The sequence below is a fragment of the Anopheles arabiensis genome, chromosome X (assembly GCF_016920715.1).
Source record: "Anopheles arabiensis isolate DONGOLA chromosome X, AaraD3, whole genome shotgun sequence".
Classification (NCBI taxonomy): domain Eukaryota; kingdom Metazoa; phylum Arthropoda; class Insecta; order Diptera; family Culicidae; genus Anopheles; species Anopheles arabiensis.
Genome location: NC_053519.1, coordinates 13,272,539 through 13,344,627, shown reverse-complemented (window position 1 = coordinate 13,344,627; position 72,089 = coordinate 13,272,539). Strand labels below are relative to the sequence as shown.

The window sequence follows — 72,089 nt, the reverse complement described above, 5'->3', positions numbered from 1 at the left end:
TACCAGGGCATCCTGATGAACAGCCGGGACGGCAAGTGGGCCCGGTGTGCGTCCAACACGACCATCGCGATGGAGGTGCTGTTTCTGTTCTACTGTCTGTTTTTGGTGTTTTTCTTCTGGAAGTACGCGAACATCGTCATCAACCGGTACCGGGGGCTGGCCCGGTTCGGCATCATGCACGCGATCGGGACCGCGCTCGCCTTCTGGGTGCTGACGATCGTGCGCGAGACGGTGGTGGCGATCCGCATCAAGCAGGCGTACTACGACGATGGGAAGCCGGCGGTGGAGGAAGCCGCCGTCGCGCACGAGGAGCCGGGCCGCGACTCGTCCATGCTGGCGCCGATCGACTGCCCGGGGCCGGAGGAGCTGAACCAGGTGCTGGCATCGTTCTCGCCCTACCTGTACCCGTTCGTGATCGAGTTTAACATCCTGATCGTGGGCCTGCTGTACATGATCTATGCGAACATTAGCAAGTGCCCCAAGAAGATCACGGTGAAGGGGCACAAGGGGCACCAGGCGCACGGGGACGGCGCCGCCTCCAAGGCGGGCGGGAGCGTGATGGACTTCGATGGGAAGAGCGAGAGTAGCGACCACTGCAACGACACGCTGGACCATGAGGCACAGGTCAAGTCGCGGCTGGTGGTGTACGGTGACTGTCAGCATGCGAGCCGCGGGCTGTTTGCGGGGCTGATACTGGTCGTCGCCACCATCGTGGTCATCATACTGTTCCACATTGCCGCGCGAGACGAGTAAGTGTTGTATAGCATAAGCTTACGCCTGCATGTATGCTATTTGTGTTGCAAAAGTGCGCTTTTAGGACATTGGTAGCCACTGTATAGCAGAGATGACGTCGCTGGTGGATTTGATCTATGAACTTGCTCCAAGATTTACTAATGAATCTATTCACAACAAATGCCTCTACATTGTCAACACACTTTCACTGGGCAAGTGGAATTTACATTAAAATGCTATTAGATTAGCTCATGTCGGCTAGCTCGGTTTGCCAATACCATTTATAAGTTTCAAGAAATTACTGCAGCAGTACAGATGAAGATGCAAATGTTCAACAAAACCTAACACTGAACTAGAAACGGAAACATCATGAGTCCATGAAAACCAAAACAAATCCAGCCAGCAATTAAAGTTTATGATAACCACACTAAGTCAATGTTGATAGCAAATGGAAAAGCAATGAAGGATGCATTCATTAGTAATTGTTGGAGAAGGTTGACATCGTATTGGAAGATGCTGAGATCAATGTGAACTAGAGTTGGATAACTCTGATTAGTGATGGGTAAAGTTGGCAAAAATCCGGAGTCGACTCCGAATCGACTCCGGCAGGCAGGTCCGCGCTGCAATATTCGGAGTCGTTCGGAATCGTTCGGAGTCGTCCGGAGTCGTCCGGAGTCGGAGTCATCCGGAGTCGCCCGGAGTCGTCCGGAGTTGTCCGGAGTCATCGGAGTCGTTCGGAGTCGTCCGTAGTCACGCGGAGTCGGAGTCATCCGGAGTCGTTTGGAGTCGTCTGGAGTCGTTCGGAGTCGTTCGGAGTCGTCGGAGTCGTTCAGAGTCGTCCGGAGTTACCTGTCGCCGGAGTCGGAGTCATCCGGAGTCGTTCGGAGTCGTTCGATTCCAGACGACTCCGAACGACTCCGACTCCGGCGACTCCGGACGACTCCGAACGACTCCAAAAGACTCCGGACGACTCCGAACGACTCCGACTCCGGGCGGATCTAGTGGTTCCATTTTGCCGGAGTCGGAATCTGACTAACAATAGTCGGAGTCGGATCGGAGTCGTGGGTGCGCTCCATTCAGCACATCACTAACTCTGATTCACGTTCATAGGCCTGAGTTAATTTGCAAAGAGAGTAATTGAAAGAGAGTCATCTCAAAATATGTAATTATGGATTGTTTGATTTGTAGAGATTAATGACACTTCAGAGATTCACACGTCTTTAGAGATTCATGAATCCCTAGATATGCATGACTCTGCGAACTTTCATGAGTCTTTGGTGACTAAATGCGTGAATCGGATATATAATCTTTGAATATTAATATAAATGATATTTTACGAAAGATTATTGAAACAAAACTCAGCAAAATCTGTTATCTGACACCTCGATGTATGTTATTTGTGTTACAAAACTGCACATTTAAGACATCGCATACTAAGTCCACTACGTAGACGATATCTCTAGCTTCATATGACACCTTAATGCATCCTATTAATTCTACAACAGTACACTTTTAAGACATCACATACTAATCAAAGTTTTTTGTTATCCCTACTCCCTCGCGGTTTTTGCAGCGACTACCGCGACACGGGCATCCTGCTGGACGGCATCTTCGAGGTAACGGTGCTCGGCATCATGATCTTCGCGACGATCGCCGCCTACTACCAGACGACCCGGCTCGACATCAACCCGCACCCGATCTCGCGCCTCGACGACGTGCTGCTATTCATCGCCATTCCCGCCTTCTTCTCCGAGTCGCTGTTCAGCATGATACCGGCGTTCGAGAACAGCTCCATCCTGAACGGGTTCATCGTGTTTACGCAGCTCGCCCAGATACTGATACAGACGCCCTGGATCTGCGACGCGCTGCGGCGCTGCTCCAACACGGAGGAGCTGCAGCAGAAGAAGCCGGGCAAGGAGCTGGTCACGTTCATGACGATCGCGAACGTGTCGCTGTGGGTGTACTACACCTTCTCGGTGAAGACGGGCGACTTTGGGGACGAGCGGTACGAGTACTACGGCGATGTGCTGTGGTCCATCCTGAACCATCTGTCGCTGCCGCTGATCATGTTCTATCGGTTTCACTCGTCCGTCTGTCTGGTGGACATCTGGCGCCATTCGTACGAACCGGGTGAGATGGCACATTAAGGTGGCAGGAGGGGAGAAGGAGAGGGAACAGAAAACGCAAAGTATTATCGGTGCTATTATTAGTAAAGCTGACCCTGATTGCTAGTTTTTCGGAAGTCCGGTCGGCATCCAGGACTGGCAGGGCAGCGATTAGGATTAGGATTAGGGTTACTTAAGCGGCACGTAGAGTGCGTAGTAGATGGAGACGGAGTCACCGTAGCAGGTGACTGTGCGCTGACGTACGCAGCTGATGTCACGTGAGGCTCACTTCCTGCAATGGCACGGCGAGGCGGCGCGAAACAAACAATATGAGGTGCGCTAGGAACTGACGAGAACGCAGAGAATAAAACAAAAAACACGACAAACACAAACAGTACAGACCGGATTACGAGAAAGCCTTCGTCTGGGATTTCCACTCGGGGGAGGGTTTGTGGTGTATGTGTTTCCGTAATCCGCAGATCCGGAGGGGTGTTAGAGCGACCGAGACGAACGCGCGCGCAGCAGATACCGGACACGCGACACGATAAAAAAGACAACTGCGTAAGACAGGGGCCGAATTTCGAAGAAGCGACCGATACAAAAAGGGCGGAAAGAAAACTCCATCCTGTGTTCGCCCCGGGTCGGGTCGGGCGCAGGTTTGGCGTTATCGGGAGCCCGCACGAAGGGAGCTCTGTCTTTATTTAAACTACACAACAAAACCTACACTCAGTGCTGCTGGGTGGCTGCGGCACTCACAGATAATCACGCGCGGCACCTCAGCTGGCGCCTTATCGCATCCGCGGATTTACTTGTGCTGCACACTGTCGAGGATGACTTTCCGCGGCAGCACCTGCTGGTAGAAGGGTACGGGGCGCTCGCCGCGGGTCGACCGGAAGAGGCCGGCGTCCAGCAGGTAGCGGGGCCGCTGAATGTCCGGCCGGGTGCGCAGATGGTCGATCAGGTAGCGCACCGAGCGCAGGTGGCGAATGTCCTGGAAGAGGCTGCGCAGCGTCCGCAGCTCGTCCGGAAAGTCCGGCTCGATCGTGTCGGCCGAATCGATCCGGCTGGTGGTGCGAAGGGCTGGCGGTAGGGTACGGCCGAAGGCCACATTTCGCGGTCGAACCTTGGCCATCGCTTGCCGGTCGGCTCGCATCACCTGCGCGATACGGTTCTGCAGCGCCATCTGTGAAGTTCATACGAAGATTCGTTTTTTTTTTTTTTGGAAAATTTTTGGAGCAAACAGCGCGGCAACAGCAACTTACATGGTCCAGCTGCCAGTGGCGCGCGACGTCCGTCGGGATGGCGCGAACTTCCCGCGTGTCCACCCGCAGTGCCCGGGCCATCTCGTCCTCGATCTCGATCGAGAACAGCTGCTTGATGATGTCCTTGGTGATGTTGGACTTTTCCGCGCCGAGCCCATTCAACCATTCGGAGAAGTCCTGGGCACCGAGATCGATCAGCTCCTCGATCTGCTGGAAGAGCGGCTTGTCCAGCAGCTTCTGGTCGGTGCGGTAGTACTTCGTCTGCCACTGGATCCGCTCGTTGCCCGTCTTGCGCAGGTACGCCTCCATCCAGTTGCTCTGCGTGTCGGTCGGGATGATGCGCGACCGGGCGGCCGACCGTTCCTCGACCACCAGCTCGAACGGTGGGGCTGGTTCGCGCCCCTCCAGGTCCAGTGTGTCGCGCTCCGTCTGCAGATCCAAGTCGCTCCCGTCGTTGTCGGCGTCGTTGTCGTCATCGCCGTTCGGTTCGGTGTGGTCCGTGGTGACGGGCTCTTGCAGCCGGACCGCTAGAATTCCCTCGAACTCGCGGTCATCGTACGGTGGCAGCTGGACCATGCGTTTCAGCCGGTCGTAGAGCCGTTTGGGGATGATGTGCGTCATGTCCAGATTGATCGGATCGCTCGACGTGGGCTGTGGAGTGGGAAAAAAGACGTCCTTGTTGGGGGTCGGGGAAGTGCACAACTCTTTACGTTCATTGCTCACCTTCTGCAGCTTGCGTTCCAAGTCGTTTATCAACGTCTCCAAATGGGGATCTCGCTTTGGATGTATTCTCGTAGCTCGTTTTGAGGCCTGCATCCTCTTCATTCTGCAAAAACTTTCTGTTTTAAAGGATGCCGAGGACGAGAGAATTGAAGAGAATTGGAGCTAGAATGAAATGTGTCCTAAATAAAATAAACAAACCATCTATTTAAGTTGTTAAGGTAGCGAGCGTTACTATAGCACCCGAAACAAACCCATGTGGTAGGTTCGTTTAAAGGGGACAGGTGCCAGAAACATACTGTCAAAAAAAAGTTGTTTCATCATTGCCAGACTGTAGCAAGTATTATTTATTGAAAGAACATTACACATTTTGGGACAGGAATGTAAATAATTGTGACAAAATGCATTATTTTGTGTAAATAATTTCAATAATTTCACGTAATCGTACCTTGCTGTGGTCTTGCCAGCAGCTTATTGCTGCATGCAAACAAGGTCGCCAACTGCGCTCTAACGTCTAAAGTTCAAAGTTCGGCACCGTTTGCATGCTTTCCACACGGAGCTTGGAAAAACAGGCGACGAACTTTGCCGAGGAGCTTCGCCGGAGACTTTTTCGCTCGTAAGCTTGACGATTGGAGCTTTTCGTTCGAAATCGATTCAAACACGAACGGAATTGTACCCGAGCTATATCGTCGTCAGTTTTTTATCGTTGCTTTGCACTTCGGGAAGATAAGACAGATAGCAGCAAAGGCTTAACAAGCGATTATCGAAATAATTTGTGATTATTTAGATAATTATTTTTCAATGTGGTAAGAAAGCACCGTAGAATTTGTAGCTGGCTTGTCATTTGTAATAAAGATTTGAGCCTCCCGTTTCTTGAAAAAATATGATTTGAACAATTTCGCCCATGCAACAGACACTATTATAGGGTTTCCCACGATTGGTCAGTTTCCATGATATTTTGGTGCGTTCCCACGATTTTTTGGTTGTATCCCATAGATTGTTGGTTAGATCCCATAATTTATTGGTATTTTCCGATTGGATATCAATACAATCAGACCAAAAAATTCTGGGAAACGACCAAAAAATCGTGGGAACGCACCAAAAAATATGGGAATCCACCAAAAATTGATGGGAACCAACCAATAAATCGTGGGAAACCCAGTAACATCAGGTATCAGTAGAAGCACATATTTCATTTCTTCTACGTGCGATACATTTCATATCTTATTTATGTTGTCACTGTAGTAGACTACATTAATGTCATGCATACATGTAGTAGACTACATGCATACATACAGACCACTACTAAATTTTCTTCTGGTTCTTGTTTTTCTTATTCTTCTTTAAAACCAGTTTTATTGAAGGAGAATTATACCAAACATTAATACTTTTCATGTTTGTGCTCACTAGTGAAGGGAAAACTGAAGTATTTGTCGGAATCGATTCCGGCTAGCTCCGCAGTTTCCTGGAATCGATTCCGGATAGTAGGTCCGGGATCAGTTTCCGGAATTCGATTCCGGATTCTGGAATCGGCTCCGGAATCGGAATCGACTCCGGAATTGGTTCCGGAATCGGCTCCAGAATTGATTCCGAAATCGGCTCGGGAATCGGAATCAATTCCGATATCGACTCCCGAATCGACTCCGGAATCGGAATCGGTTCCGGAATCAAAATCAGCTCTCGAATTGGAATTGGCTCGTAAATTAGAATCGACTTCCAAACGGAGTCAGTTTTGGCATCGCCATGAAAATAGGCGTTTGGGTCCAATCATTATACGTATTGATAACCGCAAAAATCAAAATTTACTTGTAAAAGATCCATTCTCATGGTGATTCCCAGACTGATTTATCTCCGGGGTCAACTCTGAAATCGGTTCCGGAATCGATTCCAGCATCGGAATCGGCTCCGGAATTGATTCCGAACACGGAATCGGAATCGGGCAGGTCCGATTCCGAGCTCCCATCACTAGTGTTCACTATCTTTGCAGGGTTTTCCACGATTTTATTACTTGGTTCCCATATTTTTTTGGTGCGTTCCCACGATTTTTTGGCCGATTCCCAGAATGTTTTGGTTCAATTGTATTGATATCCAATCGGACGACACCAATACATTATGAGAGCGAACTAAATATCTATGGGAAACGATGAATAAATCGTGAGACGAGCCCAAACAACTATGGGAACCAACCAATAAATCGTGGGAAACCCTGTAACATCAGGTATCAGTAGAAGCACATATTTCATTTCTTCTACGTGCGATACATTTCATATCTTATTTATGTTGTCACTGTAGTAGACTACATTAATGTCATGCATACATGTAGTAGACTACATGCATACATACAGACCACTACTAAATTTTCTTCTGGTTCTTGTTTTTCTTATTCTTCTTTAAAACCAGTTTTATTGAAGGAGAATTATACCAAACATTAATACTTTTCATGTTTGTGCTCACTAGTGATGGGAAAACTGAAGTATTTGTCGGAATCGATTCCGGCTAGCTCCGCAGTTTCCTGGAATCGATACCGGATAGTAGGTCCGGGATCAGTTTCCGGAATCCGATTCCGGATTCTGGAATCGGCTCCGGAATCGGAATCGACTCCGGAATTGGTTCCGGAATCGGCTCCAGAATTGATTCCGAAATCGGCTCGGGAATCGGAATCAATTCCGATATCGACTCCCGAATCGACTCCGGAATCGGAATCGGTTCCGGAATCAAAATCAGCTCTCGAATTGGAATTGGCTCGTAAATTAGAATCGACTTCCAAACGGAGTCAGTTTTGGCATCGCCATGAAAATAGGCGTTTGGGTCCAATCATTATACGTATTGATAACCGCAAAAATCAAAATTTACTTGTAAAAGATCCATTCTCATGGTGATTCCCAGACTGATTTATCTCCGGGGTCAACTCTGAAATCGGCTCCGGAATCGATTCCAGCATCGAAATCGGCTCCAGAATTGATTCCAAACACGGAATCGGAATCGGGCAGGTCCGATTCCGAGCTCCCACTACTAGTGTTCACTATCTTTAAAGGGTTTTCCACGATTTATTACCTCTTTCCCATCGATTTTTTGGCCGATTCCCAGAATTTTTTGGTCCAAATGTATTGATATCCAATCGGACGACACCAATACATTATGGGAACGAACTAAAAATCTATGAGTAACGATGTATACATTGTGAAACGATCCCAAAAAATTATGGGAACCGACCAATAAATCGTGGGAAACCCTGTAAAGCGTTTCACGACTGAATCAACACCATATCCAACATCGGTATGGGTGTAGCATGACTTTCAGCAGTGCATTCGATATCAGTTCCAGTGCCTGTGTGGGTTCAGCATAGTTTGATATCAGTTCCAGGATCGGTCGGTATTTCGTATCTCTATAAGTTCAGTATAGGTAGCGGTTAAGTATGTTAAGTATGTAAGGTTAAGTATGTACTTTAAGACCTATATGGGTTCAAGATGAGCTCTAGTATCTGTGTGGGTTCAGTATCGGTTCTAGCAGCAGTATGAGTTCCATATCGATCCCAGGAACTCAGTACTAGTTCCAGGACCTCTATAGGTTCAGTTTCAGTTACAGGATCGGTATGGGTTCAGTATTATTGCAGGGTCTTGTATAGATTTGGTATCAATTCCAGGACCAGTCAGAATTGAATATAAGTTCCAACATACGTACAAATTCAGTATCAGTTTCAGGGCCGTTATAACTTCGTAATGAGGTTTGAGACCGGTTTTGGAATCGCACTGTACCGGACCAAATAACTAGCTTATAATATAGGAGAATATTTGAAGGTTCCAAATTCCGAGGTAAAAAATGAACAGTGCTGTACAGCTCCCGCCCATCAATGTTAGGTAGTAGCTCTAATTCTTGCCATTCTTCCTATTGGAATTAGCCGGCTGCAAAACACCCAACATCTTCAAATACAATGCTCACGCTCCTCAAAGCCCCATAACGGCTAGCATTAAAAACCGAAAGGCTGCTGCTCTTTTCCGCCAATTTCACCGAACCGTCCGCACACCGCGTCCTTTAACCGCTCGCACGCGCACGCGATCCACTTCGTCACTCCGGCATGATAAATCTGTTCAGATACATCTTGTTCACGGTGCATGGGCACCGCAATCGTCTTTATTATTCATGCACAGACACCATTATCCTGTGGAGTGCCGGTGGCCAGTCCTCGTATCGTTGCAGCACGTGTGTGTGTGTGGGAGGAGGGGTCCTTTGCTACTACCAAAAGCGTATATTATATCCGCCGTGTACGTGCGTGTGTATGTGGTTCTGCCGGAGTGTTTTCTATGAAATGTCATTTTCGAATCGAGTGCGTCGCTTCGCCCGGGCGAAAGGCAAATCACACCCCAAGTTTGGAGTTTTGGTACGTGTTTTAAAGTGTGTGTGTGAATGCTCATTCGACTGTCGACACTTACACCCCGTGCCGCCTTCGCACGTGTCGTGGATCAGTCCTTCGTGCAACGCGCCCCAATCGGAAACGCCACAAAACGGGCACGGGCTTTTTGGCCCAAAAAAAACGGAGGCAGGGAAACAAACGGATGCACGAAGGATATTAGGTTATTTCCTGCAACTACCCTCGGCGAAGCGTTTGCGAGGACACATGCACACCCATATACGGCCAAACTTATACCGAATTTTATTGGAGAACGCATGGAGCGGGAGGTATTTTTTTTCTGCTGGGTACGTTCCCAGTTTCACACCAGGAATGTCATTCGAAGTTTAGTGTCGTAGAGCCAGCATCGGCACCAGGGCTAGGATTGGTATGTCTTATTCTCCCTCTCGCTCGCTCTCTCTCTCTCTCTCTCTCTCTTTTCTTTCTTTTTTATCCCACAGCCAAACTAGACACAATGGGAGCGAGATCTACTTCAGTGTGAGGTTAACTTCCCGTCTCGACACTACCTCCAGCATCAGCATTGTGTTGGGGTCGGCCGAAGCTCGCACACGACGACGACGACGACGACGACGGCTACTTCTCACATAAATCGTCCGATGCACTCCGGATGGGTTAGCTGGTATATCGAGATGCACGATAAAGGGACATATTTCCGATATCCGGTGGCAAACCTCGCGTCGACTTCGTTTTGTCGGTGCCCTTTTTTTTAGGCGCCACAGACGACGAAACTTGTCCGGGAACTATTTTCCCACCGGATTGTCACACTCGGGGAGGGGATTTTTTGTTGTTGTCAAGCACAAAGTTCTAGCAGTCGAGCGGCCATCCCTGACCCAACCTGCTATCTAATCGCCCTGCGCCTAGTGTCATAATCTGCCTTTACAACGGTCTAGTATACGCCCGAAGCACCTATCGCCACGCAAGTGGAACAGATTTCGGCCCCAAAACCTTTAAAACTTGCTTGCAGCGGGGCAGCTATAAATTTTACCGTCCGCATTTACCGTGCACTGCAGAGCGGCAGACGAAGTGATGCCATTTTGTTGCAGGTTTACGATGCCGCACGAGCGCCTGCCGCTTAAAACCGTGCCGCTGTTTGGCTGCTTACAAGGAGGGGTTTTTTGTTTGGTCGCTGCTAATTTTATTTTCTATTCCATTTCCTTCCCTTCCTAAAAGATCCTAGGCCGGGGAGTGGTGAAAACAATGCCACCTTTCGCGTGGAGCGCGGGGTTGGAGGTGAGTTATGAATGTTAATACCCAGGGAAAGGATGAAAAATACTCTCCAATGGCATGCAACGCCGGTTCCGGCAGTCTTAGCGGACATCCGGTGGAGTGTATGAAAAGTAGATTTTCTTTCCGTAGGATGTGAGTAGTGAGACGACGAACCCTGATTTGAGCGGAGTGTATGATATGATGTACATTTTTGTTTTTGGGATTTTTTTTATTCAACCAGAACGGGAACAGGTCTGAGACAATTATGCGAAGAAAATGAACCTTCATTGGCGTCGTTTGACAGAGGTACGGTGCGACTTAGTGACGATTTGGTAGCGATTTTCTTTCCTACCTACCATTTCGTCTTTCGCATACCGGCAGATAATTGGGCTCGACTTTTCGATTTCCGTTTTAATAACGCTCTGCAACGAATGGGAAGGGTGTCACAAAATCAAAACGAAACCTAAAAACAAACACACTCATCACGGAGGGGCCCAATCCAATCCGAAGTAACTAACGCAATTATGCCACGCTGAGCGTCACTTTACTTGACGAGGGAAAGGCGCTGCTCGCTGGCGTTGAGCCCGCTTTTTTAATTACTATCTATCATTCGCCCTGCACACCGCGTGCGTCCCCAGCCGCGCGCTATTAATTTCCACTACCGAGGGCAATCGGGCAAACAAAACAAAAAAAGGAAAGGAAAACAAAACGTCTCCTCGCACGCGGAGCGTTTGCCGACGCGCACCCTGACAGGCTGCTGACTGTCACCTTTTTAGCGCCCGTAAAGTATGCAATGGAATGCGTCGTTAAATGGTGTACGGTGTGCCGGTTGTGGGAGGCCACGGGGGGGGGCTCGGTGCTACCGTTTCAATTGAGTCAGGGCTGGTGTCGCTCAATCGAGGGCGGAGGAAAGTGATCGAACGCCGCGACACGTGGGGTGAAACGTTCATGATGCACACACACCCACACACAGAGTCAGAAGTTTATCGGCGCTGGTTGAAATGATAGCAGACGGGATGGGTAGGGAAAAAAAGGGGATAAAATAAAAGGTGAAAAGGTGGAGTCAACAAACACGGAGGAAAAATCGTGGAAATATTTAATTTCAAGGCAAACTTTCGTCTCATGATTCATCATTGATCCCCGTTATTCGCACCACCATCCTTCGGTGCCGGGTTTCCTTCCCCCTTACCGTACCGCCAAACCCGCGTCGTTCATTTCCGCCGCCTGGTTCGAGCGCAAATGAGTGAAGTAATGAGAAAGTACAGTGAGCGTGTTGAGAGTAGGTGTAGGTAAGTTTAACGTGAAGATTATTATCCATCAGAACATTCACCCGGTAAAAATGAGCCTCTTAAACTTGTGTGTGTGTGTGTGTGTGTGTGTGTGTGTGTGTGTGTGTGTGTGCGTGCGTGCGTGCGTGCGTGCGTGTGTGTGTGTGTGTGTGTGTGTGTGTGTGTGTGTGTGTGTGTGTGTGTGTGTGTGTGTGTGTGTGTGTGTGTGTGTGTGTGTGTGTGTGTGTGTGTGTGTGTGTGTGTGTGTGTGTGTGTGTGTGTGTGTGTGTGTGTGTGTGTGTGTGTGTGTGTGTGTGTGTGTGTGTGTGTGTGTGTGTGTGTGTGTGTGTGTGTGTGTGTGTGTGTGTGTGTGTGTGTGTGTGTGTGGCAGTCAATAGATAATGATAACTAATGAAGCCAAGCTGATATACATGAATTACGTAACGATGAAATTTGTACTTATTTGTACTCTTTTGCGTCATAGTATAGGCACGCAGCCGGAAAGTGCCGTATGTGTATTTGTGTGTGTGTGTTTTATTTGTTTCACGAGTAGGGGGAATCTTCGAAAGACTCCCGTTGTTGCACGGGTGTTGTTATGGGATTCTTACCCAGTTCCCCATGGGTACACATCACACAACAGTAGAGCTCACAATCAATACTATAAGCACTTCCCATTTCGCAAACTGCTCCATGCGGCACATATACAAATCACTCTAAACCGCACTAAGTTCACACGCGACCTAGATCTCTTCTCCACAGCTGGTCCAGCTTTATCAGGATCTGCCTCATACATGTAGTTGTAGCTTCCCACAACTCTTCGCTATGTAGCATCATCTGCACTAGGTTTGTCTGACTTACGTCGGTTCTGCACTTCGTGTCAAGCAGCTGGCGCTCCTCTAGGAAACGTGGACAGTAGAACATTACATGTTCCGCAGTCTCGTCTTTGTCCTTACATACTGGGCATCGAGCTGAAGAGGCGTGCCGGAATTTGTGGAGGTAGCTCCTGAAACACCCGTGGTCAGAAAGCATCTGCGTGACAAAATAATCCACGTCACCGTGTTTGCGGTTTATCCACATTGCTACATCGGGGATTAGCGTGAAGGTCCATCTCCCATTCCAAGCGTTATTCCAACCCGCCTGCCATCTTCGCATGGATTCCTCGTTTGTCTCCATTGAGGAAACAGTACGAGTATCTCCCGCGCATGAGTTCCGGAAATGTATTGAGTCCTCCTCCAGGGTGATACAAAGGGGCATCATACTCGCAATTACGCATACTGCTTCATATGAGATGGTACGATACGGGCTAGCAACGCGTATGGCCATTTTCCGATGTACCTTATTTATAGCATACTGCTTCTGCTTATTTCTTAGTACGTGTGCCCATACTGGTGCTGCATATCTTATATTAGATATGGCTACTTTGGCATGTAGGCGTCTTATTGTGCTGCTTGGACCACCTATGTTGGGTGTAAATTTAGCCAAAGCGTTTGCAGTTTTTGTGGCCTTTATGCAAAATTCCTCAAGGTGCTTTCGGAACTCTGTCACCTATGATAACTCCAAGGTATTTGAGGCTTCTTATACATTCTATTTGCTTAGTGACGACCATTATGTGCGCTTTTTGGACCTTCTTGTGGCTACTTATGAGAAGAAATTCTGTTTTGGCGTGTGCAATTTCCAACTTCATTTCTCGCATCCAATCGTCAATCCTGCCGAGAGCGTCCGTAGACAGTAACATAACCTCCTCTACACTATTTCTTACGACAGTCAGTGCAATATCTTCTGCAAACCCGATGACCTCAGCTCCTGTGGGTAGGGCCAGCGTTAAAACTCCGTTGTACATAATGTTCCACAAGGTGGGCCCAAGTACTGATCCTTGCGGTACGCCAGCAGTGAAGTAATTATTTTCGTTCCCTCTTCCGTCCTATACTGTAGAACGCGCCTGCTGAGATAGCTTCTCAGTAGCCGACACAAATGCAAGGGGATTTTCATGCGCTGTAGAGCTTTTGCTATTACCTCCCAGCTAGCAGTGCCGAAGGCGTTCTTCAAGGTGTGTGTGTGTGTAAAAGTACATTGAAATTAAGTTCAAACTGTAAATCCGAGAAAGCTGTTCCACATATTTTGATTTCACAGTATTGTACTATGTAATGTAACAGGCTCTTTATATTTAAAAGTTTGTACTGGATGAAAACCATCGATGCCGGTGATACCGTCATTACTGCTTCGTACTAACATATGCTAGGCCGATGTCGTAGTTCAGTCGACAACTTGTACGACTTAACAAAATGCCCGTCATGGGTTCAAGCCCCAAATAGACCGTGCCGCCATACGTAGGACTGACTATCCTGCTATGGGTAGATCAATAAGGCCAAGATCACTAGTGGCACAGGTAGGCCTTCACCGACAACAGTTGTTGTGCCAAAGAAAAAGAATAGTAACATATGCTTCAGTTGTGCTGACATCTGTCAAAGTTGTCTTATGCATCGTGCTTTTGTGTTGTCATCAGAGGTATAGGGCTATTAACAGCCGTGTTTGTAATAAGACCCGATCGTGTTGTCATATCTTGTGGCAATTTTAAACCTTAATTATAATCCTAAACCCTTGGACTACAACTTTGTTTTCGTGGGTATATTTATCTGAGCTTTTACCACGAAAGTCACGAAACTATTTTAGCTGTATGTGTGCGCCTAGACAAACAATTTCACACTGTCAACAAGATTCATAAATCATAAAATACATTGTAAGGAACTTTCCCATTTGCATTGCTTATATCACCGTACAAGCTTAAACTTACACCCACCAGTGTGCGAGTGAGATTTCGCTTGCCATTCGCTTGCCCTCCCTCCCTGTGCCTGCCAGCTACAGCAACTGCTAGGTGTGAATGAAATTTCCAATAAAACGAGCTCGATCTCTTTGGTTTGTTTTTCGTGGGCGGTCCTTCCTCTCCCCTTCCCACCTCCCCTTTTGACTTCAGCAGCAGATAGGTTCCGTGTAACCCTTTCCGTTTCCCGCGAACGGTGCCGACCGTAACCGTTTGGGTAAGAAAACAGTACCAACTTTTGTCGCACTCGATGGCGCACTGCCCGTGACGTCATGCACCGCAAAACAGGGCCAAAATCGAAGTGAAGAGCCCCGGAGACCCGTTTAAATGGTTTTTGATTGCCTGTTTCCGGCCGGCCGGATATTGAACTGCCGAGATTGATGTATGTGCCGATGTACGGCAAAAATACCTCCTCATCTTCCCGGCCCGGCACGCACTCCCCTCGGTCTGGCACTGTCACATGCGCGGCGGGCAGGAAATTACAAAGAACGACTCTCTCACCAAACAAGATCGCAAACTTCATCAGTTACCACTCCCCTGCTCCGCTTTACCCCCCTTCCTCTGTGACACTGTGAGTTGTGCGGAGCATAGAAATTCATTTAATGAAGATGATGATGCGATGATTTACGAATTCCGTCACCGTTTACTGCCACCCGAACAATCAAACCGTTTTGTCATCGAGCGGCACAATCGTTCGAGGGTGTCGTCGGTTTCCCCCCCCCGTCGAATGGCTTCGGAGGGAAGCTTACGAAAGGGTTGAAAGTATGCTTTTATATGAGCTGCAATGCTGCTGCTGGGGCAGAGGGGAGTTTGGGCGGTCTCTAGCGCCGAGCGCAATAAAACAAGGGAGGTGTGATGATTTATCCAGGCGAAAACAGAGTTGAACTTACTGATCCACTTCCAAGGCTCCGCCTCAAATCGTCCGGCGGTATGTGTGGAGCACTCCACACGGTGCAGTGCCCATCCAGCTGTGGAATGTGCCAAAGTGTGCGCTCGCTTTCCGTTCATTGCTCGCTACGCAGCTCTTGCCTGCTCCACCAAGCTCTTCCTCGTTCATCAAAGGCTTAATTAAAAACCATCCTCATTTAATAACACAAGTTATAGTAATCGTTGTGTTCTACGCTCCGTATTGCACCCTTTTCCGCCTTCCCGAACAGTGCCTTACAGGGTTTTCCAGGAGTTCTCAGAGCGGTGGGACACTTTATTGACTCTTTCTTATGCGAAATGAACTTATTGTAATGGGAATTGGACTATATAGCACCCTAGTTGGAGAAATCCAATAAGAATTTCCAACGAGCCTGTCCAAAAAGTGTGCCATAGAGTCCAATTTCCAACATACGAAGTTCACTTCCAATAAGAAAGAGTCAAGGAAGTGACCAACAACTATCAGAACCCCTGGAAAACCCTGTAACGCTTCCCCCGTGGTGCCGCCCCATACCCTTTATGTGTGGGAGGTGTAATAAGGTTGCGGGCTGCCCGTGCCGCTGCTAATAGCGTGCGCGTCATTTCCGGATTCTTTAATAATAATTTGCCTTCCCGATGGGGACGGGCAGGCGCAGGGGTTAGTGTCTTGCCTACCGACACACATTCAGACACACACACACATACTCGCACATATCTGTGTACAAGGGAGCAGGGGTTTTAGGGTGACTTTTTGACGTGCGTTCCGTACATAATCACATCCATTTGCTCCCTCTAGACTTCAGGAAATTAAAGAAGACGACGAACGAAAAAACTACACTCGAATAAGGGTGACAAACTTGACACAAAAATATTGTCTCCATCCTTTCGAACCGAGCAGCCCCAAAACATCCCCCCCCCCCAGGGTACAGCTTTCCATTTAGCACTAATCTTGAATTCTTTTGTCGTTTTTTTTTCTTTTGGCCTCCCTCGCAGCTTCGATGCCCCAGGTGACAACCGAACTCATCGCTGCTTTAAAAGCTGATTACAAATGCAGGCAAGTGGTGTGATTTTGTGTGCCATTCGGCAGCCTGCGTGGGGGTTTGCAACCCCCAAGCTAACCCGTGCCTTTTTGCGCCCTTATTAACCTGGCAGCCGACCGAACTGCCACGCTCTCTGTCACCTGGGCAACCGCAACTAGTTTACCGAGCCACACGCACCTCAGCTCCACCACCTCCACCACCCACCCTTCGTACAAACCACATTTGGGGTTGACTTCATTTTCGCCACCGCCCCGGGATGATTTTAAGTGCGTTTCGCGCACGAATTATGCTGTCAAAAACCCGCGCACTAGGTGGCGCGCTGGTTTACTGCAAACCGTCTTCTCTTTCCCCTTTGTGCTCCGCCACTAACAAAGCCGAAAAGCAGTCCCGGGTTGGGTGTTCGTGCGGGGGCCGATGTCACGTTGTCTTCATAAATTTCCAATGGAATTTAATAACATTTCATCCCTTGTAATGGTCCGTGCGGGGATGGTGCTCGCTTTGTTGTACCTGTCCCTTTTTCTCCGTTCCTTTTTACGGGGAGAGGCGGGGGGAATGTGTCGCAGGTACATACGCAACCTGGTTTTGGCTTAAGGTGAGCCACCTCTTTATTTTTCCACTCACTGTAATCCACAATGTTTTCGGGACAGCGCGTCTGGAACGAATAGGGGCCAGCGACCCATACCGCTGACCATTCGGCATATAACGACTTCTGCGTTCCCTGTTGGGCTTCGTCAAGCGCCGGGTCAACACGTGCTGGTTTCCGGCTTCCGGCCATTCTTTCCATTTGCAAATCCATCCCAAAACAAAACTGGCATCGTAGACTCATTATCGTTCCGTTTCTTCGGCGGTGGGAAAGAATAATTAGACGCCCTAAGGTCCACTAATATACGCACATTACACGTGTGCATGCGAGGATGCACATCATAGCACACAAAAGACGGGGAAAATAGCAGCACATCGTGCCCCAAAACCTGAAGTGCTTTCGAGAAGCTGAACGAAACCGAACGCCTGCATGGGGCCGAGGAAGTCTGTCAACCCTTTTGTGAGTGTGTGTTCAGTTTGCCTACTTTGTTTTACCTCTATCTGCCATATATGAGTGTGTGGGTATTGGCAGTGGTTTTTTTTTTTTTAGACTTTTTTCCACCACTATCATTGTCTGCATTTGTTTCATTTCCAAAAAAATTCGAACCTTCATTTTCAGCGCACCGTATAATCGTGGCGGTGCAGAAGGTTTTTTGCTTTTTTTTTTTGGTTCACTCTCCTTCCCCTTTCTTTGTGCTCTTATGTTTACAAAAGCGGCCCTAATTGGAGACGGCAAATGGGGTGCCATCCTTAGCTTAAGCGCGGTGCGGGCAGGGGTTTTGCGGAACCGGAACCGTTGTGCGACTTGCAGGCACTAGACACCACAGCTGGGCACAACACGCTTGCTCCTCCAATACACGTGAAAAGCTAAAAAATATTTTATCACTCCCTGTACAGAGAGCCACCAACTGCAGTTGGAAAGGGGGTAATGGGGTTAAGCGAGAGAGAGAGAGAGAGAGAGAAAGAGGAAGGAAAACGGAAAAGAAAAGGCCAAGGAAGCGGGCTGGGCGAAAAAAGAAAAGCAACGCCCGGAGTTTAATTTGCACCAAAATGAGCAGCAATGGTGTGGTGTGTGTGTGTGTGTGTACCAGGTGTGCATACATTCCAGTGTAAAACGGTGAAACTGACATTAACCCGGCAAGTAGGCGCTCCTCATCACGCCACCGGCAAACGTGGAACAAAATGATGGAGCGACGCCACAAAGACAAAGACGAAACGAAACGAAAAAAAAAATACGCCCGAACAGAAAACAAAGCCCTATGAAGGAGTGTTGGGGGGCGGGGACAGGGGCCGGTAGCTCATAAGGACATCAAAAGCGTTAAACAAACAGCATCGCAAAGCTGAGCAAATGATCAGCAGCTGGGTGGCCACACGTAAAAACACACGCCCAGAGAAAGAAAATGAGCCACACGAAAGAAAAGCCACCTATGTGTGTGTGTGTGTGAGGCCTGGGGGTGGCTGAGGTGGCTGAATGGTGGTTACCTTTGAAGAAGCGTTCTACCATTGTGGAGCTTTTAATTATGTGCCCTTTTGCAGCCCTCGCACAAACAGGAAGAGCAGAGTTTCTTTCCCCTTTTCTCTGCGGCACTGCGAAAGAATGAAATAGTGCGGACGGGTTGAGGGTGCGCGGGGATCGGGAGGGCTGCGGGGTTAGATTTCGTGCACCTTAGATCCGGTAGATCCGGCATGGGACACCTGTCAACTGCTTTCCCCCCCCCCCCTTGACAGCTCGCATCGAACGGTGTCGCAAAACTTCTGCTTCCGTCGGGCTACGTCACACGAATCCTGGTCACGGCACCACGGGACGTTTTTTTTTTCTTCGTTTGTTTCGTTTTCGGTAACATTTGTCTGCCCAATTCGAACCGGATGGTAGAAAGCAGGGCAGAATCGCAACCACCAGGATTAGCAGGCAGCATCATGGAGTGCGTATGAAGGCTCACAGTGTCGCGTTGAGGTGTAGTCGGTGCCGGTTTTACTCTACTATTGTCTGCCGGTGCAGCACAAAGTAGGAAAAAAGACGGTCTTTATTTACACGGCAGCGGTGGGCGGCAAGAATGCAGGCGTAAGTTTGCCACATAAATAGCTTTTTCACACTTCATACCACGGATGGGAGGGGTTCGTTGCATGTAGCCGCCCGGGAAGTGCATCTGCAAGCAACACTCACGTTTCGATATCCCACGTGCCCCACGTCCGCACCAGCTATTCGGGCCGAGGACGGGACGGTACACTAAATCATCAAACATTTTGTTGGATGGAATTTTTCGCCCGCGAGTTTGGACGAACCGATTATACCGCTCGGCACCCGTCGGCTCTTTCCCTCGCCGATGTGCAGCAACGCGCAACCCGAGACAGATGGCTCGGTGCGGCCCTGCATGTACTTGTGAGAGGGGTACATTGAAATCTGGTACCAACCAACCAACAAAAAAAAACATCCTTCCGGAAGCACCCGAAAAGGCTCGATTAGGTTCCGCAGTCGAGCTCGGGAGGCGCACTCGCTATAGATAATCGAACTATCAAAAAGTTTCTGAAGCAATTTATCTTGGCCGTCCACCAGCCGGTGCGCCTCGGCAGCTCGTCCCACCCCCACCTTGCTTTCGGACCCACACTTTCGGGCCGGCGGTTTGGCCGCTGCACCACGCTGGGATTGGGTTTTCTGCCAACCGTGCACAAATTTTTTGGCTTAGCACCACACATTTTCCCCGTGCGTGTGGGTGTGTGTGTGTGTGTGTAGGCAGCAGTCGAAGCATATTGTGGGACCTTCTTGTGAGCAGGCGAACGTTTGCAGCGCGCTGCAGCGTCTGAATGGTCACGAAAATGAGTTCCTCCCTCGTGCACCCACCGGTCGCCGCGGGTGCTCCTGTTTACTGCTGAGCCCGCCGGAATTTTCCATCCAGCAAATTGTTGTGCTTAACCTCGGCTGAGCCTGCTGCCGGCCGCTGATTGGTGGTGAGCATTTTTTTTTTACTCCTTTTCTTTTTAAAGTGTACCAGCAACGATTTCCTCACTCGGAGATATGGAGGGGGAGGGGACGGGGTGTGGGAATAATAATAAATGGCGAAAGTTCTACTGTCCAGCACCGCCGGGAGAGTAATGGAGTGAAGCTGATTTAAAGAAGCAGCTGTGGTGGATGCATTTTTGCTGTTGTTGCTTCGGTTCCAATTCTTGATGCAATAGTGTCAAACTTCATTCTTGCAGGCGGTCGGCTTGAAAGACGTTCACTTTGATGAGACGAAAAAAGCAAACACAAAAAAAGTGCATAAGAAACAAGCTTGCGCTGAAAATTGTTGATCGTTACTAGTGTATTTGTAATTTAAAAAAATATTGCAGTTTCAAGGTAGTTTTGCTACAACGATTGCATAGTTTAAGGCGGCGTTTTAAATTATTAACTTTTTGCGCATTTTGTTCATAATGTCTTTAGAGTAACTTGTTTGGATTTTTTGCGGTGCGGGATTTTGCGGTCTAGAATGTTAAAAGTATTACACAAAACTTCATACATTATTCAGTCGCATAATTATGCAAAAACACAACAAAAATTACAACGTGCCAGAAATACACAAAACTTGCACACAATATTCGAACGAAGAAATTCGACACCTTAAGGTTTGCCCCTGATTGCAATACTTTTGTCAATGTAAACTCACTAGTAGACATCGAAAAAGCTTTTTTGATTCATTATGTACCATCTTAAGAGAAACTACGGTTCCTGGATTGATTTTGATAGCATTTTGATAAAAATAAAAAAAAGTGTGTTTTTTGTTGCATCACAACTGCAGTGCGGGTAAGATCGACACCATGATGGGGTAAAATCGACACCTGGTCGGGTGATTACGACACATTGGCTATAATTTTAAAACAATAAACTCTGATGGCCGGTCGTTTTTCATTGAAGTTCAACAAAGTATTTCATACCAATTGTAAGAAAAAATTACAGAAAACATTATTGAAATATGCGAAAGAAATGAGGTTACAAGCAAGAACAAAAAATTCAATGCAAATAGCATCCGACCAGACTCCATACAGTAGAAGCTGCCGAGATAGCATCTGCCCAAGTAACATGTTGAATCTTATCATAGTTTTAACGATGTTGCTACGATTATTTCATTAAGCCTTCCTTTTTCATTTGAAAGTCGTGTATGCCCTCATAAGACTAAAATAACACTCATTTAAGACTGAAAGGGCCCATCTACAGAACTCTGTTAAGACTACTAGCTAAAACTATTCCTAGATCTTTAAGATGTAAGGCGCTATCAAAATTACAGCTTATTGCAATATAAGTGTTCTTGTGACGGCAATGAAATAATGAATATGATGTCATATTAATGGTAGAGAATTAGTTGAGAATTATTACGATGTCTATGTTTTTTTTCTGATGATATCGCTGGCGTATAAGAAAAATTCATGCCAAGAAAAAATCACTGTTGAAATACATTATAATAATTTGAAAAATATCAAAGCGCCTCAATAATATGCACCTTTTCAGTTAAAAAATAAATTATTAAAAAATACATATTCATTTTAAACGCCCTCAATTTGCACCCAAAGTACCAGTGTCGTAATAAGCATGAGGTGAAGGTCATTTTGGAAATTGCCATTTTTTCTATGCGTCATGTAAACTATGAATTTGTTTATCAAAATATCAACATGGCTGACACATATTGCACACACAAATGAACAATCATATTAAAAAAATAGATTCCATTGGCCGAAGGCAGAAGGACTTTCCTGATCACAAATTCAATTGATTTGTAGTGCAATATGTGTGGCTAAGATCTTTTTAAAAAGCTCATAGCTTTGGGAAGCGCTTGTGCAGACTAATAAGTTTAAAGACTCTTCTCGTACAGGCAGTGTCACAGATACGTGGAACCTGGTACACGCATATTTACATATTCGCGATTTTATCCATTTTATCTATTTTTATTTATTAATAGAATTAGACATATATCGAATAATCTTTGCAGGGGATAAAACCACCCACTGCAAGCAAAAGGAAAATAAAATTAATTATTGTTTGGCTGAAAATCGCAAAATACAACTTACACATAAGTTAGAAATACTCAGTTTATCAACGTTTTGCCTCAATAGTGTATTTCAGGTACAACTTGTATAGCATGTTCCAAGTTCCCTTCGTTCAAGGCTTAATATGCATTTAACAAGTTCAATTGATGCCTTAGTCTCAAATAACAAGTTTTGAAACGTGCTTAAGAATACATCTACAGGCTGATTAAAGCCAACCATCAAAACTCCAATTTTAGTTTTAACAGACAGTCTTATAAGCGACTTCAGAACGTTTTAAAGGTTTAACAACTATAAAGACTGTTAATCATCTTCAAAAGACATGTCAAAACTATGTGGCTCAGTACACTTATAGTAAAGAATGCTTTAAGACATGTTTAAGTGTAAAAGGTATGGGAAATGTTTCTTGGGTGGTTTACTTAATGAATGTTTAAAAGCAAACATACTACAAATAAGCATTACACTATTAGCAAGTGGGGTGTCGATTTTAACCCCATTGGCCGCACAAGTTTTAGTCACATTTTATAGTATAGAGTTTGATATAAAAATTACGCCCTTTGATACAAAACTAATCAATAGTGTTTGTAAAATAATGCTATTAACACGGAAACTATAATTTTGTAGAAAAAAAAAAACGCCACAATTCCTTAAGTCTCAGAAGTCAAAACATAGGGGAAAGTGGGGCAAAATGGGCATGTGGGGCAATATGGGCACCCTCTATTTAAGCATTGTTTCACTACAAAGATACTTTCCAATGTTCAAAATGTATTCATTAGAGTGTTTTATGAACACCATGTAAGTTTCATAACCCTTACATAACAAATAACCAAGAAAAATGCAAAATAAGGTTTAGTGGCATATTGATGTAATTTTTGCCACTTCGATAATAAACTTAAACCAGTGTCACAGTGATGCGTGGAAGTTTTAAATGATATGTTTTTAAAGATATGATATTTATATACAATTTTTCTCAAGAAAGCAAAGCGAATGAATGTGTTTTATTTTACTAATATAACAAAAAAATACAAAAATGCTTCACGTGGGGCAAAATGGGCAGATACTTTTGACATACGGCGCTTGATGAGGCTATGGTGTTGTATTTGTCGCCTCAATAATGATAACAGGCACAGCTTCAAACGATTCAAATTTGTAGTTGTAAACGTGTAAAAACTGTTTTAATTTTGATAACATATTTTTGGAAGAATTTCAATGGCTTTTCTGACCAGCAAAACAAAAGATAGAACGAAAATACATCTCACGAAACGTGCGCAAAAGCATAGACCATTACCTAAGGCGCAGTTGTTGTGGCCTATATTGCCCCAGTGTTTTGACGTTTCACAGTTTGTTTTTCATATGCCCATTTTGCCCCAGGGCTATGCCCATTTTACCCCGCGTGTCAAAATAGCTTCTCGTAAAACATCAACTTTTATTTTACATTATTTTCTTGTTTTTAAGTGGTTTTAATTCTATGTGGCAATTTTAATCCATAGATAAAGGGTGGAGGCATACAATAATGAAAGAAAAAATATGTTATGTAGCATATTCAAAGGAATATTCCAAAAACTGCTTAATATGTCCATTTTGCCCCGCTTTTTCCTATTTGCAATTTAAAACAAAAATCTTACAGTTTTAAGGCAGTTTTGTTCATTTAATTTTCATAGTTTAAATGAATATCCATCTGCAGAGGGAAGATTCAACAAATAATTTACTAGTTATTTACATCAATAATAACATAAAAATCATTCAAATTTAATATGATATTGATATGATATATGATATTTGATATAAAAACATATTCACAGTGCATACACATGCATTATGTACACGTATTAGTTTTATACGTTTCAAACCTGTATATTTGGTGTTATAATTGATTGTGAAGCATTTTAATAACTATTGATTGCTATTTTAAATATTTTGCACGCAATTTTAAGAAGAAAACGAGACAAAATTCGTAAACAAACTTGAAAATGTCCCAAATTGAATTCTATCTACTGTAGCTGCGAAGCGTTTGATAGCCAAAGTATTTACAGCACAGGTGGGTATCGAACATCACAGACAGAATCAACTGACATGTTCGACTCGATGTTTGTCTTGTTTGGTTGTTTGTGTCTGACAGTGCACCTCCATATGATTATTTGGACTTGTTTGTGTCGGATGTTGTGTTCGATTGCTGCTACAGCACCGCCTAAGGCGTCATTTTAAATTTTTAACTTTTTGCGCATTTGGTTGATTATGTCTTTATGTATATATTATACTTGTTTATTATTTTTGATATGCTAGACCGCAAATAAATCCACCTAAAACAGCATATTTTATTCACTAGCATAATTATGCAAAAAAAAAACAATATGCCTAGAAAGAAACAAAACTTGCTCACATATTCGAACCAAGAAATGTTGAAACCCCTGGTACTAGCATCTTCATATGATTATCTGCAGTTATCTCACACACACACACATACACATACCTACACTACACGAATGCTATAGCGCTTTAGAATAAAGCATTATTCATTTGAAGGCTCTCGCTCGCAGTATTCCTCTGCGTCTAACGTCTTCAAACACGCAGACACCAACACACACACAAACACGTTCCGTTAGCAAAGGGCGGCCACTTATTTATGCACCGCTTGTCCAGCGTTCCTCCACATCCCACCCTTCCTTGCCGCCTCCTCCTTTATCCTTCTCTTCCACACCATTTTGCTACAAAATGCAGTTGTGATTCGTGTAAAAATGTGTTTCCTTCAAAATCGCACCTCCCCTGAAAACTGTTCGCTCCTCACCCTTGGCCTACCCCTTCCTGCCTGGCGATGGGACGGGAGCGAAAGGGGGGAAGCACATTTTTCCCGTGCAAACGATGATTTACGATTGCAAAATACCAACGTTGCCTTCCATTAGGCCAAACCAGCCTTTTCTTCACACTGTCCCCGCGTTCCCTTTTCCCCCACTCCCCCATTGGGTTGGATGAACCAATTTCACCAATCAGTACCGTTATGTATGACCGCCGGTCACGCGAACCAGCCCCCGCTCTGCCTCCTTTCCTCTCTCTCTCGCACTCTGAGGAAGGGCCGATTTTTCATCAATTTTCCGATCGCTCGCTTTTCCCGCCTTCCCACACGTTGCTCACTTTTTTTTTCTCCTGAATGTGTGGTCTTCTCTTATCATCGAAGAGCTGCCGCGTATCACATTAATCAGCAACGAGTGTTTCGCTGCATGTGTGTGTGTGTGTGTTATGCTTGGAGGAGGTGTGTTATGCTTATGTATGAGCCAAGGCGGGGGGCCATGCGTGACTCGGGGTTGAGCGAATTTCCTGCATCTCGTTGCCGGTCAGCCGTCCGTTGGTGGTCGTGGTGGTGGTGGAAAATTAAATGAACGCAAACGCGCGAAGAGCGAACGAACGAAAGGGAGAAAGTTCCCTAATCTCCCTGTGCCGTGCCCCGCTCCCTGTGGTGTGCCATCACCCGGGTCGAAGGTTCCGTGCGCGAGTCGAGCAATTATCCGGATTTATCGTAATGGAGCCTAGCCCCGTGCTGGTGAAAAAAAAAGCAGGGGAGGGCGGAAAGTGCGGCCCGCTCAAGGAAGAAACTTCCCTCGTGGGGCGCGAAAGGAGGGAGCGCGCAGAAGAACAAGCAAAAAAAAAAAACAACGAACAAAAACACCCCTTTGCCGCTCTCGGGCGTCCGAAGGAAACCGGAAACACATGTTAGCGCATAAATTACGGGCCACAAGGCCCGACGCCTCGACAAGGGGCGCAAGCGGCTACGTCTCCCCGAGGGGGTGTGTTAGCACCTTTCGCTGCCCGAGCCCGCTTGTCCGGGAAAGGGACCGCGGTAAAACTTCGCTCATTTCCTGTTTCTTCTCGGGCGTCGCGCTTTGCGTGTGCACTCACAGCGTGCGGGCTCGTCTCCGACCCGAGTTTGAAGGGTCTCATCTTTGGCCCGCACGACCCACATTCTGGCGCTAGATGTGTTCACACAATAATATCAATTAGCGCGAGCTGGATGGGTGGAAGGGAGTGTGGGGGGGGGGGGTGACGAAACCTCGGCCTGCACGCGCCCAATTAGCTCGATCAATAACCGATTGCGAAGGAGGGAAGGGGGCAAAACATTGAAAACGAATAGCTGAAGAAATTCTCACGAGAAACGATCGCAAAGACAACCGCAAAGCAAATAAACCAACAAACTCATAAATAGCCTCTTTTTTCTCTTTTTTTTTAAAGTCTCTATCTGTTTCACTCTTCGTCCATATTTATCTCTCTACTTCTATTTCTATCTGTTTATTTTATTTTCTCTCCCCCTTCCACTCTCTTCATCTTTCTATCTCTATGTCAGTCGTTTCTTCTTATTTTTCTTACTTTTTCCCTTTCTTTTATGTTTCTCTCTCCCCTTTTCACGTTCTCTCTCTCTCTCTCTCTCTTTTTTCTGTCTCCTTTTCCATCTTTTTCGATTCCCTCTTCTCTGTTTTAATCTCTATTTTCCTTCTTACTGACTGACTTACTTCTTCTTACTAACTCTCCATCCTTCTTTGTATCACTTGCCTTATCTATTTCTTCGTCTCTCTCTCTCTCTCCCTCTCTCTCTCTCTCTCTATCTCTCTTTCTATATCTTCCTCTATCTATCTCTCTCTTTCTCTCTTTCTTTCTCTCTCTCTCCCTCTCTCTATCTCTCTCTCTCTCTATCTTTCCCTTTTTCTTCATTAAACTGCATTTCTGTGAGGGCGCATTTTATTAAAATAATCGAAAATAATTGTCAATCAATACCTTGCATACTTTCAGGCGTCCCTAAGCTCCAGCGAGGATTTATTTTTACTTTTACCATTTTTTTATATTGATTTTGTTTTGGTATTAGTTTCGTTTACAAACAGTTTTAGCTCATCGATAAGGGTCGAAACATAAGTCTATTAATTACTTTAACTCAAAACAAATTTCCAAACATGCCCACCTTGCCCCAGGCTCCCTCTCTTATTTCCACTTTTTTTTCTTTTTTTGTACAGAGACTTTGAGCCAATTGGTCGCATTTGCCTCTTAAAACTCTTATTTCCTCTCTTGATGGCATATGTCTACATATCGCCTAAAGGTATGCAATTTCATCCTAATTTTGTTAACATTTGTACACTACATCTTAGGCTGCGTCGCTACATTGAATTAACAAATACCAAATTACTAGACGTGTATTAACAACTAAATAGCTAAACGACGTATTGAACAGCATTCAGTATTGAACAGAAACATTCAACCGGCTCGAACACTGCTTTACAGTCGCGGCTTAAAAGCTCGTTGTTGCAATCTGAACCAAAACAAAATGCGCCGTTTGCACCTTAGTGCTCGAAACAATTCGTTGCTTGCAACTGTGAAACTGCCCTCCCCCGCCTCCTCCTCCTCCTCTTCCTCCTCATCCTCCTCCTCCTCCTCCTCCTCCTCCTCCTCATACTTCACCCGATGTGCTCTCCCCCCAAACTAATGGGCAGCACTAATGGGATTCGCAAAGCAGATCAACAAATGGTTCAATTAGCAAAAGGCAACGCGTGCAGCGTAGCCTTCTTCGGGGACTCTCGTGCCGCCCGCGCCCTGCGAAATAAATTCCTATCACTGGCGGGCTATTTTTGAAAATAATCATAAAAATGGTGCCATCGCTCCACCACCTACTCTGCACGGGGTGCGGCGAGGCTGGCAAAGATGAGAGTATATTACATTCATTTATGCTTTCGCGCGATGCGACTGACCTAGTGCGACCTCGCACAGAACTGTTCTTGCCCGGTTTTCCGCCCCACTTGCAGCACCCCGCACCTACCGGGGCGGGTGCGAGATAGATCCAGTGCCCACACTGTCCCATTTCCCATCCGCTTTTATGCTGCACGGCTGTGACAATAGTTTCATTTTTGAACGGGAGGGGTTTGTGTGCGCGTATATATGTGTGTGTGTGTGTGTGTGGAATGCAAATTGAAGGGTGCGATTGGGTAACCCATTTTGACTGAACAAAAACATGAAAAAAAAACGAAATGCATTGTTCCAAACCAACAAGCTCCACGAAAGGGCGGCCGAAAGGGGCCGCGACCGGCGGGACAGGTGAAATATTTTAATAAATTAATTTAAATACATCGCGCAATGTAAATAAATGAAACCATCATTTAATTACAGTAATAAAATATTCTATAATTACTGCGCTTCATTTCAAAAAAGCTTTACCCCATTTACTGCTGCCCCCCGTTTTCGATGCGATTCGACCAACATTCCATGCCTGGTGTGTGTGTGTGTGTGTGTGTTTGTGTGTATTGCCCCGCGTGTGCAGAGGGCAATGGAATCCAATGGGCCTTGGACAGGTGAGCACTCATCGCATCTAGGGTGCGTCGTTTTTTGGTGTTCCTTCCGCTGCCGTGCGTATTTAATCGAAAAAGACTACAGTCGAAAGGCAGGGAGTGAGAGGAGGAATGGAGGGAGGGAGGGAGAGGGGAGGAGGGGGGTGTAGCAACAGTACCCGTAACGTGTTTGGGGGTCTGCTGACCCCTGCTGACCACTGCTACTATGTGTTTGATGGTTGAGTTTTATTTTGATTCATTTCTTCGGAGAGGGTGTTGGGAGAGCAAAAATGCATTGGAAATGCAGATAATTCACCATCCAAAACGGGATCAAAAGAGGATACTGCATATTTTATCGTCGTTTGTGTGTGTGTGTGTGTGTGAGTAGCATGAAAAAAGCGAACTAAGAAAACAAAGGAAGTACAAGCAGCACAGCCAAATCAAATCACTCGATGCGCCTAACAGTATGCAATGCGCAGTGCTTTGATGCCCCATTAACTGGCAGAATGTTTCTTATAAGCTAAAACGCACACGTGCAATCGCTCCACAAGGGGAGGAACGAAGCAGCGGAAAGGGTGCAAAAATCCCGAAACCAAAAACTTTCTCGTCCCACCTTTCTGAGCGCCATCGTTTATTGCGTTCTCGCTAAGCTTGCCCCTCACTTATCAGCCACCTTCGGGCTCACCGTGAGTGAGTGTTGGGGTGTGTGTGTGTGTGTGTGTGTGTTTGTGTGGTACATCTTTTTTATTGTTGTGAAGAAACGTTGCCATTCCTGACCGGGCAAGCAAGCCGGGAGAACGGAAGAAACTTCAAATACTTCGAACGGGTCAGAACGACAAGGTAAAAGGAAATGAACAAAAAAAACACACACACACACACATACACACACACACACACACACATACACACACACACACACACACACACACACACACAAGGAACGGTGTGTGGAGACGACGCTGTGTGCTTGAGTTTTTCTTTTCCTAATGAAAAATAACATATAATAACGTGCCAGCCACTATCAGTTTGTAAACACTCGAGCATTTTCCTCCCCCCGGTGCAGCATGCGCAGCCCCGGCTGGGGGCGTGCGGGCGTGAGGAAATGAAATACGGCTCGCCGACCTGTCCTCACGACGCTGGCGGTGGCGGTGTACGTTTGGCGTCCGAGATAACTTGGCCCGGGGCCGGTAGTCGCAAAAGGTTGAGTGAAAATCGTCATAATGATGTCGAAGTGTGGAGCAGACGAAGCAGGACGAAGCACACACACACACACACACACACACACACACACACACACACACACACACACAGAAACAAACTAAACAAAAAAAAAACACCCGTTTTATTTAACCTGCCCGAGGTGCGGGATAGTTTGCTGCTGGCGGGAAGTGGCAGCACCAAATTAGCAGCAATTGCCATAATGATATTCTGCGCTAGAAAAGCGTCTAAATTATTACAAGAAGCTTAAACAGTATGTCTTACGGGTCTTTTTATTGACCCGTTTTTTTTCTCGCTCGAGTGACTGGACGTGAGGCAAACATTCCTACTGTCACACTGCACTGGACACCGGTCACGAGAGCGTTCCTTCCAGCGTTATCGGTCCCATCCCTGCCGGCCAGGCGTTCAATACGTTCGGAGCATCGCAAGCGGGGTGGGAAAAAAGCAGCATTTTCATTTGTGCAAGGGATTGACGGAAGTTTCGCCCTGGCATAAGCCTTTGTATGAGGGGGACTTTTGGAGTGGACTATGTGAGGGACCGTGCAAAAACTACAGGATGAGCAAGCTGAACGAGCTGAAGTTGTTGTGACATTTCGGGCGGAATGTTGTTGTTGGCTGTTTTTCGTATCTTTTTTTTTCTCTTCTTCAGAAATAACGGTAAGTTCTCAAAATGGTAGATACAAAGAGTTCATACATAATTGTAGATGTAAAAAGAAAGAAAGAATGGAGGAAAAAGAAAAAGAATAAACATGGTGATTTTAAATTTTAAAATTTAAAAAAAATTGAACTGTTTTGTTTACTTGCAGTTCTTATTGAAGAGGCTGACGTGCATTACAAAGAAAATCATCTGTTTTCTTGTTTACGATAATGTTTTGACATTACAAAACGTCAGTACTGTGTTGAAGAGGGCGTTAAAATCATTAATGCTCCATTTAAGCTGCACTAACTCACCTCGAGTCCATCATCTTTCAATGTCAGGCCCGGTGAGTAAAAGCAACGAAAAAGCCCGCAAGCGACGAACCTGAAGATGCTTACCTCTTCTTTGGAAAAAAAAAAAATAAAACCCCCCAGTAAGCCGCTCATTATGTGGACATAAATTTTAATTTCATACACACTACCACCTGCAATCCGCCCCCCCCCCTACCCCCCCTCCGAGAACGTCATTTCGTCCGGAAGGATCATGATTCAATATGACGAGGTGATAATGCGATTTTCTCCAACGGCAACGGTTCGGTGGGAGCACTTTGGGCGGCTGCCGCTTTACGGCCTCTAGCCGGCCGCAAAAGAAATAAAATCCCAACGCGAGCTGGAAAGCAAAACAGCCCCCAAAAAAGCAACAAAAGATCCCCAAACCGAACGCGGCACGCGGTGTTTAAAACTTTAATGACCCATTAAATCAAAAGCAAATTTTGCACAGTCACGCACGTAAATCAGTCAGCAACCCGGTGGGGGTGGCTGCGTAGGGCGGCGCCAGAACCACCTTCCCCCGCCGGCGAAAAGCAAATGTGTCGTAATTTAAGGGCTCTATGCATCGGTTCAGCTTCCCCGGTGGGTGGCGTCCCCGGATGGATGGTCAGCTAAGCTGCCACTTTGGCGCGGCAATCTGCGGGATCAGGCAAAACAGCGGGCACACAGTCGAGTAAAACATGATGTGCACTTTTCCACCGGGTAAGTAACCTTCCCTTTTGCTGGATTTTCACCAGTTCCGGCAAGCGTAAGCGTGGTGGTGTTGTGGATTTTTCTGTACCGGTTTTTTTTTTTTTTTGGTTTTTGTTTCTGTGAGAGGATTTGTAAAAGAAACGAATTTGTTCGTAAAGACCGGAAGCACAATTTGACGGACGGTGGGTTATCCGTGCGCAAATTTATTGACGCGTCTGGCGTTATCGTTCGCGGGATGGAGAGTGAAACCAAATAAGCATAAGGCATGCAAAATTGGGGATTTTAAGATGCGAGCAAGTTATGGTAATGGACCAACAGATTCTTGTAGTGCAATGTAAAACATTAACGGCATGATGCAACATGAAACTGGATGGAAAATTTTGGACCGACTGGGGCCAGGCTTGAAGCTATGGAAATGTGTTATGTTACATTATTTCCTAATTCGAATAACCCATTGACACACCTTACTTCCTTCGTCTTGCATAACAGCCTAAAAGTAAGCAACCTGCGATCCCGCGCCTGAATGTATGCAATTGTAAGTGTTGAGCACGATTGCTCAAGGTCTGTTAGGATACCAGGATTTTGCAGCTCAGAATGTAATTTCAATAACACCTTTTCTGTAGCGCAAGATGCACTTTAGCTTTCAGCTATTGGACGTAGTTGTGATCCATTGCAATGCTAATGCGTGAGAAACGCCTAAATGTATGCTTTGATTGTCTATAGCAGTATTGTATCAATTTGTATTCATTTTTAAAAATATATTGTGCATAGCTTTAGGAAGCATGTTGCAGTCGATAACAATTTTTGTTTATCTATGACTAGCTGGTTTCGATTGGTTGGTGGGATGGATTACGTGGTGCTCTCCATAGCATAGTTCTGTAAAAAAGTAATCCTTTTTGGGCCTAGATTTATGCAATAGGTGCTAAATTTAACTAATTTCGTCTTTTTGATACTGCCTGCTACTGCGCCTACATGTATGCAATTTTAATTTATTTGAAATTTCTATATCATTAAAGCTTTCAGCTATGTGGCGTAGTTGCGCAATTGACATTTTCGAGTTCTAAAATTGGAGTTTCGAGCTATTTCCTTTAAACTGGCACCTTACACTTCCCTTAAACTGCAGCAGTTTAAGGGAATTTTACAACAAGCCCTTTAAAATCGACTGTGAAGTGTATTTTTGGATGCTTTCTTCTCTATCCTTTGGGAAATAACGTTTCCAATGCTTATTACTGGTCGTATAGTTTATTTTATACAAAAAAAAACCGAATTTTCTACAATTAACGCCGTACAAAAAGTACCTTCTTTTTTCGCCGAACGAATTGGACGCCATCTTCTTCCAATAGAAGAAGGTCATTCGCACGCACAAACGAAATTTTGACATGGTTTACATGGTTTATCACACACAAATCCATTTTTTTTTTTTTTTTGGTATTTCGAGTACAATTCAAGCAGATCATGGATAAACATTTAGAACAAATATCACTTGGGTGTGATCCATTGCTATAATCAAGTACCAAATTATGCTATTTAGTACATTATAAACAAAATATTGGTCCATTTACAGAGGTTTGAGCTTTTTGTCGTTAATGCGTAGATGTTTAATGCGGCGACGAGAAAAGCTCTTTTTTGCAGCAGACAAGCAGGAGTTTGATAAAGTTGACAAATCGTTCAACATTTTGTCCCCTCCGTGGCCTCGCGCCTGTTCGGGAAAATACTCAATTTGATAATGCGCTCAAAATTGCATAGTTTTAGGCGCCATCGTTTCACATGGAGTAATTGAGCATTATAATGCCTTACACCAAATGTCCAACTCATATCAAAACAATAGTTGAATGCCACACGTGCGCCTAATGTTATGCAATTGGAAGTGCAAAACTTGACGTCAAAGTGATTATCAGCCTTGTCGGTGTTGAAAACCGCCTGAAAGTATGCATTTTTTAATTTGTTCGCAATTTTTACGCATTTTGATAATACAAATTATTAAATTATTCAAGAATCAGCAGTGAAATAAATGGTTTAACACGTTCTAGCCAAAAATGTACGAGAAAATGTAACAAATTAATATAAGTAGCTCAGTTCCAAAGCCAATAAAAATAATGCACCGGCGAGGTGTTAATCTAGTTATGCCAAATTTCGTGTGTCATGTTTAAAAAGCGGGAATCTTTAGTTTTAAAGTCATTAAATTTCAACCCCGAATTAAAATGCCAAAGAAGCAGTTTTAAAGTGAAATCCTTTCTCGAACTTGATGAAGATGTCTCGCCGAAAAGACTGAAATGGCTACTAAACGTCGCGAAACAGGTAATTTGTACAATGTGGCTCCCTTTTTTCGGTGGGGTGGGCTCAAGCCCCTTTGCAAACCAACGAGAATCCGGGAAGTTTCCCCGCGAGACGGGCGAGCCCCTAATGTGAGCCTAATGTGCAAGACATTATCTATTACAAACCCAATTAAAAGCTGACCGATAAACGTTTTCGGTCGACTGGCCGGTGTGAAACGGGGCGCGAGATGGAGATGCGGGGACAGGGCGAAGCATTGCTTTGTACACCCAGTGGATCCCCAGCAGTTGGCGGGGGAGGCGAGTGAGCAGCACTGTTGAGTCGAGCGCTGATTTGTTGTTAGCATAATAGTGCATGTGAGCTGTAAAGGGAGGGAAAGGGGATTGGGAAATGGAAAGAAGGGTTTATGGAATGCGGCACGTTATGGTGTCCGCTGTTTGGCGGGCGTTAAATGAGGGAAATGTGTTTATCCAGTGCTTCGCGTTCCCGTTGTGTATGCGCAAATGCGGCGCGCGGACCTGGGCAGGGAGGACTCGGCGCCAGGGGCGGAAAGGGCGCCAGGGAGTGAATGCAAAACTGTTTTTCAATCGCTGATTAGCACCTGCTGCCATTCCCAGGGTCCAGAGCGGTGCAGTTGTGCAAACTGCACTGTGGGGGAGTGTTGCCATCCACCCCGGGGGGGTGGGCTGGGGCGTGGGCCGGTTGGGGTGCGCCTGTCGGAAGGTGAAATAGAAGTTCGAGCTGAAACGGTTCGATGTGAAGCTTTAGGCCTCGGCAAGCCCCCGTCCGACGGGCTAAAGTTAATCCTGTCCAGCGCTTTGCGGGCAGAGCATTAAACTGATTGAAACAAAAACACATTTCGCACGTCACTTTTTTGGTCACTGTTTTTGAGTAAAAGAAAGAAAGAAAGAAAAAATGGGGCAAAGAAACAAGCAAAATGTGAAAGAAATTATCTAGTGCAGCAGCAGAAGCAGAAGCAGTTCACCTCTAGGCCCCAGGATTGAGAGGATTGCCCCGACCACTTCCAATAAGTGATACGTCAACCGTTCGTTTGGGGTTTTGTAATGCTACCGCTCGAGCACGAGAACCCCGTGCGCATTCCGAGCGCGATGGGTGGACCGGGTTGAGGCAGTGGACTACAAATCGTCCAAGCGTGTCCCGTACCGCATGTGTGTAAACAGTTTGTTCGGGTTTTCCGGCTGGTTCGTGCGGTGGCGCGGGGGACTGCGTGGAGAAGGATGCTGAACGCATGGCAGCACAGGACGCGTACGCCGCCCGAGAGTCGAGAAGCAAACAGCACGTCACCGTACGCTCCGAAGGGGGCCACGCGAACAGCCCGAACGCGCTCGGGCCCAACCCGAAGAGCGCGACGGCAATCGGCTGCCGCTTCGGGATTGCGTTCGGGCTGCCCAGCTAGCGGCTGCTCCAGCAGCGCGGCACTCCGGCAGTCGCGCTGGAGCAACGGTGCTCCGTGTGCAACCGGCTGCTGCTCGGCATGCCAGTCGTCAGCCAACTGCTGGCGGCCAACCGGGTTCTCGGGGGTGGATCACGGCACACGGCAGATCGTGCGGTCCAGTCAGTCAGTCTGACGTTGACGTCCGGTCGCACTGGTCACACTGGCTACCTTCCCCGGCAGTCGGATGGAACCACCCCCCTGTACGACACGATCCGCGAGTGAGTGTTGTGGCTAGAATTATTTACGCAGTGTGCCGAGATTGTGTCCAAATACACAACACACGGGTTTGGTGAGCAACACGCCCGCTAGCTTCGCAGTTGTCATCGTTCCGTCGTCGTCGTCGTCGTCGTCGTTTTCGTCATCGTGACCATCGGCGTCGTCCTCGTTGTCGTCGTGGTCGTGACGGTGCAAGTCCTATCCACTCCCAAGAAGCGCTGGTGATTTCAAGCAGCGGGTAAGCGAGCAAAGTGATAATTGCACCGAATTTTTGGCGGCGAAAGTGGCTCGATCGCCACCCTTTTTGCGATCGTTTGCAAAAGTTCGAATCGAGCAGGTAAGCAGGTGACAGTAGTGAAAACAGTTGTGATCAGGTGCTAGACACTTGCTAGACGAGTAACTCGCAACAAGTAACGTGCCAGGGAGCGTCAATCAAAAGGTTACAGCAACCGAAACTGCAATCAATTTTTTGTGTCGGGTGTGTGTGTGTGTGTGTTTGTATGTGGTAGTTGTGCAGTCTGCAAGAAAAGCAAAACGATATTGTGTAAGTAGAGCTCTATTTAACTAAATTGAAAAACCCGTCGGGAATGTTGGGGATGTGCGTAAATGTTTGAAATGAAGCAAAAAATAGTTCCAGAACTGCATTACAGTTTTGTAAAAGAAAAAATAGATAGATTTTTCATGTTAACAATTTTCTTTTCTGTTTTTTTCTCGGAAATTTTGAAAGGTAAATATTAAAGCCAAATCCAAAATATTTAATCGAGCTGTGCGGAAATGCGAAGTATTTTCTTTCCATGACTGGCCTTGCGCCTAAATGTATGCTTTGATTGAAGTGTGCAGTGTGTTTTATCAATTTGTATGCATAGTTTAAATACCTTTTGCATACCTCCAGGCGGCATGTTACAGTCGATAACAATTATTTTTTATCTATTCCACATTATGACTAGCTGGATTCTATTTTTACAAGAAATGTAACTAATTGGCCCTTTGTATTGCAATAGTTCCGTAAAACGTGATCCTTTTTGCGCCTAGATGTATGCAACAGTTGCAAAATATAACAAATTTCCCCTTTTTGATACTACCACTGCGCCTACATGTATGCAATGTAAATTCAATTGAAATTGCTATATTTGAATCATTAAAAAATAATCCATATTAAGGATACAGGCGGAACAGAGTTTTGTGAACAATGTATTAAAAAATCCATACTTGAAACGATAAAGAAAAGATGTAACAAATACAACAATTGATGTACAGCGTATTCGAACAATAAATTGTGACGCCCTTGCACATGCAGTGACCATGCATGGCCCTTTTTCAGTATTATTAACAATGAAACCCGCTTGAGTATACTATCTTTACAACAAAATACGCTCGTAACAGCCTTTCCTTGGCTTTCTTACAGAGTTTCCAGGGGTTTTCATATTTGTGGGTCGCTTACTGGACTCTTTCTTATTGGAAGTGAACTTCATATGTTGGAAATTGGACTCTATGGCACCTTTTTGGACAGGTTCCATGAAAATTCCTATTGGATTTGTCCAACCAGCGTGCTGCAGAATCCAATTCCCATTACATTAAGTTCATTTCACGTAAGAAGGAACCAATAAAGTGTCCAACAGCTATGAGAACTCCTGGAAAATCATGTAACGTTCAAATAACTCCACTGACAAGTGTGTAATAATCCTTTACTAGAGAGTCAGGGTCAATCCGCTGTCTTTTCACTGCGACGGTGCAACAAATTCGCTGCATGCTTTGATTTATGAAGGTTATATGTTTCTTACGCACCCACGCGATCGGCTGTCCCATAACGCCACCTGCTTTCGCCGGCGGGGCCCGAGCACTGTGGTCGTGGTGGCTGTCAAAGTCAACGCTGAAGCTAATTAATGAAAGCGAGTGTCCTAAAAATCCATTACGTTATTTGTATGCGCACTTGGACAAATCGGTGGGTGAATGGGGGGGGGGGGTCGGGCCTTCCGCTCGTGGTCAACCGTGCACCCGTACCATTGCACTCAACAGTAACTAGCTGTTTACATTTACTCTAGTAAATATAATGATAAAACCAACAAAAGATCCGAACCAACTGCAGCCATTGAGCTAAAATTGATTCCGAAAAGAATCGAAACAACGGTTAAATCGCTCGGACCCCCGCTGATGTGGTTGCCGGGCGTGGGTGCGTGAGTGTATTGTAATGTCAATCCTTTTTTTTTTGGTTTTGTTACGCGCCCATTCGTGCCCCCCTCCCCCCCTCTCCCCTACACTTTGATTGAACGTGATTGAACACGAGCACGTACGCGGGAGCGTGGGGGAGCGATGGATACATAATTGATGCTGATTAGTGGCGGTAATGACAGAAGATAGAAGAAATTGATAATTCCCACCAGTGCCGCAATACACGTGGAGCAGGAAGGGGGAGAGGTTTTCGAGTTGCAATTGGGAAAGAAGGACAAGGGGGACACACGCACCGAGGAAGTAATCAATCGCGTAAATTTACTCGCCATCAAACACCCCGCCGATGACATATGTGACGTTTTCGGAGGGAAGCTTCCCCTGTTCCCTTTTTTTTGTTATTTGGCCGTACATTAGGAAACAAAACCGTCGGCCCGGAGATAATGAGATCATTGCGGTGTTTGAAGCATCAAAATGGGGCCACTCTGATAAGCCAGATGGAATTGGGGAAGGGAGAACGAGGCGAGGCTCGCAAACATGCTGTAGCTGTCGCCGTTCCCAGCGCCTGCACGTTCGGTGGATTGATTTTTTCTAAAGTAGAGCTAAAAATAAATTATGCAATCTGAACATACACGCACGAGTTTGAAGAAAGGGTGGCTGGATGGGCAACCAGGGCAACCGGATGATTAAAAATGCTCCGTGTGCACGCGCAAAATCGTGCCTGCAGGGGGAAATGGGAAACTTATTGCTGCATGATTTCATTAGATTTCGTCTTAACAAAATGTTTACCATACGTTTGACAGTGCTCCGTGAATTGCAACCACGCACAAACCCATCCCGCACAGGTGCATGAGTGTGTAGAAGTTCTTTTCATCTTCCTGCGGCCGTAGCCGCAGTCTTTGCAAGCAAGCGCTCGGCGGTGCAGTTGCGCCGCACAGTTTGCCTAAGAAGCTTACAAATTTTACCTCCGAAAAACCCCGAATAGTTTGAATAATTAACGAGCGTCGCGAAATGAACGTTCGGCTGTCGCTGTTCACCGTTTGCTCGTTCTCTGCCTTGCTGCCGATTGAACGCTGTTTCCGGCAAACTTCCGCGACATTCGCCCCCTTTTTCTGTGTAAAAATAGTAAAACACTGTCCCTTCACCCTCCACACACGCCCGGCCCACTGAAACTTCGACTCAATCGACCCAATTTTGCGAACCGCCAACTTCCCGACGGGCTTTTCGCTACTGCTTTTGGGTGGTGTAATTTCGCCACCGAAAGAATGCTTCACCCACACACACACACACATACACACGATCCTTGTACATTGGCACCTGGTATAGATCTAGCTAACCTTACTGGGGCTGCCTTAAAGCCCGTGCTAATATGCCCACCAAACCTGTAAAACATCCGAGCAGTGAGAAAATGTGTTGCAAACTGCGAACGATTGCGGCCGCATTTGTGTGCATGATTTGGTGCGTTGCAGCTTTTTGCAAAATGGTGGCAAGTTTGACGATGGTAGATTGGAGGATTAATTTAAAGTGAAAAGGTGTGGAATGGTGTTTCTTCTCCGCGCGTAGGATGTCAAACAGTTCACGATGCGCTCGAAGCAGCCTCCCTGCAGTTGCGCTTGGTTTGATTGGTATCGGTTTGTGTGCTCTGGTTTGTTCAAAGGCATGCAGCAGCAAAGTGAAGTGAGGTGTGTAATTGAAGTCATTTGCTTGCCCTACAAGTGGCATGCCACACGTTTATCGTTAAGAAATGCGTTTTGATTTTTAATCCGTTTCAAAAGCTTAGATAGGCGTATTTATCATTTTTTGCGTTTTGTGTGATGTAAAGTGTGAATAAGAAAAAGCTAAATGTGATTCAGTTAGAAAAAAAAACAAGTTGATCATTCTTGTACTCCTGTTCTACAGTTCTACGACGCTGTATAAAATTTATGTATTCTATCAAAAATTCTTGTCACTCTAGTATATTCCGTGATGTATTAAGTTTGGTTGTATTCAATTTTTGGGAAACATTCTCAAGGCTCAATTTCAATGTCTGGGAACAAATTCTTTACCCGTTAAAAACAGTGGCCAACAAAATAAAGTGCCCAGTACTTACAAAATTACATTTTTCATGTTTTTTCCGTAAATAATGAAGTTATTGTACTGCTTTGTTTTTTGAAACATTGTTCGGCATATGCTTAAGAATGTGCAGTACAATAGCATGACAAAAATGAGAAGTTTGCTTCAAGAATTTTTTTTTCCAAAATTCATCAAAATCACTGTGCCAAAATAAAGTGCCCACTTTATTCATTCTACAGAAAATATTGTTTTGAACAAATATAACACCAATCTTGTAAAAAATGCGAGAGGAACGCATATAAATCACGTCATTTTCACCACATTTGCATCAAAATTTGCACACGAAATCTCGATAGGATTAAAATTAAGACTAAATGGGAGCCATTTAAGGAGTTTTATTCGATTCGATTGAAAAAAAAATAATTAAGAATTCTTCGTGCTTAGCTTGAATCGTCTTCCTGTTGAAACATTAATTTATATACTAACTCTTTTCACAGAAAACAGATAAATTCACACAGGATGCTTATACAGGTATTAGCTCTCATTATGCCGTCGATTCAAACCATGCTCCCCACTTCTCGTTTAGAAATCCCCTCCCTAGTACAGTAGTACAAATAAAAATAGCAAATGTGCATTGTTCTCACAAATTTTAACTCTCAGTTAGCGGTCACCTACTGTAATCACATTGCACCCTTCATAAATATTGGTTTGTTGGATCGCGTCTAGATATTTTTGAACAGTTATAAGTTATAATTTAGACTCATCTGTCCAAATACCAGTTTTTCAACAATCTAACGATATATCTGCATGTTCTTGATCATATCAAAGCAAATTGGCTTTGTTAATCTTGCTGTAGATCGGGCGAGGAGCTTGAAGGACGCCACAGGACGCGACAGTAAATTAAGAAAATGGCAATATGATAGCTTTTTTTTATCTTTAGAAGTAGCGGGACAACTATGACTGATACCTATTCTAACATCCTTCATCAATACTTTGGGATATATATTTAAAAATTTTGGGTTTTGAAAACTAATAACATGTTCTTACAGGCTAACATCTCAACACACACAATCAATACAAAAAACAAATATCAACTAGTATCGTACAAAACACCTTGCCTGTCCTCCGTGAAGTCTAAATCTTGGTGTCATCGAGAATTTGTGGCAGATTCTATGTACGAAGGGGGATAAAACTGTTGTAACAAACAAATAAATTTAAATTTAAAGCTCTGGATAACCAGATGCAAAAAGCAGAGAAGAACCAGATTCAAAAACTAGATGCAGAACTAGATAAACCTTTAAAAATAATGATAAATACACCAATGATCCTCGAACATGTAAAGAATGCGAGAGGAACGCATATAAATTATAAGTTTGGTGTTATATTTGTTCAGAAAAATATTTTCTGTAGAATGAATGAAATGGGAACTTTATTTTGGCACAGTTTTTTTTTTTTTCTTTGGCTCAACAACCGATGTCGGTCAAGGCCTGCCTGTACCCACTTGTGGGCTTGGCTTTCAGTGACTAATTGATTCCCCCCCATAGCAGGATAGTCAGTCCTACGTATGGCGGCGCGGTCTATTTGGGGATTGAACCCATGATTGACGGCACAGTTATTCTGTTCAATTTTGGAAAAAATATTTTTTCTTGAAGCAAACTTCTCATTTTGGACATGCTATGTTACTGCACATTCTTAAGCATATCACGAACAATGTTTCAAAAACAAAGCAGTACAATAACTTCATTATTTAGCAAGAAATTCTTTATACTTTATTTATACTTTACTTCGCAATAATAAATGAATGCCATAGTGAACAAGCATTGAAAAAAGTCAAAAACAACTATGTTGTGAAAAATAGTATGTAAAATATTTTTTTTAATTATCGCAATTCATCATTGGTATTTGACGTTTCTATTGAAACATTGTCGAAAAAATGCTTAGCTGCTTTAGATGTGCACACATTTCTTTCGATCGCCAGTGGTTGTTTGCCAAATACTGTGATAGTTTATAATCTTTTTTTGTCTTTTCTTGTGAATCCCACCCAAAAAAAAAAAAACATTTATTTCACAGCTGCTGAATTTTTTTAATGCAAAAATGATTCATAAGTTCTAAATGTTAAGTAAATATTTTCATAAAAAAATAGCTGCTGCTTTAACAATAATAAGAATAGAATTGCATGATTCTTTGCATTTTTATGCATGGTCAGTTGTAGTTGATCTTGGCTTGCTTCAACTCCCATTTTGAAGATCTAGTGGAATGACCTGGCCTTAATTTTTTGGTTTGATGTTAGCTATTTAGCTTGATAGGTGATCGTCAGTTTCAAAATATTCAACGCGTCGTTCACAGGCTCCAATCGTTCCAAAAGTCTTTTACAAACACTGTTTCAGTCATTTCCATAATAGGGTGAAGGTTTGTTTCTAAATTAATTTCTGAAACAGAAAAAAATAATTAATAATTTAATTAATTAATAATTAATGCCACAAAATAGTAGCACGGCTCGCAGCCTAGTTTTTACATAATACATAAAATGATATGATACAAAATCAGATCATTTGCCGCTCTTTTCATTTTGAGGCGATAGTTACATTACATAAGTGTAATCTTTGATGTAAAAAAAGTTAAAAATAAGGCTGTAGCAGATTATTTTCAATTGGTCATAGGCCTCTGATATTTCCAACATTTGCATCATAGTTTTATGGCAACTGACAAGATTCAGTACACAAAAATAATATGCAAAATCTGGCCATGACTAACGCGTTAGTTCAAATGCAGAGCAGTAAATTTTGTAAAGAAAAGTAGATATTGGTGTCATTTTTTATCATCAATATTTTCGAGCTGGAATTAAAGTAGCGAATTTTTACTTTTGATGCTGTCTAAAGTCCATAACTTACAACAGGTCGTTCAGTCCGGTTCAGATCTTTAGAGGGGAGTGGAAGATATCATACCCTTTGGTACCCTTTATTCCCTTCCTGCCAATCTCCATAGAAATCATCATTCATTACGGCGACCAAAATCAGTGTCATAAGCCCATCTGTAGTTTATCTAATCACATTGGTCTTGGTAGGATGCTTGATGGAAGCCTGATAGGGATCGTTTGTAACAATCTATCAAAAGTAACACGTGTTTATGCTGACGTCTGATTTCATCTGATTTCTAAACGATTTGCAGAAATATAATGTTCTATCTTTGATATACCTAAAGATGGGTTCGACCTTTCCCAAAACAATATGCCAAAAATGTGTGAGAGCTTGCGTTTTTAATTCCTGTTGGCTGAGTGATTTTGTTAATTTGTCTGTTAAATTTCTATAAGATTTTTTCTTATAGAAATTGCCTAGTTGTCACCAAGTGCCTTAATTGATGGCTTAACAATAAAAACAAGTAATGTTCCTTAAACTACATACATATGAGTAAGACATTCACGATTTTGTATGAGGTTGAAACTAAACCCTGAGTTGTTTGTTTTAAGAATTGTTCATCAAATTTGTTTTTGCTAACAATTTAAATCATCGGAAAGGGTATAGCATAATGTTCATTGATTATTTAACCATTTTACTAGAATTTTGCGGAAATGAAAGCTCAGTTTCGTCAAAATAACCATATTTGATTTTCCTTCTATAACTACAACAGTTTTTCTTTAATTTTTTTCTCTTTTTTATGCATTCATGCATACAGAGAAGGTAGTAAAAAATCAACAAGGTTTTATGATGATGAATCATGTCTGACAATTCATAGAGAAACCTGCGAAGTTTTTAAACTTCTCAACATATTTCAGGAGTCCGGAATTGACTGACATGTACTATAGAAGCTGAGATGCTTCTACAAATAAACTTTGGCTCAAGCGGTCGCGGGCCAAACCATAAGACCACGCAAGGCCACATTTGGCCCGCGGGCCATCAGTTTGACATCTCTGATCTAGATTCTAGAACAATAGTCTACAGAAGCTACCTTTGTTGACTCAAAACGGCTTCGCAAAATATTTTCTTGCAATATTTGCAATTTGATCTAAAAGATCGATATTCAATACTGCATTAACAGGTGCAGAATTTTAAACTAATGTTTATATATGTTTTCGACAACACAAAACTGAAAGATGTATAAGTAGTTGTGGTTTTAAAATAATACAGCTAAGCAGTAATTAAGCATGTCCCAATCAATTAAGCAATTTATTTATTTATTTTACCAACATATGTGTCTTGCACTCTTGAGGCTGTGACAAACTAAGTACTTATAACCTATCCTACACCTAAATCCTAAATTATTCCCCTAACATCTCCCTTGATCCAGTGTCGCCAAAATTGAAGATAAATAAAATGTTTTCCTTAAATGCGTTGGTCGTTAAATTAAAATCAAAGTGATGGGATCATGTATTGAATTGCCTTGTCATAGCTAGTAACGGTTCGTTGTATCCTATAAGGTACGTCTGTTCTCCCCGACAAGTAAGTTACGAGAGCGAAGAGGTCTCGATGGCGCGTAGATATTGATCTTCTCTAGTAAACACGGGACGTCTAATTAGTTTCTTTAATATTTTGGCTACAAATACACATTGGTTAACCTTAAAACGGTGTTCAAACGTCTATAGGCCAAGCAGAAGGCAACGCGAGCGATGATTTGGCATGGTTGTAAGTCCTCTGAATTGGTCGCATTTTAAAGCAAGTCTTGTAAACTTCCGTTGTATTGCCTCTATTCTGTTAATCATCGTAGTGCAATTCGGAAAAACCAAAGAATTGAGCAATATTCCACGCACGAGCGCACAAGACCAGTAAACAACGACAAGTAACATAAGACATCATTACATTCACGGAATTGTCGAAAGATAAAACCTAGCATCTTGTATGCCTTGTTAACAGTGTTGTCAATATGTAAACGGAAATTTAAACTAAAGTCTAGTGTAATATCTAGATCACAGACTTCCTGGAGACGATCTAACACACTGCCTAACAACGAATAATTATACTTGATCGTTTTTTTAGTCTATGAAACGTAATAATGAAACACTTATCAAGGGCTAACTCTAGATCATTGTTCAGACACCAAGTACCAAACCCATTTATAATATTTTGAAGGATGATGCAATCGTTAGGACTCTTAACCGGTAAAAAGAGTTTGACGTCGTCAGCATACATTAAACAAGTATCAGGTGGCACACAATAAGTTAAATCATTAATAAATATAATAAATAGAAGAGGTTACCTAAATTACTGCCTTGCGGGACACCGGAAGAGCTAATAAATTCTGCAGAATTAATGTTCTTGATTTTGACTTGATAACCTGACTGGATTTTGACTTGATTGACCAATTGTCCAATTGTCTGTCCGTGCAGTTTTAGAAGTAACAACATATTTTATCAATATCAGATCCAAAAGTATAGGCTGCCATTCTTACTAATAGTATTAATCCTGAAGGGAAAATAAACACCGCAGAGGAACACCATGTATATGAATAGCAGGAATGTAATTTAAAGGTTTTTATTTTACCGGCAATCATTTTCATAAGGAGATAAAGATGAAATGAAGTATTTTTTTCAAGAATAAGATGATAAATATGTGTCGCTGAAAAGGTTTTTTGTGCTTGTAAAGAATTACGTAAATAATATTGAAGATTAAGGAATTAAAGCAATGGCATTGGTGGATCCTCCATTTCATGGAACCAGCTAACAAGCAAAGCGCTTCAAATATAAACAAAGAAAACTACAAATTTAAACCATTTTAAGGGAAAAAGTATGGGAAAATATATAAGATCTGTTTTGCAGGATTATCATCGTCAATCGCGCATTTAAATCAACCTTAAAGTGTATCAGCCATTTTCATTATTCGAAGAGTAGCTTTCCATTAAGAGCCCGCAACAGTCAAAGCGCTCGGGCTGACAACCACTTAAAGGCGTTGGATAGTGTACAAAGATCATCGCAAGTAGAAGTGTGTCTTGTGCCATTCTTAGGTCCCACGTTTACTCACTCGTGTTCGAATCTTTGTCCTGTGTTACCTTCTGCACTGCCAACCCTGCTCGTTTGTATGCATTTTTCATGCGTGCCTTGTGCCATCACACCAGAGACCTTCGCACGTAACCGTTCCGTGCTACGTCCCGAGCAGGCTTTGCACCCGGCACACGGTCGTGTAATCGGCAGAGATTACAGGTGGTAAAACGGCCTCCTTCCACCGTCCAAGCTACGGCGTACGGATCCGGTACCTTTCTCGGGGGGGGGTCGCCTTTTGCTTTCGATTTGATCCCTCTTGCTTTTTTGGCAGCTTGGGAAGGACCGGCTCATCAGCGTCACTGCTGCCACGGTTTCGGAAGTGAATTAAATGGGCAGCCCTAGGAGCACAGGCTGGGAGTTGTGCGAGTCTTAAATCCAGCCCACAAAACCGGGAGCAGACGGCAGCAGACAGGCAGGGAGCATCAGGGAAACTGGGAAACCGGACCGGCCCAAACCGCGATACGGCAAAACCATCCCAAAACGATAATGGCGAGAAATAAACAAATTAATTTAGCAAACACTTCCCTCCCCCTCTACACGCGCCCCCCCCGTATCGTCACACCCCAAACGGCAAACGTCATGGCGCCTTCCGTTCAGTTGACACTATTAACTTCACAATGGAGTCTTTCCACCGGGGGAAGTCCACTGGGAGCATGGCAAGAGGCAGAGTTTGTCACACAAGGTTTCAACCCCACTTCCCCCTCTATTCAGTCTCCAAAAAAGGGGTTTGATTGGTAGTAAAACAACACACAAGATGACGTTACGATGGAAGCGGACAGACGGAACGCTCAACTATTATCATCCGTCGTGCCGTGCCGGGTTTTTGTGGCCGTCGGTCCCATCAGTGGCAGGCAGTGCACAAGGCCCAGTTGATCCTGCACGATATGGGGAGTGTGAGAGAGGGGGAGGCGAGTGTCGCTTCGGTTTCGCCATTTCACAGGATGCCATCGAGGGGTTTTATAATGAAGTCAGAAGGGAAATATATTTACACTTTGTGAGGCGCTTTTGTCGAATTCCAAAAATTTAATATTCATACAAGAAATGTTCTCATATGCGTGTGTGTGTGTGTATAAGGAAAAGGGATCGCAGAGTGACATCTTAGGCCACCAACCCCATCTTCTTGGGCTCGAATGAAATCTATCAAATAAATCGCTGCAACGCTCTGCTGTAGTCGTCACCTTCGTACGGGCTAGCGGCTGTGCTAATGAAGGTTGGCCACAAAGACTGGCCGATTTTTCAACGGCTTTTTCACCTGGCACACCACACACACACACACACACACACACACACACACACATACACACACACACACACACACACATACATACACACACAAACACACACACACACACACACACACACTCACACACACACACACACACGAGCCACCTACTAACGGGTAGGGATTTGGGACGGTACGATAATGGAATTTATTATGATGGACCTCGTGCGTAGGCGCGTGCGGCATAAAGGACGTGTGCGACCGTGTTTGGTGTGCTGTCCAGTTTAATTTGGTGTGAAATTTAATCAACTTTAAATACGCACACCATTTCGAGCGCTTCTTGGTCCTGCTCCTTATCAGAATCGAGTTAGCAGAACCGAGATTCGATACGATTGGGACAGAAACCTAAGGCGGCGTCGTTCGATTTTTACGCCGCAAGGCCGAAGTCGTTCGGGGCTTTCTCGAAGGCAGACCCCACCCGGGGCGGAGCTGGGCCGCAAATTAGCCACTGTATATTCCTCACCGTACCCTTGGGGACCTGGTTTCGCACGAATCGTAACTCCCAGCCCGGTCGTATCGGTCGCCAAAACCCGCACCCGGAAGCGCTGCAAACGGTGCGCTCACGGGCAATGAGTTTTCCGCCAGTCGGTTCCGGATGATTACGGTCAACGCTAATTCGGTCTGCTGGATGGATTGCGAGGTCGTTAAAAAGGGGTACCAGCGGACTCTGGACTCAATTTGCATTCCATCAGTGCTGGTCGGCTACCCTATCTGCATACCTGAGTGGTCTGGTGAGGAAATTATTAGCAATTTGTTGATCTGGTCGAATGTTTGCGCACTTCTGCAACTTCAAATTGTGTTTCGGCGAGGGAGTTTAATAACTATCTATCTTAGTCTGCGAGTCTACAGGACAGGAGTTGCTCGATTATAGCGACAGAAATGAAGAGATCTTTAAGCGTTTACGTTTCACAACATGCGCTTGGGATCTTCACAATTTAGTACTAAAGAACAAGAGGCCCTTATTGGATGTATTTCATTGGTTGATAGTTCCTTGTCAATTTTGCATAGATCTAGGCGTTACTTTTTGGGAAATAGTTCTACTGACTGGTCGAAGGTGCACAATTTTCCGAAATCGACAGTTGTTGGAGCAACTTTTTCGGACAAGACATATAAAAGTATAACTATTAAATAATAAATTTAGTGTTCAATAGCACCAAATTTCATCAAATGCTAAAAATACTAAAATCAAATACTAAAATATGAGCTAAACTGCCTGATATTCAAGAGATGTTGCTATTCGGAAATAGAGCAGAGATATGTACAGGTGCGTTCCATGCGTGCTCATATTGAACATTAAACTAATTGTGCAATAAAACTGGTCTACATCAATTCCAATTCCATGAAATGTGTTGAATTTGTATGAATTTACAGTTCCAGGAACGAAGCTTACACGAGCAGTAGTTATTCATGCAAAAAAATACACCACAAAAGTGCCTTACGGGTCATATTTCAGCAAAATTATAATTACTTTTGCCTTCTAAGTTACCTGAGTAAACAATAATCTAGCAAAAAGAGGAGAAAAATTATATTCCGAAATCGATCTCATTTGGAAAATAATAACAGGGAATTTACCCTGTAATTCGGTTGAAGGAACTTTGAGCGGGTAGTGTGTGGTCAGGGGGTTGGATAGCGTATAAGTTCATTAGTTTCTGTGTTTGGAAACCATACATTGAATATTACATTTATTGAATTTGTTCGAGGTAAATTTTAAATGTCTATTTCACTACTAATGGAACGGCGACTCGCCCAAACGCCTAAATATAGGCAACACGACGAGCAAAGCCACCAAACTTCACAATTTATCGATGCAAAATGGAACCTTTTAAGCGTCATTTATTATTCGAAAATCACTACGCAAACACTCGCACCATTAAACGTTTTAAAAGAGGATTCTATTTCCAATCCCGTTCCAGTTGGAATTACATTTATCCTGAAATTCACGAGCTTCACCTGTGATGGAAGGGTATGAACTGTAAAAAAAAAACAAAAACAACAACAACAACCGATGTCTTTCCCCACCAACAAACAGCAAAACAAACTGTGGAGAGTCTGTGATGTAAATACGCCGACACTTGTCTCTTTACCCAATCACAAGTGCGTGCAACTGGTGCATCGAATGTGTGTTTGCAGCTGAAAAGCGAACATGAAAATAATGATGGTGCGCGGATGGTGCTCAGCAACCAAAAAAAAAAAAAAAAAGAAAAAAAGCTTTTCACCCAGTGCCACTGGTGAACTGGTTTCGTTTTAATTTCTTTCTAGTTCGCCCTTGCCGGACAGTTCCAATTTTGAACCGTCCCGCAAATGGGTCCCTGCAATGTGAAAGCTCGTTAGGGCGGTAGGAGTTTGGTTTTCTTGCTTGTGTTTAATGCCGCAAGATGATAATGGCGTCGGAAATGTTTGGAAAAACGAGCGAGAATTTAATTTGCATAGTCGACACGAGGGTGTCTATGAGTGTGTGTGTGTCAAAAGTGTACCGAAGAAGCGCAGCGAGCGATGATGATAATTAGGAAAAGAACTTACACGAAACACACACACACACACATACACCCTTAAGCAGCGAGCCAACCGGGGGCAATGCAAAACCAATTCAAAAGTGCCATTATGGTTAAACGTATGCGTATGCCATGCAGGATGTAAACTTTTTTTGGGTCCAACATATTGTCCAGCAAACCGCCTCGGCCCGAGTGTCCACGCAGGCAGTCGGCATTAACAGCGCGCCTAATTATATGCAAATTGCAGCACAAAACTATTCTTTTTGGTGTCTTGTTAACGGTTTGCTTACGGGAAGGGGGATATATTTTTTTTTTTGGAAACACAACATAATGAACGGTGAAAACAAAACACAAAAAAAAAACAAGCCGGATCGGCATTTCCAGCTGTGCTGTTTCAGTTTTGTCCATTTACATTGCCGCTACTTTACGGGACAAATAAGTGAACGCAAACTATTCATAATGCCATTATAATGAAGTTTCGCAACTGTCCTAATCAAACGGAGGGGGAGGGTGGGGGGGGGGCTGTGTTAGCACAGCAGAAAAGGGAAACCCCCCACCCGAACTGGCGGAAAAAAAGGGTACGTGAAGTGCATTAGTGAAAATGAAAAGCAATAAAAAACCGATGTCCAAATAAATTATTACTCACGATGGAAAGTGGCAATGGTCGCGATGGTGGGGACGAGATGGATGGGGGAGAAGGCGTAGAGCGTGTAAAACGTTTGCCTTTTGCCTTTCCGGACCACTGCAGGCCGGTGGGCAGGGTGACACCGAACAAACCACACCGAAACAGTAGCATCAACACAAAATAGCAACAAACTAAGAGAGAAATGGGCGTGTGTGTGTGAGAGAGAGAGGGAGGCAAAGAGAAAGAGCAAACAGCACAGTACAGCGAGCAGAACGAACCAGGGGAAAAAAAACATTTATCAGCATATGAAAATTTATTTCCCACCGCTCACACAGCTCCGCGATGCACTCGAGGTTTTGTTCTAAGTGTTTTCCACTGTCCAGCAAAAAATCGTAAAAACCCCTGCCCGGCGATCGGTCGGGTATGCTACTCGGTCGCTCCAAATGCCGCTTTTATGATTATTTTGCCAGTTGGCGCAATCAGCGTGCTGCAATTCCCTCTGTGTCTCTGGCTCCGAGTGGGAGAAACCGGGCGACAAACAGCTTTCGCCGCAGTTTGGCGGGTTGTAATTAGGAAAGCGAGCAAATGTCCTCCCCCCCTCCCCCCCCACAGGCCTCACATACGTGCGCGTGCCCACCCTAGTTGAAACAATTATGATGGTGGCCAGATTTTTACACAAAAAAAAGGAAAGATCCTCACATGTTCCCAAAAAAAAAAACAAGAACCGAAAACGGCGCTCCAACATACGGGAAGCGCATCGTTGATGTGTGTGAGCGCTTTCCCCCGTTTGGAGAATTCCGGGGGGGGGGGGGGGGTCGGGCAGGCATCAGCTGCAGCTCGCGTGCCCCAAACCGAACGAGCGGCCGAAAGAGTGCAAAACCGTGTTTGACCGGCCCGTTGACTTACGGTCAGTGTTGACGCCTGCCGGGTTTGACGGCTGGTGCGCCCAGCACTACCACAACAAGGTGTGAAAACACATTCCTTCCCCCACCCCGGGCGTGCTGTGGCTAGTTGGTTGCCCTCCCGTTCCGCCGAGGTAATGCAAACAAAATGGAAAAAAATACCCCAAAGGAGTGGGTTTGTAGTTAATGTTGCGCTCGCTGGAGAGCTGAAGCCGTTGAGATCTTACTTGAAGCAATATCTTTTTTTTTTTTTGTAAACCACCCAGCTTAACACGTGCAGCGCATGATAGCGTTGGCAATTTTGCGTCGGATCGGACGTTACCACACCGTCCCGACTCATGTCCGAGCGTGTGTGTGTGTGTGTGTGTGGTCATCCCGAGTTTCAGCCCGGACAATGTCCCAACCGGGCCGTCGTCGACGTCCGGAGGACATAATTAAAAGGGCTTCAGCCAGCTGCTGCTCGGGACGTTCTTGCGGTGTTCCCTATATGTGTGTGTGGGTGTGTGGTCCCTATGTGGGGGGCTTTTGTCGCAATCGCCCCTTACCAGAGGACCTGTCGTCATGTATTAATAATCGAAAGTTGCGATTTTCCAACGATCGACGCGAGGGGAGGCTTCGCAAGAAGTTTTTGCTTTTCAACCGGAGTTTTGAAGGAGATATGAATTTGTGTGTGTGTGTGCAGTGGTAGTGTTAGTGCCTTCTTCCTCCCGCCACAGCACTGCTCCACAAAATCCTGAAAGACATTGCCCCAAAAACCTGAGCGAGCTGGTTGGGGAAGATGGAGGTGATTGGGGGCAGGTTTGGCGGTCGGAAAGTCCGATTTCCTGGGTGCCCAAAAATTTATGCCGTTCCTCTTCGCCAGATGCAAATCTGTCCAATACAACGGGCGTATAATGCTCGCTGCTCTCGGGGCAGAAAAGTTCTACCATTACTCTCCGGCATATTTTGCACGGCACTCGCCCACCATCGAACCCCCTCCTCTTCCCGCGCGTAATCGGTCCTTCCTTTTGGGCTGTGGAGTTGAAGCTTTTGTTTCCGGTCCGGGGGTACCAGGCAGCCAGTGCTTACAGCTGCATGGCCCCCAAAATTGGGGGACTTACGGCGGTTAGCGAAAGCCAAAATTTAAACACCAAAGTCTGCTTGACGCCAGTTCTTGCACAGCACTTCCCTGTCGCCTGCCGTGGTGGAAAGATAAAAGAAGTAGGGAGGTAGATGAGCAGAGACTCGTAGCTGCAATCGAATTTTGATCTTTGCTCTCCGCCCCACGCCCGAGCATATGCGTTTCCCCGGTAAAAGAATTTCAAAGACGGAAAGATGGTAGTACAGTTCAAGACGGCCGGAAGTGAACGGAATCGACCGTATGAAAAGAACGGTCTTAAAGCCGACTTCATACGCCCGACAAGTACAAAACAGTCTTAAAACGGTTGCACTCCTCCTTTTTTTGTGTGAGTGTGTGTGCAATGGAGCGTATACTGTACCGGCCGGGTAAAGTATACTAACGACCACGAGTGGAAATATAGAATTCTAGAGCACTCACGTGGAGGTCATAAATCTACGCGTAAAATAATTACCCAACCTCCATTCTAGCTGCGCCGTAAAGCGATCGAGCGAAGAGACGCTGTCCGTTCAGCCCCAGGGGGAAGCGGTTCGGAGAGGACGGAAAGTTTAATAAACGCCAACAAGCCCTTCAACCGGAGGAACGCTTCCGAAGTGTTGCACTCCGTTGTAAAGTAGTGAGCGTGTGTTTGGCTGTGCGTGTGTGTGTGTGCAAATTTCTGCTAAAAATACTTTTCATCGGCTTCCGCGTTGCGATGGGCCTCAGACCAATTGGAATGTGCATAAAAAGGGGCGAATTGGCCGCGAACGGCGAGACTGGTGTCCTGTTTCGGTGTGTTCAATAATTGCTCCCCCACGCTTTGAGTTGATTTGTGAAGTGCTAACAACTGTTGAGCCTGTTCTGTTAAGTGCATCTGAAGATTGCTTTGAATCCATTTGGTCAGAAGACATTAAGCCTAGGGGGGCATGAAGCAGAATTGGAGCATGATCTTTCAAATCACGTTTAGCTCATGACGCTTGCTAGATAAAACAAGATAGAAGTGGATCTTGACATGTGGCTGTGACGTCCGTATCTCTCATATGTAGAGTCGCAACACTTCTTCCCAGTGGAACAGAAGTAAGGTTTTAAAATTGGTTGTAGTGGTGGACGCTCCAAAACGGAACTACATGGTTCCGACTTCGTGTTCGGCATCGATTTTGAAACCTAACCCGGTATCGATACTGGACCCGATGTATCTGTTTATTAATTTATTTTAGTTAACTTTGAAATGTGCACCTGGGGCTCAACAATATTTAAGTAATAACTAAGCCGATGAATGTATTTGCCGGAATTTGCGCATCGGATAGGACAAAGAGGAGTTACAAAGTGGGTAGTATAATAGAGTTGCGTAAAAGAGAAAAGGAAGAGCTGGAGCATTGAATGCGAAGAGAACGTAGTAGTAATTGTAGGTCGCTAACGGGTTGGGCGGAAATCAATATTCTGTGGTATGTTTGGAGACTGTCACGGTCGCCATGTGGTATGTTTTGAGATAGTCACGGTATGTTCGATTTTGGGTCGATCGCAATGTAGTAACTTTGAACTCGCGTTGGCCAGGGTGGCCTTCAAACATCGTTTAAGGAAGGTCATCGTTTGCCAAATTAGGCAGAACTGAGGTGAATACTGTTTCGAAGCGGACTTTCGACACTTCCAGGCGATCATAGAAACCTTTAGAGTTTAGAGGCCTTACCTTGGGTAGGGGGACATAACTAAACTCTTTAAATGAGAAGTCGACAGATGTTGGATGGGCATAATCCTATCCTGACAGTCCGAACGAATCTGACTTGCCATGATCGGATTTGGTTTCATTTATACTCAAAAGAAGTTAAGGGTTTCTCACATTTGGTTCCGGGATGTATGTTGGAAAGTTATTGTTTTCACTCAGCTAGTTACGTTTATCTTTTGTTGACAAGAGCGATGGTTCTTGTCACTAAGTTCCTGTTTTGAGTTTAATGCTTATACTGTTCCTGCTTTGGGTTATAATGCATAAACTGTTCCTGCTTATGTTGTACGTTTTCGGTTGGTTCTGTTCAGTGTGTCACATGAACGGTGTGGCCTGAATTCTTCCGGGTGTGTATGGTATGATCTGATTTACTGAATGTGTTATAATGAATGTGTTACAATGGTGTGGCTTGGCTTTCCAAAGTGTGTTACAATGTGTCTATGGCTGATAGTGTGTATTACAATATGTTCTGTATAGCAGATATGCTACAATTCTCTTGGGGCGTAAGGGACAGGACAGAACATCACAGGGAACATGCGATAATGAAGAAGGCGCATGCAAATGAGAGCAGAGAAAAAAACTAGTGACAAAATGGAACAAACAGTATCATGAAGCGCCTAATTTAGAGAATTCTAAGCTCGAGTAGTCGACAACGGATATGGTATGGTGGAGAACAAACGAACCTGCGGTATGTTCCCGAGTGGTAACAACGAACTTAACACCAACACAAGGACTCAAGACAGATCAGATCTTTAACTCGACGGCTAACCGAAGGATTAGTCCATCTTTGACGTATATTGACATAAAGCACCAATTTGTCGTTTGAAAGCACACCGAGGTCTTTGATTGATGAAATACTAACCAGAGAACCACATATATACTAGTTATAGAGAGCTTACTACGACGAACGTGCAAACAAATCAATTGTGAGGACATAAACAGAGACCATCGCAACAAAACTAAGCAGAAAATGTGTCCAGCATATTCAGGAAGAAACTACAAATGTAAGCTGAGGTTTAAAAAATCAACGTATACAACACAACTATTTTAAGAGAGTACGCTTCCTTTAGTAACGGCAGAGAGACATTACTGCAGCCGATTCTGGAAACATTACTGGAACTGGATTTCAATACCACTGGATGCTCAAACCGATTCCGGAACTGTTGTTGGAAACGATATTGGATATGATGGACATTTATTTTTCCTTCCTACTATCATTCCAAAAAATGACTGAGAGGCATCTTTTCAGATGAAAAATTTTCCAATTTTGTATTGCAATTCAACTTGATGAACACACTATGTTCTGAATTACATTCAGATTGAAATTTCGAAAACTTATCCCGGATCTACTCTCCGCAATTCTTGAAAAAAAAGTGGAGCCGGAATCGATTCCGACCAAAACTTCAGTTTTCCCATCACCAGCGTATCGTGGATGCCCGGTCAGCGTCGACTTCCCCAAGCGTTTCGAGTAGAAGTTAGTCCGAGTATGCTTCATCTCACAACGAGCGTCAGCAGGTGTGAACACACGTCGGGAAACACTCTCGTAAAGTGTGCTTACGACGTTCGCCGAGACTAAAAGAGAGAGAGAGCGAGAGAGAGAAAGGGAGAGAGCGAGAGAGAGAAAGAGAATAGGAAAGGGCGACGCGTAAGCGAGAGCGTGCGACTAAGAAAGGTGAAACAGTCTCACTGTTCACACCCTCCTATTGTCGTTCATCTGCTTCATATTCCACGGCCCAGTTGCTCGTGCGCAGAGGACTCATCTTTCAGACAAGCTTGGGTGGTGTTTTTAAGCCTAGAGCTTCACTTCACTGCGTCCTCCACTCTGTCATCGGGATCGGCGTGTGCATGCGTGTTTTTTTGTGTGTATTCGCTCTAGAGTAGCCGCACGCGGACGTACTCTACGCCAGAGGTTTCGCACGCGCGCACAAACACACACGGTGACACGGGCTCAGTTCGGTTCGGTGCGTTTGTTCTGCTTCATCTCGGCCACACCAAATCGCGTGACGGCATGTCGGTGTACGCCAACGTGTCACTGCTAGGTCCCGCTGGATGCTAGCGCGTTCGGTGCCAGTACGCTCCAGCGGCTGTCGGTTTGTGCAAGTGCAAGGCGGGCTGGTAAAGCTGTTCGCTGATCGTGTGTTCCATTTGGGCGTTAAATCAATCTCTGCAATCAATAATTTCCACTGGCAAGCAAAAAAAAAAAAGAAGGGTCCGAGGCCCGACGACAGCAGGAAAGACGCGTCAAACCGACCAACAGCATCAGCGAGGGCGTTGTCATTGCGGCATTCGCGTCACACGTGTAAAGTTCCACACTCTACGCCATGTCGCGTTATTCAAGGTGAGTTGTGCGACGGTTCTGCCACGCACCGAACACAACGCGGACCTGTGCCCGGCACTATAAATAGTATTCTTCGTGTGCATCCGCGTCTTTTGCTTGCGTTCTTCCAACCCGCGGGACTGACCACCTTTGCGTGCCGATTGATGTTTGATTGTTTGTAAAACACTCGGCTGGTGCAGAGGAGCCTGGGAGGAGGCAGCACAAGGTCTTGTGCGGGAATGCATCCTCAGGTATTCATAATACTGTTGGAATGTTTTTTCTTAATTTTTAAATTTGTTTCTTCCAAACTATTCCCCAAAGATCTTACTGAAATCACTTCGTCTGAAGTCAACGTTCGCTCTATTTCATTGGTTCTTTCAATTTTCATTCAAACAAACAAGAGCAAAGCATTTAAGCGTTCCCATAATACCAACGAGACCACACACATAGCAGTTCGGTGCATCGGAATGACAGCGGACATAACATTACCTCGTAGCGCTCGTGCTCCACCCAGCCACACGTGTGAATGCCAACGTACTCCACAAAAACACAGACCGGATAGGCATGGTCCATTGGTGGTCGGTTTTACAAATTTCCAAAGCTAATGCCCACCTAATCTGCTTCAAATAAACTCCAAATCAGGCTTGGCAGCACACCAATCAACGCCAGTTTTCGGTCAGAAGGACCCTCGGCTCGGATCTGGTGCCGTGGACGTAGTGCCCTACCAGTTGGACGAATGTGTTGGAGGCGTCGGCATTAAAGGATTGTGAGTCCGAACCCATTATCACCTGCGGAGTGCATTTCGTCGCCGCTCGTTCAATCGTGTTGTAGCCTCCCGGTCCCGGTAGGTGTGGTTCACCCTTACTAATCGAACGTCAGTTCGATGCCTTCTTCTGGCATGCCGATGTAATCCTATCCTGAACACGTGTCGAGCGCGCTTTGGTTTGTTTCTTTCAATGTGTTGCTAGTGTGTCCGAGTGTGAATGTTTCTTATCGCTTTATTGGGCAAGTGTCAAACTAGATGTGCTGGGGTTTTCCCCCTTATGTGACAGGTATAGCGGGTGGAAGGAAGACTCTCTCAAGAACGCGGGAAGTATCAAGAGTGTAATTATCAAAGTGTTCTGGCTACTTGGGAGCATCGTAAAAAGTGAGTGGCGAAGAGCCGGTCAGCCGAAGTGGAATTACCATTGAAAAAAAAAACCCCTTCACGATCCCCAACTCCAACCTCCCAGTGCGTACCCGATTATGACCCACTTTGCGACGCCCTGCAGCAAGAGAAAATCTCGCTCGGCCTAGCCCCGACTTTTCGCACCCCACGGTGGCGGGCAGTGTGTGTGTTTATTTATAACCACTAAGTATCCCCATCCACACACATGCAGGCCGGCGGACACATGCACACAGCGAGATGTCTAGATAAACATATTCATAAACACCCGGCTCTCGAGGGGCAAGTGCTCGGTTGCTGTTCGAGAGCAAGCGGCAGGGTTTTGGCTCTTAGTTTCGGAATGTTTGCGCTTGCGGACGGGCGCAGGCGAGGAGTTCTGCCTGTTCGAATTTTATTGCCCGGCTTGAGGGATGTTGTTTTGTTGTTGTTATTGTTATTGCTCGTTTATACTCTGCTTGTTATGGGTGTGCGCGGTACACGTATAAACGTCATCGTTTCCAATGTTTCACCCCCAAAACGGGAGGCGTCTTAATAGGCTGTTTGATGTTTTGCAAGGTTCTATTTGGGAAATCAATCAGTTTCTTGCGCTTCAGGCTGTCGGAGCACAAAACTATTACAAAACATTCCACAAACCTTGTCAATACGTCTGTTTTGCTTTGCTTATTCACTCTGTGTGAGCAGTCCATTCTTAAATGTGTCCAAATTATCTTCTACTTCCGTATCCAAACCACCGCAAGCATTGTTTACGCACCCAAAACCACGTTGTTTCGTGCCTCGCCATTTCACTCACCTGTCAAACCTGTTAGTGCGCCCGTGTCAGACTAAGCACAGGTGGACAGACTCTGTCAGACACTTACCTTTTTCTGCAACTACTGCAAAACCGAAGCCAACCGAGCTGCTACTAACTGGGAACGCTTTGTTTGCGTTCGAGGGGTTTTTTTTTGTATTAATAAAAAAACACACCATTTTAAATACATCAACGAGTGAGAAGGTTGGTTGGAAAACGGAGCTAACGACGACCTTTGACAGCTTCGTCCGTGAGAAGCAGGAAGAAAGCAATGGACCGAGCCATTAATATGGAAAACGTGCCCGTAGCGCTGGCCGTTAGATTTGATTTGCTCTGTGTATGCGTGACAACGTGCTGTATGTGTGGGTGGGTGTTTGTGGGCACGTGTGCAAATTCCCGAGCTCGAATCGATAATGCACTTATTTCCATCTTCGTCATGGGAGGGGAGACCCGGCGGTGTAGAATAAATTGAAAAGAAAGTTCCGAAAGCCTGTCAAAGACGACGGCGAGTCGTGTTGCCCAAGCCGAATGAAACGTAATGATGACAGACGGACACTTTCCTGCGTCTTCCTGTAGCTGTAGCTCTGTGTGACCGGATCGTTTTTGTGTTGTTTTACTTGTGGAACAAATCTTGGCAATTATCTGGAGCAATCGCAAGAGACGCTGGGCAACTTGTTCGCTGATTGATATTGGTTTGTTTACTTGTTTGCTCATATTTGCTCCCTTTTTCTTTCTCCCTTTCCATATCACATCTTGCGGGTGTTTCCCTCCAGAGACGATCCGCGGTCAATTTTCTTCAGCGGCAGCAGCTCGACCCCGCTGCGCAGTTACGCCGGCTCGGACCTGCTCAAGCGCACCACGGCCAGCTCGCCAAACCCATCGACCAGTCCCACGCCTTCCACCTCCTCCGCCACTCCTCCAGGCGGGGAGCCCAGCGGCAAGCCCGAGCCCGTCGTTCGCATCATCCCGATCCTGTACCCGGCCCAACCGGCACGGCTGATCGGAGGCACCAGCAGCTACGGAAACGCTGCCCGGCCCAGCCCACCGGATGGCCCAGACGGTGAAGCGGACGCACCAGTGAAGGGCAGCAACGCGCCGACACCGTCACAACCAGCAGCAGCAGCAGCAGCACCGGCCGTTCCCACCGCCACAACCGGTATACTGAAATCGCCTGTCGCGGGCCAGGCACCGTCCGGTGGCACCGGGACACCGTCGCGTGTCTCCTTTTCAGCTCGACCGATCACCAGCAGCAAGCCAACGATGGCCGGTCCGAGCGGCACTGGGAACGCGAGCGGCACCGGAAATGGCGTCCACGGCCGCACACTGCCGCTGGCCAAGACGTCCCGATCGGGCGTGGTGGAGCCGCCGCTTGCCGCGCCGCCCGTCACCGAGCCGACGGCGAGCGGCCCGCTGCACCAGGCGGAACCGACGGCTGGAGCGGGCGGGCCGGCCTGTCGCATGCAGCTCGCGCTGTACGGCTGGCGCAAGAAGTGTCTGTACGCGCTCATCTTCGTCCTGATGGTGATGATCATCGTGAACCTGGCGCTGACGCTGTGGATCATGAAGGTGATGGAGTTTTCCTCGGTGAGTGACGTTCCAGAGATAGTTTTTTTTTTTTCTTGTTAAGAGTAATTCATGTCGCAAGGCTAACTCCAATCTTAAATGAACCCAAAGTTAAGCGTAGCAGTCATGTGAATATTTCAAACATTTCTCCATAAAAGCACATGGTCATGTCTTTAAATTTCTCCACAAGGCTTGAGCATTCAGCTCAAAACGCCTAACAGTATGTAAAGACCCAACCCAAGTGACATTTGCTCGAAATTGTTTTCCCATATCTGCTCGATTAGTACTCGATACGCTTGAAATTGTGAATTTGTGTGTGATCAAGGGTGTTGAAAGCGCCAACAGCGGTTTGTTCGTAAATTAGACGTTCCTCTATCGATGGACGATGCCATCGAGCTCATTTTTCATTCCTAGCTATGGTTTTTAGATGAAAAACAAAAGCAAATTTTGTGTGACGTTATTCTATAAAAAATGGGTATTATTTAAGTCTAAAATGGGTACATGACTAACTATAACAATAGGAAACATCATTTCCGAGCGAATTTAGAAGAAAGTAATGAAAAAGCCACATCATAGTTCTAAAATCAGGGTTTCGAGCTATTTCCCTTAATAGTTTAATAACCAGTTTAAGTGACTTTTAGAACAAGCGCTTTAAAATCGACAGTGAAGTGTATTTTTCGATGCTTTCTTCTCTATTCTTTGGGAAATAACGTTTCCAATTATTATTACTGGTCGTATTCTCATTTTATACAAAAAAAATCAAATTTTCACAAAATAACACCGTACTAAATGTTCCTTCTTTTTTGCCAAATATTAACACAAATTAATCTAAAACGAATTGAACGCCATTTTTATCCAATAGAAGAAGGTCATTCGCACGCACAAACGAAATTTCAACACTTTTTACACGGACTATCTCACACAAATCTACATTTTGGTACCTCGAGCACCATTCGAGCAGATCATGGTTAAACGTTTAGAACAAATGTCACTTGGGGTAGTTATGTAATCTTTTTACACCATTTTCTGTCTTATTGTTGAATGACCAAATATTTTATAGCAATACCACTCGTATACGATACAGACAGACAGAAAAAAGGTTCAATGAAGGATTAAGCGTAATAGGAGTATACTTAAATATTGGCCTTCTTAAACGTTTAAGCCAAAAAGCTAAATTTTGATAATAGTAAAGAACAACCCTCGCACGACGTTGAAAACGCCAGAAAGTATGCAATATATTTATTGATTAAAATGTTGTGCAGTATAACATCTGTATTTGTTATTGAGGACCTTTCCGTATTAAGTTCTTAGGCTGAAATTTCAGCCTGTCAGCTGTTTGTATTGTATAGAAGTTTTCGAGCAGCTATCTAAGTGGGTATAATACACAAGTGGGCTTATTCCAAGGTTTATGAATTTAGAAGGCTGATTTATATCGCTTCTGTTTCTGAATGAAGATTTTAAGAGTGATTTGAGTATTCGTCAAGCCTCCAGAGAGCTTGTTTGAACAAAAGTATTCACCCATCCTGTCAAAAAAAGATGTTCAAATTTGGTTATAAAAAACATGCTATGAGACTACCTGGACTACATACACTTTGATTCTGAATTCCATCACCAGATCTCTTTTATGCACCTTGGGATAAATGTAAACACCACCATAAATGTTGTTTTGGATTTTTCGAGCAGGTACTCGAATCTAATTCTAACTTTGAGGCTAGAATAATCTAGACTGCAAATTGCAGGATAGTTTTATGTGTGGTTTTGTATGGAGTGTTTACATGCTTTCAGCCTCCAACTGTCAAGCTCCATACAAAAAACTGACTAGAATCATGAAGGGCCCCATGAATACATTTTTTTTTGAAATCGTGAATTCTTGTATAAAGACTAAATCGTGAACAAGTAGATGAAAGTATTAAATATGTTATTATATATGTACATTCGGAAACGAAACGATCCAACTGTAAAAAACCTCTTATTTTTAAATTAAAAATGTACTAATGTCTAAAAATTGCATACCTTCCGGCGTCAAGGTAGAATTCGTTTAGATATATCGCAAAAGAAAATGTAAGTTTTAATACATTATGTATCCTCTTTTTCATCTAAGCACAAAGAACAAATACAACTCTTTGTTTCCAGTCATCACACTGCCATCTCTCGATACATGTGCCTTTTAACTAAGCGCCTAAACTTATGCAGCTCTAGAAACAAAACGACTGTTTCTAAGCTGCTATCGGCAGCTTGTTGTAAAAATGGATTATTACTGATCCCTGAGTCCATGAAAACACACCACATCGAACAAAAAAAACACTCAGGAAGGCCTAGAAAGATAACACCCCACACCACCGGCCACTATCGTCCATCAAACAATCTTTTAAACCTACAGGTTTGCCGCCTCCGCCACTGTCTTGAAATAGTTCCACAGCGCGCTCGAGCACACGCTTGCAAAGCTGCTCCAATGCCATCCATCCGTCCAATTTATCTCAATCTAAAAGATTCAACCATTCTGCTGTTGGTGCTTCGCTCCTATTGCCGGTTAGTTTTCCTAACTTCCAATTCTTCATCGGCAAACAATCAACGATGGAGCCGGGCTCAGCCACACAAGCGGGCTTTCTACCTTTGACTTCCTCCCGTTGCTCCAACTCAAATTCGTGTGTCATGGTATGGCACCTTTCCCCCCGGTGTTGGGTCGGCAACAAACACGAGAAATAAAGGAAGCAAAAACCCCACAGCAAACTGCCCACAAAATGATAGGTTAAATTGAAACTTTCACTTCCATTTCGGGTCACTTCAGTTTGCCGATGAAGTGTCCATCAAGCACCGTCGACCTTTTGCGCCTTGCCGCACCGGCTCGGGACGGTCTTCGTAAACACATACATACACACACACACACACATCACATGCTAGAAATGGCAGCAAGTGTAAAGATCATGACACGTGTTTATTTATTTATTTCCCTTCCGACGCCCCGACGCGCCGTTTTTCTCCTGTTTGGCTAAACGAGTGCGAATTTCGTTCTACTGTTGGTTTTTTTTTTCTTCTATACTTTGTGATTTGTTTTCCCAACTCCTTGCGGGTGTTTTTCGCACCCCGAAAGGCTCGGAATAACTTGCGAAGGGGTGAATGGGAAGCGATGGTGCGGCCAGGCCGCCAATTGGGGTGAAAGAAGTTTGATTTCTCACGACCTACAGCAGGCAGCCGGGGCCGTGGCTTGGGCTGATGTTTAACTTCGGCCCCTGCCCGCACGTTTGCCCTTGACACGGTGGTTTGGGGCATGATGCCGCCCGCTATGGGGCTGATGGCAGGTCTGATGGTCTGTTTATTTAGCTGATTAAGTTGTTTTCGGTCGGTTTTTCGGGGGGTGGGGAGGGGGGGGGGTAGCAATTCTTTCGCCCTCCACTGTGCAGTTCGCAGACGGATAGAAATCAAAAATGTCAGTTAGCCAGTTACGTTTACTTTGGGCTCTCTTTGGGAAAAGGTGACTTCGGTGCGTGTACTTTGAAGCCCTCTTTTCTGCAAAGGGCTTTCGGGTTTCTTCGGCACGCAACGGCAATCTCTTCTCCCACTCACTTCCGGCTATCTTGTTTTTCCCTCTCGTTCGGTTTGGTCCGCAGAATGGTATGGGCCAGCTGAAGATTGTGCCCGGTGGCATTCAACTCACAGGACAGGCGCTGGTGCTGAACACGCTGCGGGCATCTTCGATCCGCTCGAAACACGGACAACCCATCTCCGTCGGTAAGTTACTCGCTCGATCGGCTGGCTGAGCGTAATCCTCGATAACAGGCTGAGTGTTGGCTTTCCGTCCCCGCCAGAATCATCGCGCAACCTGAGCATCAACACGCGGAACGCGTACGGTGCGGTCGAGAACCAGCTGTTTCTTGGCCACGACCGGCTCGAGGTGCTGGCGAACCACTTTCGCATCACGGACACGCACGGCACCAACCTGTTCGCGGTCGACCGGGACGAGGTGATCGTGGGGGCCGGCTCGCTGCGGGTCGAGGGTGAAGGTGGCGTCGCGTTCCGGGACTCCATCCAGACGCCGCTGGTCCGTGCGGATGCCGGCAAGGATTTAAAGTGAGTACCCCCGCGCAAACGTCCCGAGGATGGTGACTGCAATTAAACAATAACAAAAAACAAACTGTTCCCATTTTCCGTGCGCAGGCTAGAGTCACCGACGCGATCACTGGAAGCGCGGGCCACGCAGGAAATATTCATCCAGTCGCGGGCCGGCGGCATCGAGACGACCTGTCTCAACGATCTGAAGCTTCACTCTGTGGCCGGCAGTGTAAGTATACCTTTTTGGAGGAGGGGATTTCATTTCGATTTGATAGCAAAACACAGTGCACAATTCTACAAAATTTAAGTGTATTGCCTATGAACGCCTAAATTTATGCAGTTCACGAAATTATAGAACGCCTAGATCTATTCAAGTAGCATACCAAAACATCATTTACAGAGATTTCGCCGCGATTATTGACTCGTTTAGCGAGATGTTTGGTTGAAGGATAAGATTGATGAATGTATTTTTTTTCTTCAATTTGATTTATGCACCAAATAATCATTTCACTAACATTGTTATTTATACATCTGTTGAAAACATGATTCATAATTATTTCATCATTATTTCCAATATCCGTAAATTGACCAAACCAAAATAATTATTCAAACTAGTGCCCAATAAGCATGAAAGTTACCGCTAGTGCTAAACAACGTCATCTTTCATACAATTCCATTATGTGAGCTATAATATACTTGAGCAAAACATTTACTGATTGATATAATAATCCAACAACGCCTTGTTTTGTGCAAACTACATAACTTAATCGGGGCGAGTACCGTTCGACACTCATGAGAGAATGAGAATCATGAGATACTACTGTCTATTCTTTAAAGGCGTTTATATCTATGATTCAAGGATGCTTAAATTTTGAATTTTGATAGTTTTTTTACCATTGGTGTTGGATTTCATTCGTTACATCTATATTGGATGCTTTGTTATCAATTATAAGGTAGCCTTATTCTTACCTACTTACTTATCCGGCGCTACAACCGCTTTGCGGTGCTCACGGTCTCGCGCCTTCGTCTTCCAGTCCGTTATCCCGGCCTTAATGGCGGACGCCTCCACGCCATCTTGCCACCTCAATTTGGGCCTACCACGCCTCCTCTGTCCTTGTGATCGGCCTAAAAAGACTTTACAGGCTGGGTCGTCCGTTTCCATGCGTACAACATGGCCAGCCCACCGGAGCCTGGCGAGCTTGATACGCTGTACGACAGTCTCGTATAGCTCGTCATTATAGCGGCTCCTCCATTGTCCTTCCACACATACGGGGCCAAGTATCCTTCTGAGCATCTTCCTCTCGAACGCGGCTAAGAGGGTTTCGTCAGATTTGGACAGTGTCCATGTCTCAGAGGCGTACGTGAGTACTGGTACTATATAGGTACTATATAGTCCCAGCTTCGTCCGTCGCGACAGGTTCTTTGAGGTGAACTACTTTTTCAGGCTGTAGAATGACCGGTTGGCAGCCAGCATCCTTGCGCGCAACTCAGCTTCCATACTGTTGTCGTTGCTGACCTGTGACCCCAGATAGGTGAATTCTGGGACGACTTCAAAAGTGCGTTCACCTATCTGCACATCACGCCTACGTAGATTCGGATTATTTGTTGGCGGGCCCGCTGATGTTGCCACCATCAGTTTGGTCTTTGCCTCGTTTATCTGCAATCCGAGGTTCTCTGCCGCCTGCTCGATCCCTTGGTAGGCTTCTGCTACATAGGAGAGCCGCAGACCAATGACGTCTACATCATCAGCGTATGCCATGATCTGGGTTGACTTATAGAAGATGGTTCCCGTAGTCTCCACCCTCGAGTCGCGGATGGCCCTCTCTAGCGCCAGGTTGAATAGGAGACAGGCAAGCCCGTCCCCCTGGCGCAGACCCTTGGTGGTAGCAAAAGGTCCTGAGAGTTTTCCATCCACCCTAACCTGGCATGTGACGTTGGTCATAGTCATTCTAACTAGCCTTATCAGTATGGCCGGGATTCCAAATGAGCTCATGGTGTCAAGAGATGGTATGTGTCGTTTCTGTATTCAGCTATCCTCTCCAAGATCTGCCGCATGGTGAAGATCTGATCAGTGGTTGATTTTCCGTTTCGGAATCCTCTTTGATAGTGTCCTACTATCTCTTCGACGTGCGGGACAAGGCTATCCTGAAGGATCAGGGAGAATATTTTATAGGCGGTATTCAACACCAGTAGCGAGTTTACAGTCTCGGGGGCCCTAAGCAGTAAGAGTTGTTGAGGCCCCTTTGTACATTATTACCGGGGGTACTCGGCATCCGTCTTTGATTATGTAACATTTTAACTTAAATTTTGTTGCCACCGGGGGGGGGGGGGTGCTTATGGTTCGTCTAGCGCGGGGCCCCAACGTCCATAACCCACGGGGTCCTCCTTGCTAATACAGTACCATATTCTATCAACTGTTATGGATTATGTACTAAAGATTGCGGGGCCCCTCATTGACGGGGCCCCTCGCAATTGCTTACTTTGCTTACCGTTAAATACGCCACTGTTCAACACCGTAATACCCCTGTAGTTGTTGCAGTCCAACCTGTCTCCCTTCTTGTATACGGGGTAGATGATGCCGAGATTACAATCACAAGGCATCGATTCACTATCGATGCCTTATCGAGCAGCCTTATTCACTTTCTTTAAATTTGAATTTAACTGAATTCAAATTTAGAAGGGACGGCAGGATTGGATTTACTTTATAAAAATCTATAAAAATATTGATTGACTTTATTGTAAAGAGTTACAAGCGTTATTTATATGGTGAAAATGTTTTGTGATGTTTTTCAAAAAAAAAATCAATAGTGTAAAAAATGTATATGAAATACATTAAATTTGATCTATACATAAATATACAAGTATCTTTATAGATATTATTAAATAATTGCATAATACTTTATGCAAACGAAATCGTATCGCTTATTACATTCTTTGTTTTTATATGTATGTATATCATTTATATTTATTGGATATTTGTGTGTATATTTATAGACAGTTATATTTTGCATTTTTTATGTACATTTTTGAAACTGATGAAAACTTTTTTTTGGAAATAGATCACAAAACATTTTCAAAATGGTACACACCTCTAAGTTCAATTCGCTTGAATCATTTAAAGCAAAATTTATTCAAAACGTTCGTTCCAAATCTGCAGCGCAAACCGGATTTTTCCCCATACAAACGAGAACGTTCGACCCCGGCAGGTAGAACTCATTCTTTCACGCACTTCTTACAGTCTCTCAATGGTACGTTATTTTAAAACTGAGCGCCAAGTGAGCGCCTTCTGACAACCGCGTCGAACGGAGTTCGAAGCCCATACTCGCCCCGAATATAACGAATCCTTAGTCTGCCATACACACAAAACAAGATACCAAAACAGCGCCTAAACATATGCAATCTACATAGCATAAAGCCTAGATATATTCTATTTTTTAAATAAAATGACAATGCCTGAATCTATGCTTCTTCTTCTTTGGCTCAACAACCGATGTCGGTCAAGGCCTGCCTGTACCCACTTGTGGGCTTGGCTTTCAGTGACTAATTGATTCCCCCCCCCCCCCCCCATAGCAGGATAGTCAGTCCTACGTATGGCGGCGCGGTCTATTTGGGGATTGAACCCATGACGGGCATGTTTTTAAGTCGTACGAGTTGACGACTGTACTACGAGACCGGCTATGCAATCCATGAATCTATGTATCTATGCAATCCATATAAAAAGATATAGCAACGCCTATATCTATGAAATAAACATATCAAATAAGGTTTGTAAGTGGTATAACTAGTAGCACATGGACAAATTCCCTTCTTATAGAACTAAAATATTACTAGTACACACTGAATGATACCTTTTAAGCGTTCTTTGTGGATAAACGCCTAAAGGTACCACTAAAAACGATAAACATGGGGCGTTTTTTGCTCCTAACACGTTGCCATTTAGTTGAGATATCATGATTTTCTTAGCATTAACACTCTCACATCGTCTACAACTGTGATTTTATCTTTCCTCTCCTTCGCACAGATCCGGCTCGACTCTAGCGCCATCTACATGCCGAACCTGAAGACGGTGCAAACGGTGGTGGGCGGCGGCAGCGGAGGTCTGCTGCCCGCCTCCGCCAGGGGCGACGGCGCGGGCAAGATCTACCAGCTGTGCGCCTGCTCGAGCGGTAAGCTGTTCCTGGCGGCGCCCAACAGCGTCTGCACTGCCGACGATAGCGCCATCTGCAGGTAATACCAGTGCCGGTGCATGTCATAATCGTCACACGGGGGCGTGTTAGTAGCAGCAGCAGCAGTAGTGGCACAAAAGGAGGGGGGGAGGTAAAAACTGACAACACAATACACACACACACACACTAACATACTCAGTTTAGGTTTACTCGAATGCAGAATCACACCTTTTCGCCCCTTCCCATCCCCGAGTTGCCTTAACAGACGAACGAATTGACAGACACAGTTTAAAAAACAAAACACAATAAGATTGTTAAAGGTTCCCAGCCTGGTAGACACGCTGGCCCTGGTACATCCTTGCATGAGCTTACACTGGCGCTCGACGGAGAGGGAAGAGAGAGAGAGAGAGAGAGAGATAAAGATAAATGAAGAGGGAAAGAGTGATCTTCTGCAGAAGATGTTTTTTTTATTTGGTTTGCCATCACCAGCTAGAAGAGGTTAAGCCGCTTCGTTCCCCTCACCAACTCTGTCCCATCTTTCTTCCCGGGAGCCTTATCCCTCCAACCCCCTACCCCTCCATCACCCCTTTTGTACCCCCATTCTCTGCTGTGCTTAAACGGTGCCACAAAGAGGTTGGCAGACGAAAAAGATAAAAATAAACCCCAAAATAAAATAAAAAAAAAGATAAACTAAAAACAAAAAATGTTATACTCTAGCAACCAATTATGCGTACACTTAGAGGAACGATTATATATTATATATACATACCTTAGCAATGAAAGATAAGCGTTACATAGAGCTAGGAGCGCCCACGGTGCGGGCCCGACGATATCAATCAATACCGTATTAGAGTGTTTCAAATTTTTCCGGCAGCAGAACGAGCAGGCAGCGAGGAGAAAAGGGCGAGCAAAGAAACAAATTAAAAACAAGGGAAATCAAATCCGCGAGCTAGGGCAGGGTAGAAACCGAAGGTCAAGGGCGCACGATAGATAAGAGCAAATTTAAATCAATTATCCCCAAGATACAATAATCCCCCCGAGCGCGAAGAAGGAGTTGATCGCACCCATCAACCCCCTCCTCTCCCCTGTGAAAACGCCATTTTCTTTTGCTGCTCGTACAATATAAGATACATATCACTAACTGTAGCGTGTGTGTGTGTGCGCGCGCAAAACGAGAGCAACCTAATGACGGAGAGAGAAAGAGAGAGAGAAAAAAACGGCACAAAAATTGAAGAACGAAACTGCTCAAACCAAACCATAAACACACGACACGACAAAATCACCTATACATTCGTACACACACACACATACGAAAATCCACACAGCTTACACGATACAAAACTACAAAGAATGAAGAAAATATGACGATATTGATTCGACCTGAATACTGGCTATGCAGCGAAACAAGGCGCCATGTTTGAGTGTGTTAAAGTTGAACAGAAAAAAAACAAACAAACAAATAGGGTTCGAAGGGGTTACACACAACATACCGAAACGAACAGCCGCTGAAGTGGAAAAAAGAAAGAAGAACAACAACAAAAAAAGCTAATAAAAAGGTAAATAACAAGTGAACAAAACAAAAAATCTGACCACCTAAAGAGTAAAAATCGAGAAAGTAAGCCCGAAAGAACCTTGCCACCGTCTCTGTCAACCCGGCTGCGCGCAAGTGGGTCCAGAAAATGGACCCGAATGGATGGGTTGAGTGACAGGCTAAACGGCTTTCGGTGCCACTGCTGTCAGACCCGCAAGCGATCCCGGCCCGTCATCTCACTACTAATTTGTGACATTTCATTCACTGGGCGATGCGTTTACAGGTGCGTCTCGATTACTCGTCCGTTTCCGAACGCAGGCGAGCTAACGTGATACGGCGAATGGGCAGCGCAAAGCAGCGCTGAAACGCTGGCTGACAGCCGGGACATTCGCATCTCGTAAACTCGTTAAGTTAAGCCTGAACTCCACCGCCCGGGCCTTGCCGTCTTGCTTCCTGCGCTCATTACGAAATGAAACGAAACGGCGGCAAGCGGCGGCTGGGGTTAGAAGCAGCATCAAAACATATTCCTATCCAATGGCAGCATACCTGCACTATCAGCTCCTCCTCCTCCTCCTCCTCCTGCAGTTCTCTTCTCTTTGTATGCATTGCCCGCTCGTCCTTGAAGCAGGAAGCGTGCTCTTACAAATGGATGCCAACTTCTTTCCTGCCTTCTGTGCGCCCTACTTGCCCCGTCTAACCGAGATCTTTGTATCCGATTACACTTGCCCTCTCATCACGCACACATACACTCTCTTTCGTCTCGCCCAATCTTCCTTCGTTGGGGCTCCAAGAGAAGGATGGAAAAGCGGCAAACAAGCTGAATAAAAATCCACCCAGAGTCCCGAGCACGGAAAATGATGAGCATATCGGAAACCCATCACGATTGTGCTTGTGCAACCCGGATCTTGCCACCCGTGCTCTCTCTCTCTCTCTCTCTCTCTCTCTCACTCCACCAAAGTCACACACACAGAAAACAGCTGACAGGTAGTGGAGAGGCAGGAAGAAAAAGAGAGAACGCTGGCAGCAGGGCAAGGAAGCGAACACACTGGCAACCGCAAATGACAGCCCACGGCTCCCGGTTTTTGAGGTTGCCTTCAACTCCCCCTTTCCTCAACACGGGCATTCGAGTGAAAAATAGTACATGTCGCACAAGGGCAATCATTTTCCGTTCGCTTCCGGTCGGTGGATGGCCGAGAAGGGTGGAGTGGACGGTTGTTTGTCTCGCAAGAACGACAGGTCGAGAAGGCAGCAGTCGAGATAAACCACTGGTAAAGGCTATCGTTTCTTACAAATCCAAAATCCGCAATTGTGCAATGTCCAGGCGGTTGGGAAACTGGTGGCATAAAAATACGCTGTACACAACCACTCCTGCTATATATCTCTCTCTTTCTATCTCTACTTTGTCCCTTCTGCACTCTTTTGAAAATAAAAATGAATTAATATTGAATCAGGAGTGAGAGCCCAAGTGGTCCAGAATCAATGAAGATCATGGCCGTACCGGGTTTCACCTCAAACTCGTGGCGCAAAGCAGTTGCAACGTTCGGTGCCGTGACCAGGAGAGCGCTTGGTAAACACTCTTGCTCTCGTGGTTGCAGCACGATCTCTGCTTGTTGTGTGTGTGTGTGTGTGTGTGTGTGTGTGTGTGTGTGTGTGTGTGTGTGTGTGTGTGTGTGTGTGTGTGTGTGTGTGTGTGTGTGTGTGTGTGAAAAGAGCGGATAAAAGGGGGAGGAAGCAGTCACGGGGCAGGTGATTGGCGGAGATATGACATGTCTTCCTTTTATTCTTTCTTCCTCCTCCCCTTCCTTCCTCCTCCCATCACCTCGCGCTCCCAAACAGACAAAAAAAGGCCAGGTAAGTGGGAGCGGGGACGGATGGGCACGGCAACAGACAAAAGCCGCACGCCAGGGCACTGCTAGCTTTGATTCTCTTCCAACAAGCGGGGCGAGGGGAAGGAGCGAGGGTCTTGATGGGCGTTTAGCGGTGGAAGCGGCAAACCTAAAATGTGTTTCATCCAGAAACGTAATATGCTTCCAGTCAATGTCAGACGGCCGGCGTGTTTCCGGCGACGGGTGAAGTTGAGGGTCTCCTCGGCTGGTGGGGATGGGAAGTGGGCGGGCTCGCCTTGGTGCACCAAAAAAAAAAAAACAAAAACACCAGCAACTACAATGAAAACAGAAGGGAAAAACGACTCCCACTATGACAGGTGCTCGACGGTCGAGAGAGAAAAGGATTAAATTTTAACCGAGAAACAACAAAACGGCTGCCAAACGGCTGCTGCTCGTGTTGTGCCGCTCGTGGATGCGACACGCTCCCGCCCTGATGCATGCCCAGCATCAGCAGCAGCAGCAGAAGAAGAAAATATAGAAGACGAAGAAGAACGAAAGAGCGATGAAGCATCCGGTAGCGGGAGCGAAAGGAACCGTATGCAGCTTGCTGTTGATTCAATGCACAAAAACCCACCCACACATACATACACCGATCATGCACAGAGCCATTCGGGACGGGGGGAAAAAAAACATCCTCCGGCCCAGGGTAAAGGACAGGTGTAGCCGGCCCAGCTGGAGGCGGGCATTTTATAGGATTCAAAATATTCCAATCCCCTCCCTCCCCCCGCCGCACCAGCGACGCTCGGCGCAGGAAAGTGTGTCGTCATCAAACACCACAATAGATTTTGAAACCTCCCCCCTTGCGCCATCCTCTCGCAATCAAACCGCTATTTTGGTTTCCTACCGATCCGACCGACGTATGGCAACACGGGAAAAACAACACGAAGCGAATGTGTGGCTGTGTGTGCGTTGGGTTTGGCGTTGTGATACCGATGGAAAATGGTGCCGTAGTTTCGCTTCTTTCCGAAATTGTGTCTACCAAACCGCTGCCATCTTCACCAGCATTCGGCTCATGCTTCATCATTAATCCTCTGCCTGATGCACTCTACCTGCTCTGGCCGGTGTAATTCACTACGCACGCCGCAATGAATTGGTGTGCGGTGTGCTGCAAGAAGGTTGCCTATTTTTGGAGAGCAATCAAA

General features: G+C 45.2%; 3 protein-coding genes across 3 annotated transcripts in view; 2 read left to right on the top strand and 1 right to left on the bottom strand.

The window, feature by feature from the left end:
* LOC120906780 (proton channel OtopLc-like) overlaps positions 1-3,234 on the top strand; it is a 5,328-nt gene extending 2,094 nt beyond the window's left edge. The window contains exons 2-3 of the mRNA XM_040318755.1: positions 1-749; positions 2,306-3,234. The exon at positions 1-749 is cut by the window's left edge and continues 714 nt beyond it. Of these exons, the coding sequence (XP_040174689.1) occupies positions 1-749; positions 2,306-2,879 (1,323 nt within the window). The 3' untranslated portion in view covers positions 2,880-3,234. The remainder of the gene's footprint in view (positions 750-2,305) is intronic.
* Positions 3,235-3,506: 272 nt separating this feature from the next.
* On the bottom strand, positions 3,507-4,990 carry LOC120906253. The gene is made up of 3 exons (XM_040317791.1): positions 4,823-4,990; positions 4,100-4,750; positions 3,507-4,020 (listed from the first exon to the last, which is right to left on the bottom strand). Exons 1-3 carry the CDS (start codon positions 4,922-4,924, stop codon positions 3,643-3,645), a joined length of 1,131 nt encoding a protein of 376 aa, XP_040173725.1. The 5' UTR covers positions 4,925-4,990; the 3' UTR covers positions 3,507-3,642.
* Positions 4,991-55,243: 50,253 nt separating this feature from the next.
* LOC120906468 (delta-sarcoglycan) lies at positions 55,244-69,050 on the top strand. Its single transcript, XM_040318183.1, has 6 exons — positions 55,244-55,820; positions 58,525-59,335; positions 62,923-63,043; positions 63,121-63,382; positions 63,470-63,593; positions 67,386-69,050. The coding sequence occupies exons 1-6, from the start codon at positions 55,804-55,806 to the stop codon at positions 67,593-67,595; spliced, it is 1,545 nt and encodes a 514-aa protein (XP_040174117.1). The 5' UTR covers positions 55,244-55,803; the 3' UTR covers positions 67,596-69,050.
* The last annotated feature ends 3,039 nt before the right edge of the window (positions 69,051-72,089 follow it).

Coding starts and splice junctions, on each gene's coding strand:
- LOC120906253 (XM_040317791.1), bottom strand. CDS start 4,924: ATGAAGAGGATGCAGGCCTCAAAACGAGCTACGAGAATACATCCAAAG. Junction 4,751..4,822: donor TGGAACGCAAGCTGCAGAAG/GTGAGCAATGAA, acceptor CCCACTCCACAG/CCCACGTCGAGCGATCCGAT. Junction 4,021..4,099: donor GCCACTGGCAGCTGGACCAT/GTAAGTTGCTGT, acceptor TGAACTTCACAG/ATGGCGCTGCAGAACCGTAT.
- LOC120906468 (XM_040318183.1), top strand. Junction 63,044..63,120: donor CGGACAACCCATCTCCGTCG/GTAAGTTACTCG, acceptor CGTCCCCGCCAG/AATCATCGCGCAACCTGAGC. Junction 63,594..67,385: donor TTCACTCTGTGGCCGGCAGT/GTAAGTATACCT, acceptor TCCTTCGCACAG/ATCCGGCTCGACTCTAGCGC.